Genomic DNA, 57,082 nt, shown 5'->3' on the forward strand with positions numbered 1-57,082 from the left:
CTCTTGTGCCCTTGGAGGATAGTTGGCGTTTTCTTTCTGTTGTCTACTCAAGCTAAGTTTATCCCCTTTGTTTGTCTACCTTGTTGTCGATAGTTTATAGTGGGGCCTGAACAGTGCTTACCCTTCCCTCCCTATCTAGGGCTAAGCTCTAGGGATAAACAGGGCTTAGGTTTCCTGCTCAGCGATCGTTATGGAACCTATATAGGGATGGTAGGATAGACAGGGTGATACTAGATCTGCCTAGGGGTCTTCACTCCCCATCTCCATAGTGTTTGGGCTTCCTCCCCCTCTTCTCTTCGTGTTGAACTTGGTGTTTCCTACACTTGGCGTGACAGCAAATCTCCGCTGCAGATTTTGACCGATTAAAATGTCATTGCATGCGGTGGATCGCGACTCCATTCCGTACACCTTGTACACGCGTGGCTCTGCTCCGTACACCTTATACACGCGCGGCTCCACTCCGTACATCTCGTACATTCGTGGCTCTGCTCCTTATGCCTCGTACACCTCGTACGCTCCGCTCCGTACACTTGGTATACACCGCTCCATACACCTCAAACACACAGCTCTGCTCTGTACACCTTGTACACACGCGGCTCCACTCCATACAACTCGTACACACGGCTGCACTACGTACACCTCAAACACAAGGCTCTGCCCTGTATACACGGCTGCACTCCGTACACCTCTAACACATGGCTCTGCACTGTATACACGGCTTCGCTCCGTACACCTCATACACACACGGCTTCGCTCCGTACGCCTCGTACATTCACGGCTCCGCTCCGTACGCCTCGTGCACGTGCGACTCCGCTCCGTACGCCTCGTACACACGCGGCTCTGCTCCGTACGCCTCGTACACACGCGGCTCTGCTCCGTACGCCTCGTACACACGCGGCTCTGCTCCGTACACGTCGTACACACGCGGCTCTGCTCCGTACACCTCGTACACACGCGGCTCTGCTCCGTACACCTCGTACATACGCGGCTCTGCTCCGTACACCCGTACACCTCGTACACACACGGCTCTGCTCCGTACACCTCGTACACACACGGCTCTGCTCCGTACACCTCGTACACACACGGCTCTGCTCCGTACACCTCGTACACACACGGCTCTGCTCCGTACACCTCGTACACACACGGCTCCGCTCCGTACACCTCGTACACACACGGCTCCGCTCCGTACACCTCGTACACACACGGCTCCGCTCCGTACACCTCGTACACACGCGGCTCCGCTCCGTACACCTCGTACACACGCACAGCTCCGCGCTGTACACCTCGTACACACGCGGCTCTGCTCCGTACACCTCGTACACACGCGGCTCTGCTCCGTACACCTCGTACACACGCGGCTCTGCTCCGTACACCTCGTACACACGCGGCTCTGCTCCGTACACCTCGTGCACACGCGGCTCTGCTCCGTACACCTCGTACACACGCGGCTCCGCTCCGTACACCTCGTGCACACGCGGCTCCGCTCCGTACACCTCGTGCACACGCGGCTCTGCTCCGTACACCTCGTGCACACGCGGCTCCGCTCCGTGCACCTCGTACACACGCGGCTCCGCTTCGTACACCTCGTACACACACGGCTCCGCTCCGTACACCTCGTACACACGCGGCTCCACTCCGTACACCTCGTACACACGCGGCTCTGCTCCGTACGCCTCGTACACACGCGGCTCTGCTCCGTACGCCTCGTACACACGCGGCTCTGCTCCGTACGCCTCGTACACACGCGGCTCTGCTCCGTACACCTCATACACACGCGGCTCTGCTCCGTACACCTCGTACACACGCGGCTCTGCTCCGTACACCTCGTACATACGCGGCTCTGCTCCGTACACCCGTACACCTCGTACACACACGGCTCTGCTCCGTACACCTCGTACACACACGGCTCTGCTCCGTACACCTCGTACACACACGGCTCCGCTCCGTACACCTCGTACACACACGGCTCCGCTCCGTACACCTCGTACACACGCGGCTCCGCTCCGTACACCTCGTACACACGCGGCTCCGCTCCGTACACCTCGTACACACGCGGCTCCGCTCCGTACACCTCGTACACACGCGGCTCTGCTCCGTACACCTCGTACACACGCGGCTCTGCTCCGTACACCTCGTACACACGCGGCTCTGCTCCGTACACCTCGTACACACGCGGCTCTGCTCCGTACACCTCGTACACACGCGGCTCTGCTCCGTACACCTCGTACACACGCGGCTCTGCTCCGTACACCTCGTACACACGCGGCTCTGCTACATCCACACTGTAAACCCCTCCTGACCCCACACATAAACTTCAGCTCATCCAGCACCATGACAACCAGCACAGCAGAGTCCTGCATCCACTGAGGCCGCTGATCATGTGACCCCTGACTCCTCCCCTCCTGTGACCTCATCACAGCTCCTGTGCGCACAGAGCAGCCATATATGTGGTGGCGGCTCTGCAGGTGGAGGTATGTGGAGACCCCCATTACTGGGCGCAGGGGGCATTAACCCCTTCAGCACGGAGACTCTTTTGGGGTCTTGTGTTGCCCCTTTATAAGAATCATAAGGTTTTTGTTCTGTTTCCTGTAATAGATACATACGACCCAACTATGGAGACAGGAAGGGAGGAAACGTATTGTTCTCATAGTACAGGACCCCTTTACTGGCCCCACAGTGTAATGCCCCCATTATGCCCCTTATGCAGGATGTATGATGCCCCCACACAGTGTAATGCCCCCATTATGCCCCTTATGCAGGATGTATGATGCCCCCACACAGTGTAATGCCCCCATTATGCCCCTTATGCAGGATGTATGATGCTCCCACACAGTGTAATGCCCCCATTATGCCCATTATGCAGGATGTATGATGCCCCCCCCACAGTGTAATGCCCCCATTATGCCCCTTATGCAGGATGTATGATGCCCCCACACAGTGTAATGCCCCCATTATGCCCCTTATGCAGGATGTATGATGCTCCCACACAGTGTAATGCCCCCATTATGCCCCTTATGCAGGATGTATGATGCCCCCCCACAGTGTAATGCCCCCATTATGCCCCTTATGCAGTATGTATGATGCCCCCGCACAGTGTAATGCCCCCCTTATGCAGGATGTATGATGCCCCCACAGTGTAATGCCCCCATTATGCCCCTTATGCAGGATGTATGATGCCCCCACACAGTATAATGCCCCCCTTATGCCCCTTATGCAGGATGGATGATGCCCCCACACAGTATAATGCCCCCCTTATGCAGGATGGATGATGCCCACACAGTGTAATGCCCCCATCATCCCCCTTATGCAAGATGTATGATGCCCCCACACAGTGTAATGCCCCCATTATGCCCCTTAAGCAGTATGTATGATGCCCCACACAGTGTAATGCCCCCATTATACCCCTTATACAGTATGTATGATGCCCCCACACAGTGTAATACCCCTATTATGCCCCTTATGCAGGATGTATGATGCCCCCACACAGTGTAATGCCCCCATTATGCAGTATGTATGATGCCCCACACAGTGTAATGCCTCCATTATGCCCCTTATGCAGTATGTATGATGCCCCACACAGTGTAATGCCCCCATTATGCCCCTTATGCAGGATGTATGATGCTCCCACACAGTGTAATGCCCCCATTATGCCCCTTATGCAGGATGCATGATGCCCCCCCACAGTGTAATGCCCCCATTATGCCCCTTATGCAGGATGTATGATGCCCCCACACCGTGTAATGCCCCCATTATGCCCCTTATGCAGGATGTATGATGCTCCCACACAGTGTAATGCCCCCATTATGCCCCTTATGCAGGATGTATGATGCCCCCCCACAGTGTAATGCCCCCATTATGCCCCTTATGCAGTATGTATGATGCCCCCACACAGTGTAATGCCCCCATTATGCCCCCCTTATGCAGGATGTATGATGCCCCCACAGTGTAATGCCCCCATTATGCCCCTTATGCAGGATGTATGATGCCCCCACACAGTATAATGCCCCCCTTATGCCCCTTATGCAGGATGGATGATGCCCCCACACAGTATAATGCCCCCCTTATCCCCCTTATGCAGGATGGATGATGCCCACACAGTGTAATGCCCCCATCATCCCCCTTATGCAAGATGTATGATGCCCCCACACAGTGTAATGCCCCCATTATGCAGTATGTGTAATGCCCCCATTATGCCCCTTATGCAGGATGTATGATGCCCCCACAAAGTGTAATGCCCCCATTATGCCCCTTATGCAGGATGTATAATGCCCCCACACAGTGTAATGCCCCCATTATGCCCCTTATACAGTATGTATAATGCCCCCACACAGTGTAATGCCCCCATTATGCCCCTTATTCAGTATGTATGATGCCCCCCACACAGTGTAATGCCCCTTATGCGGGATGTATGTTGCCCCCACACAGTGTAATGCCCCCATTATGCTCCTTATGCAGGATGTATGATGCCCCCACAGTGTAATGCCCCCATTATGCCCCCCTTATGCAGGATGTATGATGCCCCCACAGTGTAATGCCCCCTTTATGCCCCTTATGCAGGATGTATGATGCCCCCACACAGTATAATGCCCCCCTTATGCAGGATGGATGATGCCCACACAGTGTAATGCCCCCATCATCCCCCTTATGCAAGATGTATGATGCCCCCACACAGTGTAATGCCCCCATTATGCCCCTTATGCAGTATGTATGAAGCCCCCACACACTATAAAGTTCCCCCAGTACCACCTGAGGTCCTGCAGTTGGAATAATCCCTCTGGAGTTGGTTTTCCCTCTGCCTACTCCCCTCCATGTATACCCTCGAGCATGTATACATTCATGTAGGGGAGCAGGCCTTACTAGATATTGAGGCTTTGTACAGTAATATACCGCATGAGGATGGTATCAGAGGAGTAAGACATTTCTTGAAACCGAGGTTAATAGAGTGTAGCAGACATAATGACTTCATGGAGGATCTTCTAAAATTCACTCTTACTCATAACTTCTTTATTTTTGACAGGCAGTACTTCCACCATCTCATGGGTACTGCGATGGGGAGCCCTTGTGCCCCCTCATATGCTAACCTTTTCCTGTGCTGGTGGGAGGAATCCACAATATTCAGGGATGATGATAAGTGATGGCAGCCATATATTGGGGCATGGGATAGATATATTGACTACATTTTTATCATCTGGTCAGGGACGAGTGAACAATCTTTTGAATGTGTCAGGGAACTCAATATCAATAGAGTCGGCCTGAGATTTACATCTGAATTTAATTATTACCAGTTGCCTTTCCTGGATGTTCTAATTAAGAAAGATTGGAATGGGACCCTAGGGACACTCATCTACCATAAACCTTCAAGCACTAATAAACTATTGAAGTGGGATAGTCACCACCCCATCCCCATAAAAAGAGGAATACCCAGGGGCCAATTTTTATGGTTGAGAATGTACTACCATAATGTCACAAATTTTAATATACAGGCAATAGACCTGAACACAAGATTCAGGGAAAAAGGGTACTCCTGGCACATTTTGGATTCCGCATCATCGTTTGCAGAAAAATGGGAGAGACAGACACTCCTCCATACCTAACCAAGAGACCAAGAAAAAGATGGGATTACACGAGTAAGAAAAACTTATGACAATCAGAGTGACCGTATCTTTAATATCCTCAGAAAACACTGGGATATACTTGTGGCTGACCCGGCCCTGAGGGTGCTGTGGGATCTACTCCCACAATAACTTTCAGAAAGGGTCAGTCCATTAGGGACCATTTAGTGCATAGTTTCTGCAAAAAACCTGCACCCAAGGGGACTTGGCTAGATAAAAGAATCTGCGGTTTCTTTAGATGTGGAGAATGTTGTACATTTAGTTGGATGAGACCATGTAAATCTTTCTCGAGTTCCTCCATGAGTAAAATCTTTTTTCCAGTGGGATTATTCTAACTGTAAAACCTCAGGACTTGTATATATGGCCACATGCACCTGCCCCCTAGAATATGTAGGCAAGACCAAGAGGCAGTCTAGGAAGAGAGTGGGGGATCATTTGGACGATATACACCATGGTCGGGACACCTCATTAGTGAGACACATGAACAGTGCACATCGAAGTCAAACCGGAGACATCTCCTTTTGTATCATTGAGATGGTAAACCCAATGTGAGAGGTGGTGATCACAATAGATGTATCCTCAAAAAAGAAAGTGAGTGGATTTTTAGACTGGATTCACTAGCCCCTAAGGGACTCATTGAGCAAATTTCCTTTGCCTGTTTTATGTGAATACAGTCCCATTCTGGATTACATTTTTGGATTTTATATTCTACCCATTGTTACTTAGTTCCCTGTGAATGGGTTCACTTATTGTTGTACTTCATTGAGATATCTGAGCTTCTATATCAGAATTATTTCTTATCAGTTATATCCCACATCTACTATTTCATAATTAACAAGTGTGGTGTTCCTTGTGTATCTCTATGCAATAGGGGTCAAATTTGACCATTTAGGAGTATGCTGTGGGCCACCATCCCATATTTTATGTAGTGATAAAGTAGATTTACATGCCTATTGTATGATGGGAGGATGTGCAACACTTGTTTTTAGTCTCCCATGATGCTGATCTCAGAGATAGGATTTTTCTATATTGGTGGAATGCAATCCAATATCATATGCGTGGAACGCATGCTTCCGGACATGCGCATTTGCAGATAGGAGACTGTGATGCACTCCGGCATGGAACTCACATGTCCCGGCACGTTTGTGCTTTCTTCCCGCCCGTTGTTTTGTGCTGAATTGTGGGGAATACTTGAGAATTTATTTTTGTTCTGTCTTTAGTTGATTCCACTGATGCATCAGATAAATCCTCAGAGAATTATAATTAGAGGAACCCATGGACACATTAGGATCTGTGAAGCTGACCTCCACTCTCCTCTATTTCCTTTGAATTTATTGTGTGACCTGTATTTCAGAACAGTAGCTCTTGGTTTGTTCCATTTCCATGTGTAAATTGAATTTGACTTGTAGTCTTTGATATCTCTTTCAAACTTAGTTTTTTGATGTCTGAGATCCATCCTCCAGACTTTGTAAATTCTTTTGCATATTTTGTTCGAGTTTTGTATTCAAAAAGGCTTCTACACTAGGCGGAAAACTTTCACCGAGTTTTTTTCAAGAAACAAATATCAAACGGAATGTGACTTGATTATCCTTTATAAATTTATCTTTATTAAGTTTTGAAAAGGAAATACAAATACAAACACCAGGTACTAGTTGTGCAACAAGTAGTAGGTCAAACATGACCCCATAACCATAACAATAACCAGTATTTCCAAAACATTTGAAAACAAAATGAAAGAAGTAAACACAATCCAAAGTAGAGTCGCTGGTAGAACATTGGTTCAATGTGTTTTAGGATATACCAGCGTGGTGACTCAGACTTAAACATTAAGTCATTACATATTCATGTGGATTAACATACACTGCTCAAAAAAATAAAGGGAACACTTAAACAACAGAATATAACTCCAAGTAAATCAAACTTCTGTGAAATCAAACTGTCCACTTAGGAAGCAACACTGATTGACAATCAATTTCACATGCTGTTGTGCAAAAGGAATATACAATAGATGGAAATTATTGGCAATTATCAAGACACCCTCAATAAAGGAGTGGTTCTGCAGGTGGGGACCACAGACCACATCTCAGTACCAATGCTTGCTGGCTGATGTTTTGGTCATTTTTGAATGTTGGTTGTGCCTTCACACTCGTGGTAGCATGAGACGGACTCTACAACCCATAGAAGTTGCTCAGGTAGTGCAGCTCATCCAGGATGGCACATCAATGCGAGCTGTGGCAAGAAGGTTTGCTGTGTCTGTCAGCGTAGTGTCCAGAGGCTGGAAGCGCTACAAGGAGACAGACCAGTACACCATGAGACGTGGAGGGAGCCATAGGAGGGCAACAACCCAGCAGCAGGACCACTACTTCTGCCTTTGTTCAAGGAGAAATAGGAGTAGGATAGCACTGCCAGAGCCCTGCAAAATGACCTCCAGCCGGCCACAAATGTGCATGTGTCTGCACAAACGGTTAGAAACCGACTCCATGAGGGTGGTATGAGGGCCCGACGTCCACAGATGGGGGTTGTGCTCACAGCCCAACAACGTGCAGGACGCTTGGCATTTGCCATAGAACACCAGGATTGGCAAAGTCGCCTCTGGCGCCCTGTGCTCTTCACAGATGAAAGCAGGTTTACACTGAGCACATGTGACAGACGTGACAAAGTCTGGAGACTCTGTGGAGAGCTATCTGTTGCCTGCAACATCCTTCAACCTGACTGGTTTGGCAGTGGGTCAGTAATGGTGTGGGGTGGCATTTCTTTGGAGGGCCGCACAGCCCTCCATGTGCTCGCCAGAGGTAGCCTGACTGCCATTAGGTACCGAAATGAGATCCTCAGACCCCTTGTGAGACCAAATGCTGGTGCGGTTGGCCCTGGGTTCCTCCTAATGCAGGAAATTGCCAGACCTCATGTGGCTGGAGTGTGTCAGCAGTTCTTGCAAGATGAAGGCATTGAAGCTATGGACTGGCCCTTCTGTTCCCCAGACCTGAATCCGATTGAGCACATCTGGGACATCATGTCTCGCTCCATCCACCAACGTCACGTTTCACCACAGACTGTCCAGTTGTTGGCAGTAGTCCAGGTCTGGGAGGAGATCCCACAGGAGACCATCCGCAACTTCAGGAGCATGACCAGGCATTGTAGGGAGGTCATACAGGCACGTGGAGGCCACACACAATACTGAGCCTCATTTTGACTTGTTTTAAAGACATTACATCAAAGTTGGATCAGCCTGTAGTGTGTTTTTCCACTTTAATTTTGGGGGTGACTCCAAATTCAGGCCTCCATTGGTTAAGAAATTTGATTTCCATTGATGATTTTTGTGTGATTTTGTTGTCAGCACATTCAACTTTGTACAGAACAAAGTATTCAATTAGAATATTTCATTCATTCAGATCTAGGATGTGTTATTTGAGTGTTCCCTTTTTTTTGACCAGTGTATAAGGGTTATAAAGAAAAAACGAGTAGTTAAAACCAAAAACACACATACAAACAAAGACAAAGGGAAGTGGGGGAAGGGATGTATGGGTAAGAGGGTTAGGGTAATGTCAGAGGGGCTCCTGAAGTGTAGACTTAAGCCCCCGTCACACTAAGCGAGATCGCTAGCGAGATGATGAGTCACAAGTTTTGTAATGCAACAGCGACCTCAGCATCGATCTCGCTATGTTTGACATGTAGCAGCGACCAGGTCCATGCTGTGAGATCGCTGGTCGTGTCGAAATGGCCTGGACCATTTTTTGATCGTTGAGGTCCCACTGGGTAGCATGCATCGGTATGTTTGACACCTTACCAACGACCTCGTTGGCGACTCAGAACTGAGAAGTCGTTTCTCATCGAGGTCTGAATCGTCAGAGTAGCTGCTATGTGACAGGGTCCCAACGACTGTCGACATCGTTATACAGGTCGCTACGGGTCGCCGTATCGTTGCTGCGTCGTTGGGAAGATCTGACTTTTTGACATCTCACCAGCGACTACATAGCGACGCAGCAACGATCCCTTCCAGGTCGTATCGTTGTCGGGATCGCTGTAGCGTCACGAAGTGTGACGGTACCTTTAGTTTTCCCCTATGAGGTCAAGGTAATCAGCGGAAGATTTAAACTCCAACTAGTAGAACTATGTTTTATAAAATTTATCATGGGAGTTATTGATCGTTATTGAGCTCCTCCGTTAACATTTCATTTATTTTGGAGAACCATAGTGAGATTGTCGGGATATTGTTACTTTTCTATAGCAAGGGAATACATGCTCTAGCAGACGTGATGAAGTGTCTCAGTATCAAGTTTTTATATGTTTTTAAAGGGATGTTGCTGTGATGGAGAAGGACGAAAGCTGGGTCAAGGTCTGAAATAAGATCAGTGAATTTACTAATCACTAGTAGTACTTTTCCCCAGAAAAGAGAAAGGAGTTTACAGGTCCAGAAAATATGTAGTAGGTCACCCTCCTCCTCCCCACATGTCCAACACATGGGACTAGCATCTGGGAATATAGAGTGTAGGCGAGTTGGGACCCTATACCACAGAGAAAGCAGTTTATAGCTGGCCTCCTGAAATCGCGAGCTGATTGATGATTTGTGTGTCAAAGTGAAGATTCGCTTCCACTGATCCCTCGTTAAGGTGCAACCCAGATCTCTCTCCCATTGACATTGGAAGCTGGTTTTAGACTGGTCCAGGGGTTCAATCAGTAGGGAATGCGAGAGTGACAGTGTGTCTTAATGGGCCGGTATTTGGTGACTTGGTTATCCTATAAGGGTTTTTTTTACATGTGGACATACATCCTGTAAAGCATGCAACTATGTTAATAAAACCGACACATTTGCAGAAAACCTAACGGGACAGAAATTTGCAATACACAATTTCATCAATTGTAGCACTATAGGGGTCATCTATTTAATAGAGTGGATAGAGAGTTAACTACAATATGTGGGATGGACGTCAGATCCGCTATAAACATGTATTAGAAGACATTTATCTGACGCAATCAATCCCACAGCATTAAACCTGTCTGTGGTTTCAAGATACTTTTCACAAAAACATAAAGGGGATATCAGATCCTTCAGATATTAGGAATAGAAAAGGTTTATAAACCATTAAGAGGTGGAGATATGAAAAGAAAAATCTTAAATAGAAAGTCATATTGGATATTTATATTACACACTAGAGCCCCACAGGGAATGAACATCAGACAGGATTAATATTACAGTGCAATTAATTGTATTTGTCTTTGATTTCCAGTGATTTTATTGAATGTCTCATGCATGAGTTGTATTTGTGCATTATCTTTTTCTTCCATACTATACAGGGTTAAATTGTCTGAGAAGTGCTCAGTAATCAATGGACACCCAGGAAAGGGAAGGATATAAAAGTATCACAGAGACCCACATGTTGTAAATCAGGAATAAGCATTGGTTTGGTATGTGGGCACTTGGTGGTATACCATCACAACAGTTTTTATGAATTCACAATAAATGTGAGGTTTTAACAATATAGACAATGCTGGAGAATTCATCCCTCCTCCTTTCTTTACTTGAACCTTGAAATGTCCCTGACCAGGGCGGCTCCATGCGGTGATCTTCAGACAAGGTGCATTGAATAAACAGTGAGCTGACCTCCCTCTCCATTTTCCAATTGTATTCCTGTTTTCCCTATAGTGACAAATATTTATTTTTGCTAAAACTGTGATATTTTCACTTTAAAACTTTTTTAAACTTTTTTTTAACAACTCTCATTAGTGCTATCATACAACACAGAAGCCTCTGATTGGTCGGGTGATGCACTGTACTACTGTAGTGCCATGTATTATCACTGCCTGTCAGTGTAATACTAACGGCCCCATACACAAGATAAGTGTTGGCTGAGCGGTCATTTGACAGACGGCTATCTCTCCAGACTCTCCCATACACACAAATATTCCAGCTTTCCTGTGGTCTGTATGACTGACTGTAGGGAGGCCTCCTAATACATTATATAGTCAACCAAAACCCCCAAAATCAGTGCTTCCATGCAACTGTAGTCTAATGTTTATGGGGTCGTTAAAAGATAACTTTTGGAATGCTGCCTCTGGCCCGTCCTAATAGTCTTTCGTACATTGCAGGACCAGACACCATTACTAGGCATTAGTATTGTAGGAACAAGGCAGCCCCATACTATTGAGTACTTTGGGGAGGAGGAGGGGCATTCAGCCGAACTCTGTCACGCCTTCTTAGATGCCATGTTTGCTTTTTGCTGGAACAAGTGGTTAAACTGCCAGGGATTTTATTGTTGCCCCACCTGTGCCATCCTTGCGGTGTACATCTATGTTCTGATGCCCAAAATAATTCATATAAAACCAAAAACAAATGTTTAACGTGTTAAAAGAGGACAAAATGTGTCTTCTGATTTGTGCATGTTTTTTATTTTTACAAGAATTGTTGGTGCCAATTGTCTCTTGAAACATTTTAATATCTGCTTTTTTTCTGGTGTTTTTCTTGTAATATAGAAAAGTCTAAGGCCAGAAATAAACCCCATAATACACTATACATGTAGACTTTAGTATCAAATCATTTCTGTCCGAGGTGTTTGTGCAAACAAAACAGCTTTTATAAAAGCCTCAAACTTCTGTGTGTGAATCAGACATGAGATCTAACGTGATAGAAGATTACAGTCTGGGGAAGACGGGCAACATTCATATAGACGGCCGGTGGTGATGTAGTAAGTGATGGACTGTGGCCAAATATGGTTTTAGATCCGTAGTGGAAGATGTTGCCTCATCATAAAAGTAGTTATTTCTCATGTTACGTGAAATAAATATCTCCTGCAGAATTGCTAATGTCAATGCCAGTATAAGATAATAACCGCTGCACTACCGGACAGAGGTGCTCGAGTTGGGTCCAAACCTGTACTGTAACTGAGAATAACCTCAACACTCAATGGTTCTTATAGAAAAATGTTTTTTTAATGTAGTCCAAAAACAAAAGTAAACGTTTTGGTCGATCTGACCTTCATCAGTAACTGTTGGAAATAGCACAAAGAACTAAGCAATAAATAAATGAATAATAATAAATAATAAAATAAAAAAGCATATACAAATGGATCATTGCGCAATAACATGATAATATCTCTTGTTTAACCTGAACAATAAACATGCTGTCACACAGTGTATAATATTTCATCAAACCCCATTAATGCGGATACAACATCATAGTATAGAGCAAGTATATATGCAAATTGAAGAGAGGTGACACCTACTAGACTGCTGGATGGTATTCAAAGGTAGGAATTCAAAAGTGTGGAGATATGGTGACACTGGTTGCTTGGGTCTGCAGAAAAGAGCAGAGAGTGGCAGACTCAGAGTTAACAGCTGAGAGGGACTGTGGAGGCAGAGATACCCAGAATAGAGCTGGACGTAGCATACCTGTGACCCAGAGTTCCTGGCTATAAGTTGGTACTGCACGTAGTGGCTTAGAGGAACGCGGTGTCCACAACTAGTTCCTTGTGCGCGTTGTCAGGGGCAGGATGGTATCTAAGGCTATGTGCCCACGATGAAGAAATGAAGCAGAAAATTTCTGCAGCATTTCTGCATCTCCCTGGCAGAAAAAACGCATGCAGATTGTGCATGCGTTTTTCCTGCAGAATACATACGGAATACATGCGGATTCACATGCGTTAACGCATGTGTTTCTGCATGCGGACTGACCAGCACTTTCCAGGCGATAGCATCACTTGGAAAGTGCTTGACAACTAGGTCACACTGTATAAATCCATGCAAAAGGCATGGATTTATACAGTGTGACCGTAAAAATAAAAAAATAAAGCTATACTTACCACCGATGCAGCCGCGTGTGCTGTCGCGCTCCTTCCTGGTTCCTTCCTGGCTTGCCGGCATCTCGCGAGACAGGCTGCGGTCACATGACCGCGACGTCATCTCAGGTCCTGGAAGGAGAAGCGCTTTTTTTTTACAGGTACAATGGTACCCAGGTCTGGATGAGAGTCTTCTCTCCTCCAGAACTGGGTACCATCCGCACATTGAAACGCATATTATCCGCTTCTACAAATGTACAGACACGGATTATATGCGTCTCAATGCAAGTCTATGGCGGCAATTCCGCTGCTCTTCCGCAAAATTAATGAACATGCTGCGAATTTATGAGCGCTGCAGAAACGCTGCGGAAAAATCCGCAGCATGTGCATTGACATTGCGGAATGCCATTGGGGACCATGGGGTGCGGATTACCATGCGTTTTTGATGCGTTTCCGCTGCGGAAATTCCGCAGCGGAAACACATGAAAAATGCATCGTGTGCACGCAGCCTAAAGGCGGGGGGCAGGAATAGCGAGGGTGGCTGACCAATCGCCGCCAATCCCGCAGTGCTGTGTAGTGTGATCTCCGGAAGTGCACGTGTGACGCGCTGCTCCCAGGAAGCTGTGCGTTCCACAGGCCAGTGTAAATGCGTTTCAGTGAGCCGGAAGTTTGAGGGAGAGAGAACGTGCGTTCCACCAGTATAGAGCATAAGACCCCATGGACATGAGTCAGAGCCTTTTGTTGGAGTAGAGAAAGATCCAGGAGAGGGGACAACAGTGTGCCAGAGAGGAATAATCTGCAATAAAGGAGACAATATATGAGTAGGATATGGAGATCAAAACATGTATATTATTGACCTATTCAAATTGAAGACCACATTTCCAAACGTAAAATACATTTCAACATCGGGTCACATAAGATCCCTTGGTGACAAGTTTCTCTATACCAATTGTTCAATGAGAACCAAACTCCAAACATAAAAAAAACCTTATATAAAGGCCAGTAGGTCATAGTCCCTATTAAGGCCTTTTGGTTCTAGGGACTGTAATTCAGTAGGCTTCTCTACGTTTGAGAAGGCTCACTCGGTCGCCCCCCTGATGTGGTTTAAAAACTTGTTCCAATACCTGGTATTTGACTTGAGAAATACTATGTCCTGCTTTGATAAAGTGTTGGGGAATGGGTAACATTAGGTTTTTGCACAGAATTGTGGACTTGTGCTTTGAAATCCTGTCCCTTATGGGCTGTGTCGTCTCTCCACATAGATTCGGCTGCATGGTCATTTAATAAGATATACCACATATGAACTGTCACATGTAAAGTACCCTTTGATGTTGTATATCTTGCCAGTTTTTGAGTGATGAACAATGCTACCCCTGAGGACATTGTTGTATTGACGACATTGGAGACCTGGGAATGTGCCCATTTTGGGATTCTGCAATAACCGTTGTGTGGGACCTTGGTGCGCTGCGCCAAAATCGGCACGTACCAGAGAGTCTCTAATATTGGCTGCTCTCTTAAAACACGGTAGGAAGGGTTGTTGGAATGCAGGGATCGTGGGATAGCCGGTTTGTAAGATGTTCCTGTGTTTCCTAATGGTTTTATGTAAGATGTAGGTGAAGGGGTGGAACGTGTGAACGAAGGGGATTCTGTCCTTAGTGTTTGGACGATCAGTTCTGGAATTCGACGCCTAGGGATGCAAGAAGCTAGGTGGATAGCCTCGTTCAGTGAATTTGGTCGACATTTCTTGTAACCTCTGACTGCAGATAGCTTCACTGGACACTATCCGTTTGACCCTCTGAAATTGTGATGTAGGTATAGATTTCTTCATCAACCTTGAATGATTGCTAGAAAATTGTAATAGGCCATTTCAATCGGTCGGCTTGGAATAGAGGTCAGTTGTTAGGTGGCCCTGTTTATCACCATGGTATCAAGGAAACTAACACGGCTTGAATTATATGTCATGGTGAAGCTCAAATCTGGCCATGCGGAGTTCAGTGTGGAGAAAAACCTCTAAGGATTCCAAGGGACCCCCCCATATGCAAAATATATGATGTTGTCTATGAAACGTTTCCAGAGAATGGAATGTTCTTGAAAAAGTGGATTAAAGTAGACCACCTGACTCTCGAAGGCTGACATGTATCAATTTGCATATGGGGGGGCCACAATAGAGCCCATTGCGGTGCCCTTAACTTGGAGGTAATACAGTAGGTGTCCTGGAGCAAGAAATAATTATTGGTAAGAACCAACGTGAGTAGTTCATTGCACAAATCAACTACCTGTCGATCCGTGTGTGACTCAATGAGAAGATTCTGTACTGTCTTGATTCCTTGGTCATGGAGAATAGATGTATATGGATTTTTTACATCAAAAGAGACTAGGATAGCCCTAGTTGGGACCTGTTTGAGTTCAGTGAGTATAGCGAGGAAAGCTCCTGTGTCCAGTAGGAAAGATGGACTCTGTTGAATGAGGGGCGTAAGGACTTTTTCAAGGAAAATAGACAATGGGGATAGAAGTGATTATGGAGGCCACAATCGGCCTCCCCGGTGGATCCGTTACACTTTTGTGAATCTTAGGCAAGACGTAAAAGACCGGTGTAATAGAATGTTTCTTTGAAAGGAATTCACCTGTTTTAATTTCAATGACGCCCGCTGTAATGAAGTGGTTAATGACTGAAGATATTAAAGTGCTGTATTCGGGCAGGGGATCATGGGGCAATCGGCGATATGTAGTCTGGGCACTAAGTTGACACTCTATTTCCCTGACATAGTCACACTTATTCATGACCACAATTGCTCCTCCCTTGTCGGCTGGTTTTATGACCAAATTTTTGTCCTCTTTGAGACTTCTCAAAGCCTGTTGATCAAGGGAGGACAAATTGGGTTCATAGTGTAGTTTACCCCTGTCAATTTTGGAGCGTAATTCCTGAAAAGCAGTGTCCACAAAGCTGATAAATGTTTCAAGGGCATGGGTGGTCTGTAGGAGCCTTTTGTGCGGAGGCCCAAACTACTGGATGTGATGGCTATAGCTGGATTGGGATGGATGCTACTAGAGTTATTAACGCCGGACATTTCAGTTTGAGCGAAATGTGCTTTCAGGGGTAAAGAGCGGTAAAACCGCTGCAGTTCCATATCCAAGTTAAAGGTATTGTATCTATTAACTGAACAAAAGGAGAGACCTTTTTGTAGTACTGTTAGCTGGGCAGTGCTAAGTGTATAAGAGGAAATATTTACCACCAGGGGCCTGCGCCTGAGACCGAGTCACCCTGATGAAGTCGGTGTTGCCTCTCATGTTTTCCGCCTCTTCTCATCTTCTCGTTGTTTGACGTCGCCTTGGTTGTCCTAAAAAATGAGAAGAAGAGACATATGGGTCTCACCTGTCTAGTTCCGATCTGGAAGAGGAAAACTCGGTGGATGATCTGTTGAATCGATTGGGATTTCTCCCTGAGAAAGATCTGTCCTGACATCGGTAAACTCTATTCAGATCATAATCCTCTGTATCTCTTAAGAACTTTCTTTGTTTCCTTGCCTCAGTGTCTCTCCGATGGCGGTTAGTGTTGTCCTTGATCTTACCCTAGAGGGTTGTCAATTCCTCAGCGCTGACTGTAGAGGAGAGTTGTGACTCGATGTTCTTGATTTGGTCCTTCTTTGAGTTGATAGCCTTATGTAAAAAGTCGACTGTTAGCGTCATCAAATCAAATGAACACTTATTCAAAATTTGTTCAAATTTGGACAGTAATCCGATTGATCGGAAAACAAGGTAGGACGTATTGGCACTCTCAGCCCCCTAGGGATGGACCCTTAGGTATTCTGTTAGAGTTGCACAGTGCTGCTCTATGTTGATCAGATGTCGGTGTTGCCTTTCCACGTCCCGGCCTCTGGTTTCCTTAGGTGGGACCGCTAGGAAGTCACTTGGTATGCTGGTTTTTTGAGAATGGTAGAAGTCTCATCCGCATTATATGAAAAGGTCAGTGATGACATATCACTGCGATGTGCAAGCATACAGGCGCAGCAGGATAAGAAAATAACTGCTGCACTACCGGACAGAGGTGCTCGAGTTGGGTCCAAACCCATACTATAACTGAGAATAACCTAAACACTCAATGGTTCTTATAGAAATTTTTTTTTTAATGCAGTCCAAAAACAAAAGTAAACGTTTCGGTCAATCTGACCTTCACCAGTAACTGTTGGAAATAGCACAAAGAACAAAACAATAAATGAAAAAATAATAATAAAATAAAAAAGCATATACAAATGGATCATTGTGCAATAACATGATGATATCTCTTGTTTAACCTGAACAATAAACATGCTCTCAAACAGTGCATAATATTTCATTAATGCGGATACAACATCACAGTATAGAGCAAGTATATATACAAATTGAAGAGAGGTGACACCTACTAGACTGCTGGATGATATTCAAAGGTAGGAATTCAAAAGTGTGGAGATATGGTGACACTGGTTGCTTGGGTCTGCAGAAAAGAGCAGAGAGTGGCAGACTCAGAGCTAACAGCTGAGAGGGACTGTAGAGGCAGAGATAGACAGAACAGAGCTGGACGTAGCATACCTGTGACCCCTAGTTCCTGTTTATACAGTGGGTACGGAAAGTATTCAGACCCCTTTAAATTTTTTCACTCTTTGTTTCATTGCAGCCATTTGGTAAATTCTAAAAAGTTCATTTTTTTTCTCATTAAAGTACACTCTGCACCCCTTGACTGAAAAAAACAGAAACGTAGACATTTTTGCAAATTTATTAAAAAAGAAAAACTGAAATATCACATGGTCATAAGCATTCAGATCCTTTGCTCAGACACTCATATTTAAGTCACATGCTGTCCATTTCCTGATAGGACTTGATTTGGAAAGGCACACACCTCTCTATATAAGACCTCACAGCTCACAGTGCATGCCAGACCAATTGAGAGTCATGAGCTCAAAGGAACTGCCCAAGGAGCTACATGGCAGCCTTCAAGAGTCAGGTGGTCTACTCTAATCCACTTTTTCAAGAACATTGCATTCTCTGGAAACGTTTTATAGACGACATCTTTTGCATATGGTGGGGGTCCCTTGGAATCCTTAGAGTTTTTTTCTCCACACTGAACTCCACATGGCCAGATTTGAGCTTCACCATGACATATGATTCAAGCCGGGTTAGTTTCCTTGATACCATAGTGACCAAGGATACACAGGGCCACCTAACAACTGACCTCTATTCCAAGCCGACTGATTGCAATGGCCTATTACACTTTTCTAGCAATCATCCAAGGTTGATGAAGAAATCTATACCTACATCACAATTTCAGAGGGTCAAACGGATAGTGTCCAGTGAAACTATCTGCAATCAGAGGTTACAAGAAATGTCGACCAAATTCACTGAACGTGGCTATCCACCTAGCTTCTTGCATCCCCAGGCGTCGAATTCCAGAACTGATCTTCCAAACACTAAGGACAGAATCCCTTTCATTCACACATTCGACCCCATTCGTCTCATCTTGCATAAAACCATTAGGAAACACAGGAGCATCTTACAAACCGGCTATCCCACAATCCCTGCGTTCCAGCAACCCTTCCTACCGTGTTTTAAGAGAGCAGCCAATATTAGAGACTCTCTGGTACTTGTCGATTTGGGCGCAGCGCACCAAGGTCCAGCACAACCGTTCTTGCATAATCCCAAATGGGCACATTCCAATGTCGTCAATGCAACAATGTCCTCAGGAGTAGCATTGTTCATCACCCACAAACTGACAAGATGTACAACATCAAAGGGTACTTTACATGTGACAGTTCATATGTGGTATATCTTATTAAATGACCATGCGGCCGAATCTATGTTGGGGAGACAACACAGCCCATAAGGGATGTGCTTTGAAATCCTAAGTCTACAATTCTGTACAAAAACCTAATGTTACCCATTCCCCAACACTTTATCACGGCAGGACATAGTATTTCTCAATTCAAGTACCAGGTATTGGAACAAGTTTTGACACCACGTCGGAGGGGGCGACCAAGTGAGCCTTCTCAAACGTAGAGAAGCCTTCTGGATTCATTAATTACAGTCCTTAGAGTCGAAAGGCCTTAATAGGGACTATGACCTACTGGCCTTTTATATAAAGGTTTTTTATGCTTGGAGTTTGGTTCTCATTGAACAATTGATATAGAGAAACTTGTCACCCAGGGATCTTATGTGACCCTATGTTGAAATGTATTTTACGTTTGGAAATGTGGTCTTCAATTTGAATAGGTCACTAATATACATGTTTTGATCTCTATATCCTACTCAAATATTGTCTCCTTTATTGCAGATTATTCCTCTTGTCCCCTCTCCTGGATCCTTCTCCACTCCAACAAAGGCTCTGGCTCATGGCCATTAGGTCTTATGCTCTATACTGGTGTAACGCACGTTCTCTCTCCCTGGCACTCAAACGCATTTACACCGGACTGTGGAACGCACAGCTTCCTGGGAGCAGCGCATCACTTCCGGTGACGTTACACGTGCACTTCCGGAGTTCATGCTACACAGTACTGCGGGATTGGCGGCGATTGGTCAGCCGCCCTCACTATTCCCGCCCGCCGCCTTTACATACTATCCTGCCCCTGACAAACCGCACAGTACCATGAACTAGCGGTGGACACCGCGTTCCTCTAAGCCACTACGTGCAGCACCGCTTTATAACCAGGAACTCTGGGTCACAGGTAGGCTACGTACAGCTCTATTTGGTCTATCTCTGCCTCCACAGTCCCTCTCAGCTGTTAACTCTGAGTCTGCCACTCTCTGCTCCTTTCTGCAGACCCAAGCAACCAGTGTCACCATATCTCCACACTTTTGAATTCCTACCTTTGAATACCATCCAGCAGTCTAGTAGGTGTCACCTCTCTTCAATTTGTATATATACTTGCTCTATACTATGATGTTGTATCCGCATTAATGAAATATTATGCACTGTTTGACAGCATGTTTATTGTTCAGGTTAAACAAGAGATATTATCATGTTATTGTGCTATGATCCATTTGTATATGCTTTTTTAGTTTATTATTTATTATTATTCATTTATTTATTGTTTTGTTCTTTGTGCTATTTCCAATAGTTCTTGATTAAGGTCAGATCGACCGAAACGTTTACTTTTGTTTTTGGCCTGCATTAAAAAAAAAAATTTTCTATAAGAACCATTGAGTGCTGAGGTTATTCTCAATGTCAATTCCAGTGTCAGAGAATTAGGTGAGAATTAGCTATATGGAAGATGAGTCTATGAGAAACGTGTTCAGCTGCAGACTCCGGGGAAGAAACTGCTTGTTGTATGTGGCCTAAAATATATAGGTTTTATTACTAGATGTAAAGAAGAAAACTAAATACTATAAAACATAAATCTCCTCATATGTTTCCCTTATTATCTCCAGTGATTGTATTATTACACAGGATTTTTATGACTTTACATCTGCTCAACTTTTTCTCATTCAGGTCTCTACAATATCTGATCCTCTCAGTGAAGATCGTCTATATAAGAGAATTTTCCTGATTTACCCATCAAAGATGGATATGGACAGACACAAGATGGTGGAGAGGATATTACACCTCACCCTAGAGATCCTCTTCCATCTTACTGGAGAGGTGAGAGATTCTGATGACGTCACATTACATCATTCTTATCTATGGGAATAACAGATGGACAGAACTGGAGAGGTGAGGACTCTGGAAATGTCTGTAGTGAGATTTATTAATGTCTCTCTCCATAACCAGGATTACACAGTAGTGAAGAAGACCTCTAGTGAGCACTGTCAGGACCCTGTGTCTCAGGGATGGGGAAGACCCCTGAGCCCAATCACAGGGTTTCCACCTCACCCCCTGATACATGAGGACATCAGTGGCCAGAAGATCCTAGAACTCACCTACAAGATGATTGAGCTGCTGACTGGAGAGGTGACACTGCTGGGAATGCTGGGACATTATACAGTAACGCTATGAAGGGATCGGGGGGATGACGGTATCATTGTATGTGTCAGGTTCCTATAAGATATCAGGATGTCACCGTCTATTTTTCCATGGAAGAGTGGGAGTATTTAGAAGGACACAAAGATCTGTACAAGGACATCATGATGGAGGTTCCCCAGACCCTCACATCACCAGGTAATAGACAGGACTAAATACACACGGCCTATAATTATCTGTATGTAAAGAATGAATTCAGTCCCTGTATGTGTTTCCTCCAGATCAATCCAGTAAGAGGACAACACCAGAGAGATGTCCCCGTCCTCTTCTTCCACAGGACTGTAAACAAGAAGATCCCGATGTTCCTCAGGATCATCAGGTAGATGGAGAGAAGGTGTCATGAGATCTCCCTTATGATGTGTAGACTGCTGTAATGGTTTTGTATTCAGTCTTGTTTTATCCACCAGTATTATACGTTTTATATTTGTGTAATGAGAACGGTGGAGATGGCAGGATTAGAGTTGATCATAGATGGGACTTCTCCATCTGTCTGTGACTTTTACAATATTTGTTTCAGGGTGAAGATCTGACCCATATTAATACTATAGAGACATATGTGAGGGGTGATGAGCGGTGTAAAGAGGAGATTCCTACATATGACTACCCAGGTGAGTACTGACCACTAAATGCACAGAAGTCACAGATTCTTCTCAGTCACCGGCTGTGGCTGCTTTATCGGTGATGTAGTCCGGCCGTATCACAATCGTGTAATCACCAGTTTGCCGCTAGACCACAACATTCTCCTCCATCCGAAAATGTTCAAATTACTTTGGGGAATTGTGAAAGCCCTTTTCTATAGAACTTACAACCTGGAGAATCCACCTACCCCCTGAGATTAGGAGACGCTGACCGTTACCTGCCCAGATCTGTAAACTGCAAAACCAAATGACAGCGTACGTAGAATGTGCTGACAAGTGAGAAAATCACTTGAAGAGAAAGTGGAGGGTAATGATGCTGTTGGCTTCCTAGAACCCTGATATCTTATTGGATGAATCTACCTTCTCTCCCTTCTGTGCTGCTGAATGTCCTCATATGGTCCCACAAGACCAGGTCCCGTCTTTCTGGCCAAACTTCGCTTTTTTGATCAACAACATTAAATGTGCAGTGAGGGCCAAGTGTGAATTTCTGTCCAATAACAGCAGAGTTTCCCTTTATCCTGACTTTTCAATTTCTTTTAAAACCAACTAACTTCAAACAGGATTGTGATAAACTATACAGAAAACATTACACCTGTGCCATGATATATCTCTAAGCTGTGCGTGGCTGATGGCTGTAATATACATTTATTCACGCCTGCAGGAGATGTGTTGGCATGGCTCGAGCCCTGGTTTCATGGATTCACTCCACGTCATAAATTCCATTATGTTTTCAATCCTATGAAATTCAGAATACTGCACAATCTCTCCTGAAATGGCGGCACAAATACTTTCTCTACTCTCCTGGTCAGGACTCATAGTGGCTCCAATGGTCCACCATAAATGAGTGTGACTCCGGTTTAGTGTTGGATTTCTCCCCTCATACGTACTTTGTTGTTGGGGATGTTACATGTTTTTATATTCTTTCTTTTTTTACAAGTTCATTCTGTATGTATTTTCATTGTGGTGGGATCGGCCGGCCTCACTTATTTGAGTTTGTAACTCCCTGGTAATCTTTCAAAAAGGTCTCCATTGCCTCTTCCAAATGCCCGAGATCTAAATTTAAGACACCTCATCTCTGCAGTATTATAAAAAGTTCTCTTTAAATGTCTAATATTTCTTCTTGAAACTCATCTGACAGCAAATATTGTCCCTTACGATAGTTTAGATTGCCAAGAGCCACCGAGCCCCATACTCTAATTACCCCAGAGAGGTTTCACCACTAGTTACTCATTTTTCTCTGATGAAGACTGTTGAGTTTGATCATTTCAGTAGATGTTTTATTGTGTATAATCACAGTTTTTGACTTTGTAATCCTCTGATTTAACCACTTCCTGCAGCCAGTTTTGTGTTTCTAATCAGGCCCCATTTTTCAAATCACTTTACGTGGTGATAACTTTGAAATTCTTCACAAAGGATAATAAGAAACAAATGGACCTTACAAATTATTTTCCAACTTCTTTTGAATCTGACAATCCCCTATATACGGTTGTACACTACTGTCTGGGCACATGGCAGGTTAAGAAGGGAAGGAGCGCCATTTGGCTATTAGGAATGCCGATTTTGCTGGAATAGTTCGCAGACACAATGTATTGGGGGCGCTGTTCATGGTCACCTGGAAGCTCAAAAGATGGCCACCATGAACAGGCTTGTCTTATCTACCCCGTTTACATATTTCACTAATTACTTTGCTCATCATCTTTTAACCCCACTACATGGATCTGGACTTACACAGAGACCCCTAGGCTTGGGCCACGGTGTTACCTGCTGTTCTGTGGAGTGAGATGGGAAGAAGAATAGTCAGGTAGCCGGGTCAGAACCAAGAGGATAGAGAAAATACAAAAGCAGAAGACACAAAAGTAGTCAGTAAACGGGCCGAGGTCAGAACAAGAAACAAATACACAAGCCGGGAGCTGAGCACAGAGGACTGAACCAAAGGAGAACAAGGCTGTATCTGGCAGCTTCCCGCAATATGCTTCCAGCTTTAGTAGGGTGTGGTGCTTTCCAGTTGGCTGATGCTGGGAGCAGATTACTCCAGCTGGACAGCACACACACCCATACTGCCAGACTGGATGGTAATACAGGTCCCAGGCACCCTAATCTTAGTGGCTGCACAGAGCCTGCGCCGCCCAGAGCTTCTGGTTCTGACGTCTCTTCCATCACCAGCGCCGCCTGCAGGATGATTAAGGCGGCTCCTGGTGTCAAAAGCAGACATCACACAAGTCGAAGCAGGAGGAGAAGTAGACGTCCCAGACGAGATGGGACACACTTTTTGCAGAAGCCCTAATATAACAAAATGGTAGAAAACCAGATCAGTAGAAATCCCCATAAAGTGACTCCATTTTGGAAATTATAACCCTCAGTGAATTAATCTATAGGAGAAGTGACTATTATGACTTCAGTCACTTTCCAAAATATTAGCACGCAGTGGATGTTGGAGAGTGAAAATTGCAAATATATAATTTCATTACCCAACACATAGTGCCCAGATTGTGCTCCAGGAGACACACACCATAAATTAAGTGGGTTCTTCTCATTATAGTAATGCCGAATACATGGAGGCTAAATGTGATTTAGGCACATAAACTACTGCAAAGCTCATAAGCGAGGGGGAGATCTGACTTTGGGAGAGCGGATATTGCTGGATTGGTTTATGGAAGCCATGTTACTTTTCTAGAGCCTTTGAGCCACTAATAATGTGGAAACCTCTGTTTTTCCATTGACAGATGATGGACCTGAGTGGGGACTTGTTTTTTGTCAGATAAGTAGAAGATTTTATTGGTATTATTTTTGCCTACATAACATCATTTGGTGGCTTTTTATTCAGGCAGACTGAAAAAACACTTGAACACCACGCTCTACTGATCCATCCTATGAGGTTTTCTATTAGATGGTCATTGTTCTGGTGAATAAGTCAATTTTTTTTTTATATAACTTGCCTTTTTACGGACAATTGAAGTAGAAATGTTAAAAAATATAAAATTCAAGGATTTTTTATTAAAAATAATAATTGGATTTATTCTTGGCAGATGTCTATACCAGGAGATCAGAGGGACAGCTGACATCTTCAATTTTCAAATCAGATAATTTTCAGATCCAACAGGATACAATTGAAGTGAATGATATTTCTCCAGATTTACCATCATCGCTTCGCAGCCAAGATCTGTCATCTGATCCTTTGAAACAGGTCCTGTCTTCTGATTCATTACTGACTACTAAGGAAAATCAAAGTCACAAAATAAACATTAAAAAACGAACTGCTCCTAAAGCAAAGAAGCCATTTTCACGTTCAGAATATAGAAATAGTTTTCCTCTCAAAAAGTCTTTTCTTAAACCTCAAAAAATTCACACAGCGAAGAATAGATTTTCTTGTTCAAAGTGTGGGAGATGTTTTAATCAGAAATCAGATCTTGTTAGGCACCAGATAACTCACACAGGGGAGAAGCCATTTTCATGTTCAGAATGTGGGAGATGTTTTACAGAGAAATCAAGTTTTATCAGACATCAGAGAACTCACACAGGAGAGAAGCCATTTTCCTGTTCAGAATGTGGGAAATGTTTTACAGAGAAATCAAATCTTATTGTACATCAGAGAACTCACACGGGAGAGAAGCCATTTTCCTGTTCAGAATGTGGGAAATCTTTTGCAAAGAAATCCAATCTTATGAAACATCAGAGAACTCACACAGGGGAGAAGCCTTTCTCATGTTCAGATTGTGGAAAATGTTTTGGACACAAATCATATCTTAATAAACATCAGAGAACTCACACAGGGGAGAAGCTTTTTTCATGTTCAGAATGTGGGAAATATTTTACAGAGAAATCAACTTTTATCAACCACCAGAGAACTCACACAGGAGAGAAGCCATTTTCCTGTTCAGAATGTGGGAAATGTTTTACAGAGAAATCAACTCTTACCAAACATCACAAAACTCACACAGGAGAGAAGCCTTTTTCCTGTTCAGAATGTGGGAAATATTTTAAAAATAAATGGAATCTTATTATTCACCACAGAACTCACACAGGGGAGAAGCCTTTTTCATGTTCAGAATGTGGGAAATGTTTTAACCAGAAATCGGATCTTGATAAGCACCAGAGAACCCACACAGGGGAGAATGCCGCAACTACATCCAACTAGTCTCTGTGGAGACTAGAAAGGCCCTAGCTGCACAACTAAAAACACCACCACACACCTAACTAACTAATAAGCCATTGAGGAGTTTCTCACACCTCCTGTGGAACCAGAGGGGAGGATTCAACACACTGTCAACAAGGGGAAAGGAAAGTATGAAGTAAAATACGAAAACTCTGAGCGAGAAACAAAAACACATTCATATAGGGCAAAGAAGGCAAGCTAAGGAGAACCAAAAATAAAAGGAACAAGTATAATCTCACAGAAACCTAACATTGTTAGAATGAAAAGGTACTGGGAGGGAAAGCAAACTGACCGGGAAGATAGTTTCACCTTTGTGGTGAAACTTATAAAATTCATCCTCACCAACTGTAAATGTAAACCTGTCCGTTTATAATGACCACAGACAAGATAAAGATTCCCAACTCACATCAGGACCACAAGATCCCAGGTACTTTCAGCTGCATCACATCTAATGTAGTGTACTTAATTATATGTACCAAATGTCCAACTGGGGGTCTGTATGTAGGGGAGACGAGGCAAAAGCTTAAAACAAGGATGAATTCTCATCGCCACACAATAAAAGAAAAAAGAATAGATCTACTTGTGGCCAAACATTTTTACGGCTACAACTGTTTCTCCCTCTCCCATACTGATAGTTCTGCTTCACATCACTTGTCTTATCTATTGCATTATTCCTGTGCCCTGTTGTGTATAAATATGTGACTCTTCAGATTTTGTGTTATACTATGCCTGATGAACAGACCTGAGTAGTCTCGAAAGCTTGAAATTTCTTACCTTTTAATGGCTAACTGAAAAGATGGTATCCACCACTGAGGACTTTCAAATTTTAATATTTTTCTCCATACAGCAATTTTAAGATCTCTCCACAAGTGTTCAATGGGATTTAGATCCGGATTCATTGCTGGTCAGAACTGTCCAGCACTTTGTTTCCATCCATTTTCTGGGTGCTTCTTGAAGTATGTTTTGGGTCATTGTCATGCTGGAAGTCCCATGACCTAGGACGCAAACCCAGCTTTCTGACACTAGTCACTACATTGTGCCCCAAAATCCTTTGCTAATCTTCAGATTTCATGATGCCTTGCACACAGTCAAGGTACCTGACCAGAGGCAGCAAAACAACCCCAAAACATCTTTGAAGCTCCACCATATTTGACTGTATGTGTTGTAAATTTATTCATTATGTTGCGCACCTTGGACAGAGGAACATCCGGATCTCTGAAGATAGACTTATAACCTTTGAAACTATTGATATTTTTCAACAGTTTTGGTTCTCAAGTCCTCAGACAGTTCTCCTTTTTCTCCATGCTTAGTGTGCCACACATATGCACACAATGCAAAGATTGAATCAACTCTCCCTTTTTTATCTGGTTTTAGTTGTGATTTTCATATTGCCCACACCTGTTATTTGCCACAATTGCATTTGAACAAGCTTCATATGCTTGAAACTAAGTTGGTTACCCACAATTTTGGCAAGGTGTCAATAATTTTGTCCAACCTATTTTATGTAGTTTTGTGTGAAATTATGTTCAATTTGCCTTTTTTTTCTCTTGTTTTCTTGTGTTGTTCCAATACACGCAAAGGAAATAAACGTTTATAACAAAACATGTAATTGCAATAATTTTCTGGGAGAATTACTTAATTTTCTGGAACAATTTCAAGGGATCCAACACTTTTGACCATGACTTGTTTTTGTTGCCTTTTTAATTTCTTGCAGCATATCATCCTCTTCATGTTCAGCTATATTAGGAGGCTTGTAGCAAAGTCCAGTTAGCAGCTTTCCATTATTGCCATTTCCATGTACATTACCCATACTGATTTTACATCAGGGATATGAAGCTCAAAACATGCAGAGGGCCAAAATGAAAAACTTGGACAAAGTCGTGGACCATCCAGTATACAGTATAATGGGCCCCACATAGTCCTTCATACAGTATGATTGGTCCCACATAACTTTCCATACAGTATAATGGGCCCCACATAGCTTTCCATACAGTATAGTGGGCCCCACAAAGTCCTCCATGCAGAATAATGGCCCCACATAGGTGTGGTGGTTCTGGTGTCGTGGGTCAATTATAATCACCAAGAGTTGGGCATGTGTGCTGTACATTGTCGAAGCTGCCCCACATGTCGTCATTGAGCTTGAGGTCTTAAGTTGGTTTTAACGAAAATACCCACCCCTCTACCTATTTTTCTTTCCTATCCGTTTGAATGTAGTCTAACCTTCTGTTTGTCAACCAGTCATGGCTTTCATCCAGCCAGGTTTTTGTAATGCCCACCACATCGTAATCTGTGTCTGACCTAAGAATCTCTGATTCATTAATTTTGTTTTCAAGACTTCTTGCATTTGCCTGCAGACATTTAATGCTATTAACACATTTATTACTGCTACTCGCCTCCTTACTATCCTTGAATTTCTCACTCTGTCTACTCTACCCCCTTATTTGCACAGCTACCCTCCCTCCCCCCAGATCCTAGGTTGAAAACTCCTCCATCCATCTGACCATTTTTTCCCCCAGCACATCTGCATTCTCCCCATTGAGGTGCAGCCTGTCCCTATTGTAGAGCCTGTAGCCGACAGAGAAGTCAGCCCAGTTCTTCATGAACCTAAACCCTTTCTTCCTGACAATTATCTCCTTATGTTCCCGCTGACTTTTTAGTGACGTAGTGGAATCAGCAGTATTTCTGAAGACACCACCTGTACTTCAGCTTCTCTCCTAATTCCATGTAATCATTTTTAAAGACCTTTCACCTCCCTCTAACTTTGTCATTGGTACCAATGTGTACCATGTCTGCTGGGTTTTCCCCAGCTCCACCCAATAATCTGTCTATCTGATCGCATGAAGATCCCCGTTAGGAGCACACAAAATGTGTGTTCTCGTCTTAGTTGTCTGCCGCCAAATTGTATATAGGATCTATACGGTCGGAGAAATCACAAATGAACACTGAGTAGTGTCTCAAATAGGCTTTTTATAGGAAAAATCAGGAACCTTTCCACACATTACCTCATTGCCTTATCTCATAATTATGGCTGACATCTGTCGCTAATGGGTCATTATTTTAATATGTAAACAATTAAGTCAAGCTGACTCTCAATCAAATCAATTAAGTCCGTCGTGCACGTAAGGTTCAAAGGTCAATCAGTATAGTCATTTATCTTTTATTATTCTGTAATTTCCCTAAAAGAAACAAAGATCATTAGAAAGCTCTTATTATCAGATTAATATGTTAGTCAATAATCATTAGGGATTTTCCATAATTCCATGTTCCACGTAGTATGTGGATCTTTGATCAATATGAGATTATTGGTACAATGTGGTACGGGCAGGAGGAGGGCATTTTGGATTGTCTGCAATTCTTAATACGTAAAAGTATGGAGTTCCATTTTCATATAACTTCCATAATCATACATATATTTATTCATAACACCCCAAATTAACTTAGGAATTATCTTAAGGACCATAATCTTTCCACTTGACGAGATAATGCAGACGGTACCTGACCCACCTGGAATCAAGAATTCTCCTTACTTCATACTACCCTTCCAAATCCACCTCAATTATGTCTTCAGGTCCCCTCAATTTTTTTTAAAAGAGAAGAATGGAAAGAATTATTGATTTTCCAGGCAATAGGAAGCTGCAACTTAACTGTCACAGGATTTAAAATTTTAATAATTTGATAAGGACCTACAAATTTAGGTGCAAACTTTCTAGATATGATCTTTAAGCGCAGATTTTTTTTTAGTACAACCACACAAAATCCCCCACCCAAAAGATAGAAACCTTCCTACGTCTGCGGTTAGCAACTCTTTTGGCCAAGTCACTGTCTACCAAAAGATACCTTTCGACCTCCCCCCAGGGCTTTAAGAGGTTGTCCATTACTATTAACAATGCCCCCATGGATTTAAATTGTGCCAACAAGTCTTTTTGTAAATACCTTGCTTGTTCTTTATTGTTGTGAGCGGCGCTATTGCTGGCCGCTCACCAGGCATCACGTGACCCCGGCTGGAGCCGGCTCCGACATCCGCTGATGTCACGTCAAGTTCCGGCTGCAGTCGGACGTGAGCAAGTGACGCCCTCCCCATTGATTGATGAGCTGTGGTCGGGGTTTCACCGCACATCACAGCCCAGCATCCACCACGCGCTTTCCCTCTCTGCTTTAGTTGGGAACGAGCAATAAAAAATCGAATTGCATTCGGACCAATGTTAATGAATGAGTGACATCTCATCTGCGATTTTTTTTTTTCGCAGCTGAAATTGGGCTGAGAAAAAATTCACAGCATGCTGCGATTTGCCACGTATCTCGGACGAGACTCACCAATGCAAGTCAATGGGTGCGTGAAAAAAAATCGCACGCACAGCACTCGGACCATGCGAATGGCATCCGATTCTCACGCACCCGTCTCTTTAAAAGCCGGCAATTCATCAGCCGAATACAGTTACAATACATTGGTGCCCAACAATTTAGAATAGAAAGAATAGCTATACACATAGAATAGATAGATAGAAAGGTGTCAGTCATGTATAGAATTAGTACAGTGACTGTTGGTTACTGTACTTGTCATTTATTGTTAAATTAAAGGATTTATTAAAAAAACTTGGTGTGGGGTCCCCCGTAATTTTATAGTCTAGCAGAGGTTAAGCAGACAGCTGGGGCAGATTTTTGAAGCCTGGGAATGGGGTAATACCCACAGAGCTTCCCAGGCTACTTTACAGGCTATTAAATGGGGGACCCCCCAAAAAATGACGTTGGGTCCCCCTCTTTTAACAGCTAGCAAAGGCTATGCAGACAGTTGGGGACTGATATTAATAGTCTAGGAAGGTGCCATAAATAATGGCCCCCTCCGAGGCTAGAAACTGCAGCCCTCAGCGGCCCCAGAAATGGCACATCCATAGGATGCACCAATTCTGGCACTTAGCCTCCGCTCTGCCCATTGCCCTGTAGCGGTGGCAGTGGGGTTATAGGGCTGGGGTTGATGTCAGCTTATAAAGCCAGCTGACAACAAGCCCAGCTTAGTAATGGAGAGGCGTTTATGAGACGCCCCCGTTAATAACACCATAGTGAAAGTGAGATGTGAAATAACTACAACAACACCATGAATAAAATATTTTATTTGAAATAAACACAGAGACCTTTTATTGTTCTAAATTAAACCCTACTTACTATAATGCCCATTCCAGCTGAAGCCAATGTCCCCTGCAATGAAAGTTAAATAATAAAGCAACCTCATCCTTACCTAACTAGAAACACTAGCGATCATAGGCCACAGTCCCACTATCAGTATTTTGTCAGTATTCGGTCAGTATTTTTTCTCAGGAGTGGGAGCCAAAACCAGGTGAGGAACAATCAGAGAAAAGGTATAATGGAAACAAGTCACCAATTCTGCATTTATCCCCCATTCCTGAGAAAAAATACTGACTGATTACTGATAGTGGAGCCGGGGCCTTAGAATAAAAAACTGCATTGTATTGACATCAGGGGTATAGATTTGAGTAACTAACTCAAAACCAATGAGGAATAAAAGTGCAGATTTTTGGGGGCACATGATACCATATATACAGTTGAAGCCAGAAGTTTCCATCCACTATATAAAAAGACACATATGCATGTTTTTCTCAATATCTGACATGAAATCAGAATAAACCTTTCCCGTTTTAGGTCAATTAGAATTACCATCATTTTTTATATTTGTAAAAGTTTACATACATTTCAATAGTATTTGGTACCATTGCCCTTAAACTGAATGACTTGGGTCAAACGTTTGGTATATCCTTCCACAAGCTTCTCACAATAGTTGGTCGGAATTTGGGCCCATTCCTCCTAACAAAACTGGTGTAACTGATCCAGGTTTGTAGGTCGCCTTACTTGCACCTGCCTTTTCAGCTTTGCCCATAAATTTTCAATAGGATTGAGATCAGGGCTTTGTGATGACCACTCCAAAACATTGACTTTGTTATCCTTAAGCCACTTTGTTACTGTTACGCTCGCGCCCGGACTGACTGGCGTGAGCGTGATTAGTGATCTCACTGTACCATGAACCGAGGAGTGCCTGGAGGGGCGTAACTAAGTATCAACCCGATCCAACCACGGTCGCACGGCGGCTAACGATTCCGTGAACGAAGGAGGAACCGAGCAGAGGGACCAGGTGATACACCAGGTCAGACCCCGGTCACAGCTGTTGACCCACACCGGAGAATGCAGGAACAGGCAGGTTAGGCTGGCATACAGACAGGTGGGTATTGGCAGGCACGGCTGGTATGCAGACAGGGGTGGTACTGGGAAGCACAGCTGGTGTGCAGACAGGTGGATTACTAGCAAGCACGGCTAGAGTACGGACAGGTAGGTACTAGCAGGTTGGAGCGCAAGCTGGATAGAGTCCAGTACAGACTGAGAGACAGGAACAGAGCCGCAGATGCAGTAGACAAGTAGAGTAAAGCGAAACCGCCGGAGCGGAGGACAAGGCAGAGCAGAACTAAACCGCAGGTGCGGTGAACAAGGCAGCGCAGAAGGGAACCGCCGGAGCGGTAAGCAAGGCAGAGAGCAAAACCGCAGATGCGGTAGACAAGCTGAGCAGAACAAAACCCGCAGATGCGGTAGACAAGCAAAGCAGAGCAAAAAAACGCAGACGCGGAGAACAAGCAGAGCGGAGCTAAACCGCAGGTGCGGTAGACAAGACAGAGCAGAAAGGAACTGCTGGAGCGGTGGACAAGGCAGAGCAGAGCAGGGCTGATGAAGCAGGCAGAGAGGACAGGGCTCTGTTCCCATGGAACAGATAGGAAAATACAGAAAGATGACTAGAACACAGAAGGTAAATACAGAGGAAGGGAAAGTAGATAGTGGACACAAAACTCACAAACAGAAGTACAGAGACAACGAGTTGGAGCTAGGTGCAGGTTCAGACCATGCAGGAAAAAGGGAGGGTACGGACATAGAGACAAAGCAGGTAACAGGCTAGGAGACAGTTCAGACAGGAACTGATACTGCAGCGAGATACAGAAACGGGTCTGGGTATGCAGCCCCCAGAGATGGCGGAAACGGACTAGAAGTAACAGGTAACAGGTCTGGGAATGCAGCCCCCAGAAAGGTGGAACAGACTTGAAGACACAGGTAAGAGAACAGGACCTGGCAATACAGTTGCAAAGAACAAACTGAGTGAAGGTGTTGCTCAGGCACCTCCTTCTGGGTGGAGGGGGTTTAAATATCCAGTGACTGACAGCAATAGGCTGGAGACGCATTAGGGGTGTGCCCACAGCAGCTATAGGAATCAGGAAGTAACCGGGCCGCCGCCCTAAGCAGTCAGACAAGAGGAATGCACACAGCATGAACTGGAACACTGTTTGCAGGCTGGACTGAAGGGTAAGATTGCGGTCTTGCATGGTGAGAGGTGGTGCACCATGCAAGCATGCCGCCAGGGATGTTACAGTTACCATTTTGGCAGTATGCTTCGGGTCATTGTCCATTTGGAAGACCCATTTCCGCCCAAGCTTTAACTTCCTGGCTGATGTTTTGAGATGTTGCTTCAGTATTTCCACATAATCTTCTTTGTTAATGATGCCATCTATTTTGTGAAGTGCACCAGTCCCTCCTGCAGCAAAACAACCCCACAACATGATGCTGCCCCCCTATGTTTCACAGTTGGGATGGTGTTCTTAGGCTTCCAAGCTTCTCCCTTTTTCCTCCCAACGTAACAATAGTCATTATGCCCAAAAAGTTGAATTTTAGTTTCATCAGACCACAGGATGTCTCCAAAAATTAAGGTCTTTGTTCCTGTGTGCATTTGCAAATATTAATCTGACTTTATTATGTTTCTTTTGGAGTAATGGCCTCTTCCTGGCAGAGTGGCCTTTCAGCCCATGTTGATATAGTACTCGTTTCACTGTGGATATTGACACAATCTTACCAGCTTCCGCCATCATAATCACAAGGTCTTTTGCTTTGGTCCTTGGGTTGATATGTACATGTCGCACCAAAGCACGTTCATCTCTGGGACACAGAACCCATCTTCTTTCTGAGCGGTATGATGGCTGGACATTCCCATCTTGTTTGTACTTGCGTATAATTGTTTGTACAGATGAACGAGGCACCTTCAGGTATCTTGAAATTGTACCCAAGGATGAGCCAGACAAGTGCAAGTCCACAATTCTCTTTCTGGTATCTTGGCTGATTTCTTTAGACTTTCCCATGATGCTGCACAAAGAAGCAGTGTGTTTCAGGTATGCATTAAAATACATCCACAGGTGTGTCTGAGAAGCTTCCAAACACATGACATTGTTACAGATCCGGGTGGTGGAACCTCTGTGCTGGGATACAAGGAGGGACCAGAGGGGCGTAACTAAGTGCCTACTCTGACCGACCCTGGTTGCACGGCGGCTTAGTTGACTCCGTGAACCAAGGAGGGACTAGGCAGGTGGACCAGGTACCACACTGGGACCGACCTTGTGTGAGAACAGGCGACTCCCACGGGTCAGATGGCTGAAGCTGACAGGTACAGCGGGAGAGCACGGCAGGTAGCCTGACGGGTGATCCGGGTTGGCAAGCAGGCGGGCACGGCAGGTAGCCAGACGGGTGATCTGGGTTGGCAAGCAGGCAGGCATGGCAGATGGCCTGACTGGTGATCTGGGTAGACAGGCTGGCGGGACACGGCTGACAGACAGGCTGGCATGCACGGCTGACAGACAGGCTGGCGGGCACGGCTAACAGACAGGCTGGTGTGCACTGGAACCTGAGGACTGAGGAGAGTGTTAGCACACAAACAACAAACTTGCACAGGCACCTCCAAACCCCTTCCAATCCACAAGAAAGAAAGTCTTTCCTCTTACCCTCTTGATGGCCAAAATGTTCTCTACCTCCAAGACGTTCTCAGCGGAGACTGGAGCGGTACCTGGATCGTCAGAGAAAGAATTAAGGACAACAGGTTTGAGGAGAGACACGTGAAAGGAGTTGGGAATCCGTAAGGAGGCCGGGAGTTTCAGCTTGTAAGCCACTGGATTTATTTGGTTCTGAATCTCGACCGGACCGATGAACCGCGGACCCAACTTATATGATGGTATCTTGAGACGGACATATTTGGAGAAAAGCCAGACCTTGTCTCCCAGACGGAATTGAGGCGGGTCCAGATGTCTGTTATCAGCATGCTTCTTCATCCACTCGGAGGACTGAAGAAGCGCAGATCTAGTGTCCTCCCAAATCACAGAAAATTCACTGACGAGAGACTCCATGGCAGGATTGTCCATTGCAGCAGAGACGGGAAACGGAATCCGGGGGTGTTGACCGTTGACCACAAAAAAACGGAGACTTAGCAGAGGACTCACCCACATGGTTGTTATAGGAAAACTCGGCCCAGGGCAGGAGCTCAACCCAATCGCTATGGTGAGCATTGACAAAGTGCCGAAGAAAGCTGGTAAGGATCTGATTGATACTTTCCACTTGACCATTGGACTGAGGATGATAGGCAGAAGAGAAATCCTAAGAGACATCCTGCAGCTTGCACGTGGCTCTCCAAAAGCGAGAAGTGAACTGAACTCCTCGGTCAGAGACAATGTGGAGGGGTAAGCCATGGAGACGGAAGATTTGTCAGATGAAGTCCTTAGCCAGCACAGGTGCAAACGGAAGACCAGGCAGAGGGATGAAGTGAGCCATCTTGGAGAAGCGGTCGGCGACCACCCAAATGACTGTACAACCGGCCGATACAGGGAGATCCGTGATGAAATCCATTGCAATATGTTGCCACGGAGAGGAAGGCACGGGAAGAGGAAGGAGGTGACCGGCTGTAAGGTGCCTAGGTATCTTGTTACGGGCACAAGAGGAACAAGTCGAGACAAAATCCACAACATCCTTGCGCAGGGTGGGCCACCAATAGTGCCAGACAATGAGCAGAAGTGTCTTCCTCTGGCCGGCATGGCCAGCCAGTTTGGATGAATGGCCCCAGAGTAAGACCCTCTTCCGATCTTGAGCCGCTACAAAGGTCTTACCAGGAGGTAGATGAGACAGGTCAAACGGAGCAACAGTCATTATTCTGGAGGGATCAATGATGTGTAGAGGCTCCTCCTCCAGTTCGGAAGACAGAAAAGAGCGGGATAGAGCGTCGGCTTTAATGTTCTTGTCTGCCGGGCGGTAATGGAGATTGAAGCAGAATCGAGCAAAGAACAAAAACCATCTGGCCTGACGCGGGTTAAGTCTCTGGGCGGTCTGCAAATACGTGAGGTTTTTAAGGTTAGTGTAGATGACCACCGAGTGCAGAGCCCCCTCAAGCAAGTAGCGCCACTCCTCCAGCGCTAATTTGATGGCCAGCAGCTCTCGATCTCCTATGGAGTAATTACGCTCGGCCGGAGAGAAGAGTTTGGAGAAGAAGCCGCAGGTCACCATTCGCCCGGACGAGGATTTCTGGGTGAGCACTGCTCCGGCTCCGGAGGAAGAGGTAACAACCTCCAGGAAGAACTGTTTATTGCCATCAGGATGGTGTAGAACAGGAGCTGAGGAGAAGGCTTGTTTAAGAGAGATAAAGGCATTCTCTGCCTCAGGAGACCACTCCCTGGGATTTGCTCCCTTACGGGTAAGAGCAGAGATGGGAGCTGTCTGGGAGGAGAAATGAGGAATGGAGAGGCGGTAATAGTTAGTGAATCCCAGAAACCGCTGAATAGCCTTCAACCCCTCCAGTCGGGGCCACTTTAAGATGGCAGACATGTTCTCGGGATCCATCCGCAGTCCGGTCTCCGAGTTGATATACCCTAGAAATGGCAGGGAGGTCTGCTCAAAGAGGCATTTCTCGTACTTAGCATACAGGCGATTCTTCCGGAGCCTCAGCAGTACCTGACGAACATCCCTCCGGTGAGAGGGCAGATCAGGGGAGAACACCAAGATATCGTCCAGGTACACCACCACGCAGGAATACAGGAGATCTCGAAAGATATATTTTACTAACTCTTGGAAGATGGCTGGAGCATTACAGAGACCGAAGAGCATCACGCGGTACTCGTAGTGACCATCCCGGGTGTTGAATTCAGTCTTCCACTCGTCTCCCTGGCGGATCCGGACCAGATTGTAGGCCCCACGCAGGTCGAGTTTAGTGAAGACCTTTGCGCCCTTTAGGCGGTCAAACAGCTCCAAGATGAGAGGCAGAGGGTACTTATTCTTGATGGTAATCTGGTTGAGGCCCCTATAGTCGATACAAAGACGAAGAGAGCAGTTCTTCTTCTTGACGAAGAAGAATCCTGCTCCAGCCGGAGAGGTGTATTTCTGGATAAATCCCCTAGCAAGATTTTCTTCGATATATTCAGAAATGGCACGGGTCTCGGCCAGCGACAAGGGGTAGATTCGCCCGCAAGGAGGTGAAGCACCAGGTATTAGGTCGATGGGGCAATCATACGGCCTATGAGGTTGTAGTGTCTCTGCCTCCTTTTTATCAAAAACGTCCGCATAGGACCAGTAGGGTGCTGGCAGGCCAGGTAGGTTAGCCGGAGTAGACAGGGGTCGAGCAGGACGAACTGGAACCAGACAGGTCTTATGGCATTCCTGACCCCAACGGAGCACCTCTCCCGAGCTCCAGTTCAGGACGGGCTCATGTCTTTGTAACCAAGGCAGGCCAAGCAAGATGGGATGAGAGAGACCGGACAGTACGTAAAAGTACAGTGCAGCATTCCCACCTGAAGAGTTACCGGCTCAATGACCAGCAAGATGGTTTCAGGGAGAAGCTTTCCATCCACAGAGGAGACTGCTAAAGGGTCCGCCAGACGTATGGTAGGAATCTGAAAATGCTCCGCAACGGCCTGTTGGATGAGATTCCCAGTGGCTATGGAATCCAGATGGGTAGTCTCAAAAAAGCGGGTCTCACCACTGGTAACGGAAACGGACAGAGTCAAGGGCGGAGAGGAAAAACTCTTGCCTAGGACGACCTCTCCGAGCGGTTCTAGAGACTGGAGTTTCCCGGTCTCACCGGGCAAGAGCGGATAAGATGCTCATTATTTCCACAATAGAAGCAACTCCCCTCTGCACGACGGGTCTCCTGGCGAGACTTGACCATCTTGACTTGGTCAATTTGCATTGGCTCTGGAGAAGACACCCGGGAGAGTGCAGGTTGCGAGACTGGACTTTTGGAGGACAGGAGCGAGCCGCGGAGGTTTCCTCTCATGGGTCATCTCTTTAGCGTGTTCCAGGAAACGAATGTCAATCCAGGTAGCTAATGACACCAGGTCGTCCAGGGAGGGAGGTATGTCACGACCGGCTAGCTCATCCTTGATCCGTCCGGAAAGGCCCTCCCAAAAGGTGGACACCAGGGCCTCATTGCTCCAGGCAAGTTCAGATGCGAGGGTTCGGAAATGTACGGCATACTGGCCCACAGTGAGACTCCCTTAGCAGAGTCGGAGAAGTGAGGAGGCGGTAGAAGATTTTCGTCCGGGCTCATCGAACACCTTCCGGAAGGCCGCGAGGAAAGCCTGAAGATCGGACACCAGAGGATCCCCTCTCTCCCACAGAGGGTTAAGCCATGCCAACGCCTCTCCGGTGAGGTGAGACATGATGAACGCCACCTTGGCCCTGTCGGAGGTGAACTGGTGTGCCAGGAGTTCAAAGTGCTGCGTGCACTGATTTATGAAGCCCCGACATAGTACGGGGTCACCACCAAAACGTGGAGGCGCAGAGAGCCGGGGTCCAAAGCCGGGTGCCACAGTGCCGCAGGGTTGAGGTGCCGCTGGAGCGGGTGCTGCTTGGATAGAGGCGGACACAGTAGGGGTGGACAGCGCGTCCAGGTGGGAGTTGACTGTCCGCAGATAGGAAAGGATAGTATCCTGTTGGGATCTCTGGCGAGAGACCTCTTGGTACAGGTCAGAGAGTGAAGGAGCCTGGGAGCCACCGGGTTCCATGGCCTGTACAAACTGTTACGGATCTATGCTGGGATGCAAGGAGGGACCAAAGGGGCGTAACTAAGTGCCTACTCGGACCGACCCTGGTCGCACGGCGGCTTAGTCGACTCCGTGAACCAAGGAGGGACCGGGCAGGTGGACCAGGTGCCATTCTGGGACCGACCTTGTGTGAGAGCAGGCGACTCCCATGGGTCAGATGGCTGAAGCTGGCAGGTACAGCGGGAGAGCACGGCAGGTAACCTGACTGGTGATCCGGGTTGGCAAGTAGGCGGGCACGGTAGGTAGCCAGACGGGTGATCTGGGTTGGCAAGCAGGCGGGCACGGCAGTTAGCCAGATGGGTGATCTGGGTTGGCGAGCTCGACAGGTGGCCTGACAGGTGATCCGAGAAGACAGGCTGGCGGGCACGGCTGACAGACAGGCTGGCGGGCATGGCTGACAGGCAACGGGACCTGAGGGCTGAGGAAAGTGTTAGCACACAAACAACAACCTTGCACAGGCACCTCCATTTTGGAGGAGGTGCTTTATATAGGAGTGATCCTCTGGCCATTGGCCGGGGACTCTTTAGGACGGCGCGCGCGGCTTAAGCACAGTGCCCGGGAAGCTGTGCGCGGTGCGCGCAACAGCAGCAGCAGGTGCAGGGGAGCTGGAGGATGACGGACTGGGACCACGGCGGTGAGGGAAACGGCGTCTCTGCCCGGCATGAGGTTCCGTACACCTTGTACACGCGCGGCTCCGCTCTGTACACCTCGTACACGCGCGGCTCCGCTCTGTACACCTCGTACACACGCGGCTCCGCTCCGTACACCTCGCACACGCGCGGCTCCGCTCCGTACACCTCGTACACGCGCGGCTCCGCTCCGTACACCTCGTACACACACGGCTCCGCTCCGTACACCTCGTACACACGCGGCTCCGCTCCGTGCACCTCGTACACACGCGGCTCTGCTCCGTACGCCTCGTACACACACGGCTCCGCTCGGTACACCTCATACACACACGGCTCTGCTACATCCACACTGTAAACCCCTCCTGACCCCACACATAAACTTCAGCTCATCCAGCACCATGACAACCAGCACAGCAGAGTCCTGCATCCACTGAGGCCCCTGATCATGTGACCCCTGACTCCTCCCCTCCTGTGACCTCATCACAGCTCCTGTGCACACAGAGCAGCCATATATGTGGTGGCGGCTCTGCAGGTGGAGGTATGTGGAGACCCCCATTACTGGGCGCAGGGGGCATTAACCCCTTCAGCACGGAGACTCTTTTGGGGTCTTGTGTTGCCCCTTTATAAGAATCATAAGGTTTTTGTTCTGTTTCCTGTAATAGATACATACGACCTAACTATGGAGACCGGAAAGGAGGAAACGTATTGTTCTCATAGTCCAGGACCCCTTTACTGCCCCACAGTGTAATGCCCCCATTATGCCCCTTATACAGGATGTATGATGCCCCCCACACAGTGTAATATTGCCATTATGCCCCTTATGCAGTATGTATGATGCCCCCACACAGTGTAATGCCCCCATTATGCCCCTTATGCAGGATGTATGATGCCCCCCACACAGTGTAATATCCCCATTATGCCCCTTATGCAGTATGTATGATGCCCCCCCAGTGTAATGCCCCCAATATGCCCCTTATGCAGGATGTATGATGCCCCCCACACAGTGTAATGCCCCCATTATGCCCCTTATGCAGGATGTATGATGCCCCACACAGTGAAATGCCCCCATTATGCCCCTTATGCAGTATGTATGATGCCCCCCACACAGTGTAATATCCCCATTATGCCCCTTATGCAGTATGTATGATGCCCCCCACACAGTGTAATATCCCCATTATGCCCCTTATGCAGTATGTATGATGCCCCAAACAGTGTAATGCCCCCATTATGCCCCTTATGCAGGATGTATGATGCCCCCACACAGTGTAATGCCCCCATTATGCCCCTTATGCAGTATGTATGATGCCCCCCACACAGTGTAATATCCCCATTATGCCCCTTATGCAGTATGTATGATGCCCCACACAGTGAAATGCCCCCATTATGCCCCTTATGCAGTATGTATGATGCCCCACACAGTGTAATGCCCCTATTATGCCCCTTATGCAGTATGTATGATGCCCCACACAGTGTAATATCCCCATTATGCCCCTTATGCAGTATGTATGATGCCCCACACAGTGTAATGCCCCCATTATGCCCCTTATGCAGGATGTATGATGCCCCCACACAGTGTAATGCCCCTTATGCAGGATGTATGATGCCCCCACACAGTGTAATGCCCCTTATGCAGTATGTATGATGCCCCCCACACAGTGTAATATCCCCATTATGCCCCTTATGCAGTATGTATGATGCCCCACACAGTGTAATGCCCCCATTATGCCCCTTATGCAGGATGTATGATGCCCCACACAGTGTAATATCCCCATTATGCCCCTTATGCAGTATGTATGATGCCCCACACAGTGTAATGCCCCCATTATGCCCCTTATGCAGGATGTATGATGCCCCCACACAGTGTAATGCCCCTTATGCAGGATGTATGATGCCCCCACACAGTGTAATGCCCCTTATGCAGTATGTATGATGCCCCCCACACAGTGTAATATCCCCATTATGCCCCTTATGCAGTATGTATGATGCCCCACACAGTGTAATGCCCCCATTATGCCCCTTATGCAGGATGTATGATGCCCCCACACAGTGTAATGCCCCCATTATGCCCCTTATGCAGTATGTATGATGCCCCCCACACAGTGTAATATCCCCATTATGCCCCTTATGCAGTATGTATGATGCCCCACACAGTGAAATGCCCCCATTATGCCCCTTATGCAGTATGTATGATGCCCCACACAGTGTAATGCCCCCATTATGCCCCTTATGCAGTATGTATGATGCCCCACACAGTGTAATATCCCCATTATGCCCCTTATGCAGTATGTATGATGCCCCACACAGTGTAATGCCCCCATTATGCCCCTTATGCAGGATGTATGATGCCCGCACAGTGTAATGCCCCTTATGCAGGATGTATGATGCCCCCACACAGTGTAATGCCCCTTATGCAGTATGTATGATGCCCCCCACACAGTGTAATATCCCCATTATGCCCCTTATGCAGTATGTATGATGCCCCACACAGTGTAATGCCCCCATTATGCCCCTTATGCAGGATGTATGATGCCCCCACACAGTGTAATGCCCCCATTATGCCCCTTATGCAGTATGTATGATGCCCCCCACACAGTGTAATATCCCCATTATGCCCCTTATGCAGTATGTATGATGCCCCCACACAGTGAAATGCCCCCATTATGCCCCTTATGCAGTATGTATGATGCCCCACACAGTGTAATGCCCCCATTATGCCCCTTATGCAGTATGTATGATGCCCCACACAGTGTAATATCCCCATTATGCGCCTTATGCAGTATGTATGATGCCCCACACAGTGTAATGCCCCCATTATGCCCCTTATGCAGGATGTATGATGCCCCCACACAGTGTAATGCCCCTTATGCAGGATGTATGATGCCCCCACACAGTGTAATGCCCCCATTATGCCCCTTATGCAGTATGTATGATGCCCCCACACAGTATGTATACATGCATGTAGGGGAGCAGGCCTTACTAGATATCGATGCTTTGTACAGTAATATACCGCATGAGGATGGTATCAGAGGAGTAAGACATTTCTTGAAATCGAGATCAATAGAGTGTAGCAGACACAAGTAAGAAAAACTTATGACAATCAGAGTGACTGTATCTTTAATATCCTCAGAAAACACTGGGATAAACTTATGGCTGACCCGGACCTGAGGGTGCTGTGTGATCTACTCCCACAATAACTTTCAGAAAGGGTCGGTCCATTAGGGACCATTTAGTGCATAATTTCTACAAAAAACCTGCACACAAGGGTACTTAGCTAGATAGAAGAATCTGTGGTTTCTTTAGATGTGAAGAATGTTGTACATTTAGTTAGATGAGACCATGTAAATCTTTCTTGAGTTCCTCCACTAGTAAAATCTTTTTTCAGAGGGATTATTCCAACTGTAAAACCTCAGGACTTTTATATATGGCCACATACACCTGCCCCCTAGAATATGTAGGCAAGACCAAGAGGGAGTCTGTGAGGAGGGTGGGGGAGCATTTGGGTGATATATGCCATGGTCGGGACACCCCATTAGTGAGACACATGAACAGTGTACATCGAGGTGAAACCGGAGACATCTCCTTTTGTATTATTAAGGTGGTTAAACCCAATGTGAGAGGAGGGGATCACAACAGATGTATCCTCAAAATGGAAAGTGAGTGGATTTCCAGACTGGATTCACGAGCCCTAAGGGACTGAATGAGCAGATTTCCTATGCCTGTTTTGTGTAAATACAGCCCCATTCTGGATTATATTTTGGGATTTTATACTCTACCCATTACTACTCAGTTCCCTGTGAATGGGGATCACATATTGTTGTACTTCATCGAGATATCTGAGCTTCTATATCAGAATCATTTATCAGTTATATCCCACATCTACTATTTCATAATTAACAAGTTTGGTGATCCTTGTGTATCTCTAATTATGCAATAGGGGTCAAATTTGACCATTTAGGAATATACTGTGGGCCACCATCCCATATTTTCTGTAGTGATAAAGTAGATCTACATGCATATTACATGATGGGAGGATGTGCAATACTTGTTTTTAGTCTCCCATGACGCTGATCTCAGAGAGAAGGTTTTTCTGATGATGGAATGCAATCCAATACCATATGCGCTCCGGCATGTAACGCAGATATTCGAGCATGCGCAATCGCAGACAATGTTCCAGCGTGGAATGCATAACTATGGGAATGCGCAGTCACAGGTACCAGTGGGGCGGTGGCAATCAGTTTATCTGGTGTTTCAGTGTAAAGCACGTCACTTCCCGACATGCACACTAGAGGATGGAGATTATTGGACTTCTAGCGCATGAGAAGAAGCGCAGCGCAGTACATTATTGTAGAAAGACTCCATTCTATATATCCTATGACAATTCACCTCTAGGAATGGGAATGGGTCTCCTAGTCTGGGGAGGGGTTTTGGATGATGTGGGATATTTATACATGGACACCTGGCTATTAGGCATACTATGCTGAACATCATGAATTAACATCCTTGTATCAAGCCTCCTGATGAAGCTGTTGGGGAAGCGCTTTGAGGCAGATTATTGAAACATTCTCTGAGTACCATACCCTTCCCTTTATACATACCTTGATACAGATCTGGTTTTATGACTGCCCCATGGCTGATTAAAGGGAATCTGTCACCCCCTGGGACTTATCTGACCTCTAAAATGGGCATACAGATGATAGAAATGTGAATCTATACTTATACTTTTGTCCAGATCCCGCGCCTGCGTGCTTTTTACGGTAGTGATGCACTTGTACTGTGTACAATGCAGTCATTGCACTGCAGGGATCTTGTGCCCAGGTGCCGGGAAGTCACAGTGACTCGCCTGCGCACAAGATCCCTGCAGTAAAAAGTGAAATGCATGGGACTTGGACATGGTGACTGCTTGTCATAGCAGGGCTGTGGAGTCAGAGCCCATTTTGGTGGAGTCGGGAATAAAATGGACCGACTCCGACTCCTAAAATATATAATAAATTGGGTACAGTAATTCAATGCAGTTTGTGGGGAATATTTTTTCATAAGAATTTGAGAAAGTTATGAAACGTCCTATAAATGTCTTTCCTATTCCTGATCTAAAGGTCTAGACTTTTAGCTGAGATGAATCTGTGCTACAGTAAATTTATCACTTATTCATGAGCCATGTATGAGGGAGTCGGAGTTGTGGATTCGGAGTCGGTGTCATGGAAATTGAGGAGTCTGAGTCAGAGGTTTAGCTAACCGACAGTAAGCGTCACAGGGCACTAATTCCCGTCCCCCGGGCTGCAAGCGTCGGAATCTTCACTGAATAAAAAGCCATTTCACAGCAAACAGACCTCTAATATGAGGCATACAGGTATGTATAGATTCCCATTTCTATCACCTGTATGCCCATATTAGAGGTCAGATAAGTCCCAGCGGGAGATTGATTCCCCTTTAACCCCTTTCTTTCCCTGGACCTATTGGACCAGGTACATATTATTACGCAAGCGGTGCAGGGAGATTGCCGCCGGATATCAGCTGATCATCACAGCTGACACCCGGTGCTATGTGCCAGGAGCAGTCCTGCTTCCAGCACATTAACCCCCAAAATCGAAGTCTATTTCGATGCAAGGGTAGATAATCGCGGCTTACTTACCTCTTCTCCAACGTCCCGCGCTGTCTGTGCCGAGTCCCGGTGGTTGTCATGGTGACCCGATGTCCAGACAGCAGGAAGTTAGGTAGATCATGCTCAGTGCATGGTCTAACTAACTTGTGTGCACAGGGCTGCAGCCTGCATAGGATAGAGATGCTGCTGCAGCATTTCTGTGCTATGCAAGCGATCTGGGTTAAAAAAGTGAAAGTCCCTTAGTGGGACAAAGTGTAAAAGTAAAAAAATTATTCAGAAAGTGAAAAAAATTGTAAAAATATGAAAAAAACGAAAAAATAATAATAAAAAAATAAAAATATATTGTACCCATAAATAAATATATATTATGGAAAAAAAAATAATAAAAGTACACATATTTCATATTGGCGCGTCCGGAACGACCTGACCTATAAAACTGTCTCACTAGTTCACCCCTTTACTGAACATGGAATGTTTTTATTTAAAAAACGAAGCAAAAAACGATTCTTTATCATCATACCGCCAAACAAAAATTGTGATAAAACACGATTTTAAAAGGCGAACTTAAATAAAAATGGTACCGCTGAAAAGGTCATCTTCTCCTGCAAAAAAACAAGCCGCCATACAGCTCCATCAGCTGAAAAATAAAAAAGTTATAGCCCTCAGAATAAAACAATACAAAAAATTTTTTTTTTCTATAAAATAGTTTTTATTGTGTAAAAGCGCCAAAACATAAAAAAAATATATAAATGTGGTACCTCTGTAAATGTACTGACGTTAAAAATGAAGCTACCTTATCAATTTTACCACACTCGGAACGGCATAAAAAAAAAAACAATTCCGGAATTGTTAGTTTTTGTTTATTCTGTCTCCCAAAAATCAGAATAGAAAGCGATCAAAAAATGTCACGCACCCGAAAATTGTACCAATAAAAATGTCAACTTGTCCCGCAAAAAACAAGCCATCACATGACTCTGTCGGCCAAAATATGTAAAAATTATAGCTCTCAAAATATGGCAATGCAAAAATTAGTCTTTGCAAAAAAAAATATTTTTTTTTAGTGTGTGACATCTGTCAATCATAAAAACCTGATATGAGTCTGGCATCGCTGTAATCGCACCGACCCAAAGAATAAAGTCGTCTAATCACTTATACCACATGAGGAACAGTGTAAAAAATAAACTATGGTTAGGGTTATGGTTATGTTATGATTAGAGTTAAGGTTGGGCTACGGTTAGGCTTGGGCTAGGGTTAAGGTTGTGCTATGGTTAGAGTTGGGCTAGGGTTAGGGTTGTGCTAACATTAGGGGTGTGTTAGGGTTATGGTTGGGCTAAGGTTAGGGTTGGGTTTGTATTTTTTCAAAAGTAAAGAAAAAAAATGACGATATGGTGACTAGTGTTGAGTACAAGTGCTCGCTACTTGAGTTTTCATCGGGTGCTTGGGCATGCACTGAGTATCGCGGGTTCTCGAGTGACATTCTCGAGTCTCCACCCCATATATTTTGCAGCTGTTATACAGCCCAAAAAAACTTGCGGGGATTGTTTGCCATGCACGAGCGATTCCCGCATGTTTTTTTTGGGTGTCTAATAACCGTGAAAGATGCAGGGCGGGGACTCGAGCATGTCACTTGAGGACCCGCGATACTTGGTGCAAACTCAAGTAGCGAGCACTTGCGCTCAAGACTAATGACAACTTATTCAATATGATGACCTAAGGTTATCAAAATTCTGTGTCGTACTTATGGGTTCAAAATGTTCACTATGCCCCTTGATAAAATCCTTGAGGGGTGTAGTCTCTAAAATAGGGTCACTTGTGGGGGGTTTCTACTGTTTAGGCACATCAGGGGCTCCTCAAAAGCAACATGGTGTCCGCTAATTATTCAAGCAAATTTTACATTCAAAAAGTGAAATGGCGCTCCTTCCCTTCCAAACCCTGCCGTGCACCCAAACAGTGGTTTTCTCCCACATATGGGGTATCTGCTTACTCAGGAGAAATTGAACAACAAACTGCATGGTGCAATTTCTCCTGTTTCCCTTATGAAAATGCAAAATTGGGGGCTGAAAAACATTTTTGTTGGAAAAATGTGAAAATTGTATTTTTATGGCTCAATAAACTTCAATAAACTTCTGTGAAGCACCTGGGGGTTCAGGATGCTCACCACACATCTAGATAAGTTCCCTGAGGGAAGCACAAAGGACGAAAAAACAGAGAACAAGAATCCAAAGTAAGCATGCAAAATCTTAATTTTATTGGGTCAAGTTGTAACATATCAGGGTGGGAGAAAAAAACTGAGAAAAAAGGACACAATTCCAGGTGGCAATCCGGAAAAAAAATCACTTATACACAAAAGTATAAGTTTGGAGTAAGCACCATAGCATGACAACTCAGAAAAATGCACAGACACAAAATATATATGTATGATATGTACCAGCAGCAGATGATAAAGTACAAGTGAATAAATAAATAAGTATAAAAAGGCACCCCAAAAGAGTGGAATAAAGTGCTAGTGATTGAATGCCTAAAATGGGATATACAATATATATTCGATAAATGTCCCATATAAGTAGATAGAAATGGAATATATATATATAGGGTGAAAAGGCCACTGTGTCTATCAAAATACTGATACTTACTGTGTTTTACCGAGGAACATTCCTCTTTCCGTGTGCATATTCTGTGGTAGTGGGGAATTTTCCTTATATTTATTTATGTGAATTATCTTATACACTGCCCAAACACACTCAAATAACACATCCTAGATCTGAATGAATGAAATATTCTCATTGAATACTTTGTTCTGTACAAAGTTGAATGTGCTGACACCAAAATCACACAAAAATTATCAATGGAAATCAAATTTATTAACCAATGGAGCCCTGGATTTGGAGTCACCCCCAAAATTAAAGTGGAAAAACACACTACAGGCTGATCCAACTTTGATGTAATGTATAAGACAAGTCAAAATGAAGCTCAGTATTGTGTGTGGCCTCCACGTGCCTGTATGACCTCCCTACAACTCCTGGGCATGCTCCTGATGAGGTTGTGGATGGTCTCCTGTGGGATCTCCTCCTAGACCTGGACTAAAGCATCCGCTAACTCCTGGCCAGTCTGTGGTGCAACGTGACGTCGGTGGATGGAGCGAGACATGATGTCCCAGATGTGCTCAATCGGATTCAGGTCTGGGGAACGGACGGCCCATAGCTTCAATGGCTTCATCTTGCAGGAACTGCTGACACACTCCAGCCACATGAGGTTTGGCATTGTCCTGCATTAGGAGGAACCCAGGGCCAACTGCACCAGCATATGGTCTCACAAGGGGTCTGAGGATCTCATCTCGACTACCTAATGGCAGTCAGGCTACCTCTGGCGAGCACATGGAGGGCTGTGCGGCCCTCCAAAGAAATGCCACCCCGCACTATTACTGACCCACTGCCAAGATGGTCATGCTGAAGGATGTTGCAGGCAGCAGATCGCTCTCCACGGCGCCTCCAGACTCTATGACGTCTGTCACATGTGCTCAGTGTGAACCTGCTTTCATCTGTGAAGAGCACAGGACGCCAGTGGCGACTTTGCCAATCCTGGTGTTCTGTGGCAAATGCCAAGCGTCCTGCATGGTGCTGGGCTGTGAGCACAACCCCCATCTGTGGATGTCGGGCCCTCATACCACCATCATGGAGTCGGTTTCTAACTGTTTGTGCAGACACATGCACATTTGTGGCCTGCTGGAGGTCATTTTGCAGGTCTCTGGCAGTGCTCCTCCTGTTCCTCCTTGCACAAAGGCGGAGGTAGCGGTCCTGCTGCTGGGTTGTTGCCCTCCTACGGCCCCCTCCATGTCTCCTGGTGTACTGGCCTGTCTCCTGATAGCGCCTCCAGCCTCTGGACACTACGCTGACCGACACAGCAAACCTACTTGCCACAGCTTGCATTGATGTGTCGTCCTGGATGAGCTGCACTACCTGAGCAACTTCTGTGCGATGGAGAGTCCATCTCGTGCTACCGCGAGTGTGAAAGCACAACCAACATTCAAAAGTGACCAAAACATCAGCCATAAAGCATTGGTACTGAGATGTGGTCTGTGTTCCCCACCTGCAGAACCACTCTTTTATTGAGTGTGTCTTGATAATTGCCAATAATTATCATCTATTGTCTATTCTATTTGCACAACAGCACATGAAATTGATTGTCAATCAGTGTTGCTTCCTAAGTGGACAGTTTGATTTCACAGAAGTTTGATTCACTTGGAGTTATATTCTGTTGTTTAAGTGTTCCCTTTATTTTTTGAGCAGTGTAGATTGATAGTGTGGAGAAACGAGGGTCAGTGGGTGCTGGCCCGGCAGTGTTTAGAAAACCATATGGACCAGGGCTCACCCCACTGAACGCCCGCTCTCCTTTCCGGTGGACAGGCCACTACTCAGACCAGACAGGGTGAGGGTAACACAATGCGTCAATAATTTATTGCACCAACACCAGCCAGTCACATACAGTACAGCCCCAGCAAGTACATAAGATCGTGCAGATGACAAAGTCTCACCTTTCTGCTGGCTCTGAGCAGCTGTGACTTCGGGACATCCAGGGCCGACTACCCCAACTTTTGTCCGGCAACCACAAAGAGGAGGTAGCCGCAAGCTTAGGAAGCTGAGCGAGTGCATTGAGTTACGTGGCCAGGTGACTTGATTGTCCCAACCTGGATTCTCCAGTGTCTTTGAGAGTTCAGTGATGGTCAGTGGAGCAGATCTGTGTTCTTCCAGCTGCTCGGTGGCTTGCTGTAAAGTGTGTGGAAAAAGAGGCAGATCGTACTTTTCTAGGTCACAGCTCCTATTCAGGCATTTTTCCACAGGATTGGGAGAAGGTCGTCTCTCATTGTCCTTGTGTTCATTGTTTGTCCTTCAATATTTGCAAGACAACAATCTTGAATGCACTAATACAATAGGTAGACGGGAAACTAACTGATCCATCGGTCAGTTAGCCTGTGCCTTTGATCCACAAGGACAGCAGGACAATACTGTTACTGGTCCGGGTGGTGGAACCTCTGTGCCGCAGTGCAAGCAGGGACCCAGAGGGGCGTAACTAAGTATCAACCCGAACCGACCCTGGTCGGACGGCGGCTAACGACTCCGTGACCAGGGAGGATCCGGGCAGAGGGACCAGGTGCTACTCTGGGGACGACCTTGTAAGCGAGCAGGTGGCTCCCACGGGTCAGATGGCTGGGACTGACCGGTATGACGGATGGACACAGCAAGCAGGTGGAAGTCTCTGGTTAACTGACAGGTGGTCACAGTATGTGACAGCAGAGCAAGTAGTAGTCTCTAGGTTTACCAGGCAGGTGGTCACAGCAAGTGACGGCAGGGCCTCCAGGTAGGCTAGCAGGAAACAGGCGGGTGCTCCCAGGTGAGCGGGCAGACAGACAAGGCTGGTAACAGGCAGGTAACAGGTGGGCGTTCCCAGGTGAGCAGGCTGACGGACGCAGCAGGTAACAGACGGGTGCTCCCAGGTGAGCGGACTGACAGCCAGGGCAGGTAACAGGCAGGTAACAGGTGAGCGCTCCAGGTGAGCAGGCAGGCAGGCTCGACAGGTAACGGGCAGATAACAGGCTGGCAGGCAGGACAAGGAGTCAGGCTAGCAGCGGGACCTGAGGGCTGAAGCAGAGAAAAGAAACTGTGCAACAACTTTGCTTGGGCACCTCCATTTTGAGAGAGAGGAGGCGAGAGGGACGGCGTCTCTGCCTGGCAGGAGGCAGAGACGCCGATGCTACAGGACTGCGCGCGCCGACAGCAGGCTGGGAAGGAGAGCGGGGAGAGAGGAGGTGAGAGGGATGGCGTCTCTGCCTGGAAGGAGGCAGAGACGCCGATGCTACAAATAAGTTGTATACATATATATAGATGTAGACATAAAGTTCAAATTAAAACACAGTTCGATGTATAAATTTCCTCAATAAAACAAGTCCTTACTACTCTTAGAGAGCCATCAGCTGGCTATGATTAGTTGTTCATATTACTAAAGAGTGGGTCTCCTTTACTGTTATTGCGTATGCAGTGAGTGGCAGGGCTGCACAACATTTGGACTCACCCCAATACCCCTTTGAAAATTTTGACGCACCCCAATACCCCTTTGAAGGGACTTAGGGGAGGGTGTCCTGAAAACAATGTTCCCATTATTAGGAAGTGGGTCTCCCATAGTGTTTGCCTATGCAGTGAATGCAAAGGTTGCCAAAAATTGGGAAGCACTCCAATGCCCCTTGGAAGAGACTTAGAGGGCCTCATGAAAAAATTTTCCCATTATTAGGAAGTGGGTCACGGAGGACGTTGGTACGGTCAGCAAGGTACTCCCTCAGCATCTTCCCAAACTTTGCACTCCTTGTGAGAGTACCCCGCGCCTCAGGGCCTGTGCAATGGGAGGGGCTGAGAAAATTATCCCAGAACTTTGACAGTGTTCCCCTGCCTCTGCTGGATTGGAGTTGTGTCTCTCTCGCCTGTAGTCCTTGGTTGTCCAACGAACTGTGACCTCTGCCGTCAGCATTTTCGGATGGGAATTTTTTTAATAGTTCCGCAACAAGGGCCTTCTGGTACTGCCCCATTTTTGTAGACCTGTCCGCCTCAGGAACAAGAGATAGAAAGTTCTTTTTGTAGCATGGGTCTAGAAGTGTCACCAACCAGTAATGACTGTCACCCAAAATTTTGAGAACGCGAGGGACATGGGAAAGGCAGCGTAACATAAACTCAGCCATGCGTGCCAGACTGATAACAGGCAAGACTTCCCTGTCCTCACCAAGAGGACGACCGACCATGCTCTCCTCCTCCTCTTCCTCTCTGTCCTCAGGCCATCCACGCTGAACAGACGGTGTGACAGTTGTGCAGGTAGTACCGTCTATAGCACATGAAACTAGCTTCTGTTCTTCCTCCTCCTCCTCCTCTTCTTCCTCATTGTTACCCAATCCACGTTGAGATGAGATAAGGCTGGGCTGTGTGTAATCACCCTGTATGGTTCCTTGCTCCATCTCATCGTGTTCCGCCTACAATGCATTCTCTTTGATTGTGAGCAGAGAGCGTTTCAGAAGACAGAGAAGCGGTATGGTGACGCTAATTATGGCATCATCACCGCTCACCATCTTGGTGGAGTTCTCAAAGTTTTGGAGGATGATACATATGTCTGACATCCATGTCCACTCCTGAGGTCTTATGTGTGGAGTGTGAACTGAATACCAACGGCCTTGTTGATGCTCGTACTCAACAACTGCCCTCTTCTGCTCACAAATCCTTCCCAACATCTGCAATGTAGAGTTCCAGCACGTTGGGACATCACACACCAGTCTGTAAGCCGGAAGCTGCAAACGCTGCTGAAACACGGCAAGGGCGGCGGAAGCTGTAGGCGACTTTCTAAAATGGGCACACAGGCGGCGTACTTTAACAAGCAGATCCTGCAGCTCGGGGTAGGATTTGAGAAACCGCTGAACCACGAGGTTAAGCACATGGGCCAGGCATTGTACGTGTGTGAGCTTGGCTCGCCTCAGAGCCGCCACCAGGTTCTGGCCATTGTCACACACGACCATGCCTGGCTGTAGGTTCAGCGGTGTGAGCCACAGATCTGCCTGCTCTTTTAGAGCTTTCCACAACTCTTCAGCATTGTGCGGTTTGTCACCTAAGCATATTAGCTTCAGCACAGCCTGTTGACGCTTGGCCGAGGCAGTGCTGCTGTGCTTCCAGCTTGTGACTGACGTGGTCATTTCAGAGATGGAGGCTGAGGAGGAGGAGAAGGATGAGGTGCAGGAGCAACCCTGATTGACCTAGGGCCCGCATTCCTTGGTGTCAGGAAGATGTGTTCCGTCCCAAGGTCCGACTGGGTCCCAGCTTCCACTATGTTAACCCAGTGTGCCATCAGCGAGATGTACCGTCCCTGCTCACAAGCACTTGTCCTCGTGTCCGAGGTTAGGTGGACTTTCCCGGTAACTGCATTGTTGAGGGCACGGCTAATGTTTTGTGGCGGCTGGGGACCATGTACCGAGGGACGGCTGCCGCCATCAGGTTGCGGAATGCTTCCGTCTCCATGAGCCTGTAAGGCAACATTTCGAGCACAAGCAGTCGCAAAATGTGGGAATTTAGTAGTGTGGCCTGTATGGCGTTGCTGCGTATTTGCGCTTGTGTTCCAAGGACTGGGGTATGGACAACTGAACGCTGTGTTGGGACAAGGACGTGGATGTGCTTCCTGACGCTGCTACTTGAGAGTGTGCAACGACAGGTGCAGGGCAGGAGGCATCTTCGCATGCACCATGGATAGGGGATTGGCTTGCATGCACAACAGTGGAAGAAACAGTGGTGCCTCGCGTAGACACTGTTCCTGGACCCTAGGGTTCGGCCCACAAAGTCGGGTGCTTTACTGCCATGTGCCTGATCATGCTGGTGGTGGTCAGGCTGGTAGTTTTGCCACCCCTGCTGATGCTGGCCTGGCAGGTGATGCAAATGGCCTTTTTGGGGTTATAGGCAGAGTCTTTAAAAAACAACCAGACTCGGGAAGACCTAATAGTTGTACTGGCAACTTCCTTTGTGTTGGTGTTATGGGGAACGGTTGCCTGCTTCTGTCTGCGGCCACCACACTGCTTCTTCCTGCCTGTTGGGGTGCTCTGCCTCCCCCCCCCTCCCTGTGTGCTGCTGGCCTCGCTCTGCATGTTCTCCTACCAGGTTGGGTCATTTACTAATTCTTCCACCACCTCGTCTTCCACTTCCGCACCCTGGTCCTCCTGACTTTCTGACAAATGTGTCTCATCATCGTCCACCTCTTGTGACATTTTCCCACCGTCGCCTTTGTGTGACCGTGGCTGTTCAAATATTTGGGCATTGCTACATGCGATCTCCTCTTGCCTTTAAGTCCTCTGTATCTGTGTGGATAAAGTCCTCTGTATCTGTGTGGATAAAGTCCTCTGTATCTGTGTGGATAAAGTCCTCTGTATCTGTGTGGATAAAGTCCTCTGTATCTGTGTGGATAAAGCCCTCTGTATCTGTGTGGATACAGCCCTCTGTATCTGTGTGGATACAGCCCCCTGTATCTGTGTGGATACAGCCCTCTGTATCTGTGTGGATACAGCCCTCTGTATCTGTGTGGATACAGCCCTCTGTATCTGTGTGGATACAGCCCTCTGTATCTGTGTGGATACAGCCCTCTGTATCTGTGTGGATACAGCCCTCTGTATCTGTGTGGATACAGCCCTCTGTAAGTTGGTAGTCTAAAAATGGGTACATTCTGTGAATAAGTCAATTAGACTAAGGGTTGCATGTGCAAGAGACACATGCACATCGCGCTATCAGTTCAAAGTAAGTAGTATTATTACTCCATTACCTTGGGCCATGCTGGGAAGGTGAGTGGCGGCGTGGAAGAAGTTCTGGGGATATGTACAGTACAGACCAAAAGTTTGGACACACCTTCTCATTTAAAGATTTTTCTGTATTTTCATGACTTTGAAAATTGTACATTCACACTGAAGACATCAAAACTATGAATTAACACATGTGGAATTATATACTTAACAAAAAAGTGTGAAACAACTGAAAATGTCTTATATTCTAGGTTCTTCAAAGTAGCCACCTTTTGCTTTGATGACTGCTTTACACACTCTTGGCATTCTCTTGATGAGCTTCAAGAGGTAGTTGCGTCACCAAAACCGTGACACAGCAGCGATGTCGCTAGCGATCTCTCTTTGTGAGACAGGGGCTTTGGGGTTTAAAGTTATCAGTAGCTGGTTGCAATTATCCTTATTTGTGCAAAGGGAGGTTTCTTTTTTCCTAATGGAGATTTGGGCTTTTAAGTCTATGTGGCCATAAGGCTTATACCCATAATCTCGGGCCCCTGTTCCCCATGCTGCTTTATGCCAGTCAACACACATTCGGTCTCCTCTGCTATTTGAACTTATGATACAAACATACTTATCAGACTCTGCTAATTTGACAGTTTGTTCCTTATCTCTGCATCCTTTATATAGCAGGCAGAAGTCCACTAGTACAGCTGCCTCCTGTCCGATTTCAAAAGTAAGATTTGTAACATTCCTGGCGGCGTGCTTGCATAGTGCACCACCTCCCACTGTGCAAGACCGCAATCTTACCTGTCAGTCCAGCCTGCAAACCCTGCTCCAGTTCATGCTGTGTGCATGTCTCTTGACTGACTGCTTAGGGCGGCGGCCCGGTTACTTCCTGATTCTTATAGCTGCTGTGGGCGCACCCCTAATGCGTCTCCAGCCTATTGCTGTGAGTCACTGGATATTTAAACCCCCTCCACCCAGTAGGAGGTGCCTGAGCAACACTAACATTCAGTGTGCTCCTTGACTCTGAAGTTGCCAGGTCCAGTTCTGCTTCTTGTCTGTTTCTGCAATCTCTGGGGGCTGCATACCCAGGCCTGTTATCTCTGACTTCTAGTCTGTCCCTCCACTCTGGGGGCTGTATACCCAGGCTCGTTCTTGTATCTCATTGCAGTAGCAGTTCCTGTCTGAACTGTATCTTAGCCTGTTACCTGTTTGTCTCTATGTCCGTACCTTCCCTTTTCCTGCAGTATCTGAACCTTCACCTAACTCCAACTCGTTGTCTCTGTACTTCTGTTTGTGAGTTTTGTGTCCACTCGCTACTTCATAGGAAGTACCTTGTGTGTATCTGGTTCTGCTTGTCCCTTTTCCCTTCCTCCGTATCTTCCTGTATTTTCCAGTTTGTTCCATGTGAACAGAGCCCTGTACTCTCTGCCTTGTCCACCGCACCTGCGGTTTCGCTCCGCTCTGTCTTAGCCACCGCTCCAGCGGTTTCTCTCTGCTCTGACTTGCCCACCGCTCTGACGGCTTCTCTCTGCTCTGCCTTATCCACCGCTCCGGCGGCTTCTCTCTGCTCTGCCTTGCTCACCGCACCAGCGATTTCTCTCTGCTCTGCCTTGCCCACTGCTCCGGCGGCTTCTCTCTGCTCCGCCTTGCCCACCGCTCCAGCAGCTTCTCTCTGCTCTGCCTTGCCCACCGCTCCGGTGGTTCCGCTCTGCTCTGCCTTGTCCACCGCACCTGCGGTTTCTCTCTGCTCTGCCTTGTCCACCGCTCCGGCGGTTCCGCTCTGCTCTGCCTTGCCCACTGCACCTGCGGTTTTTGCTCCACTCTGCTTGCTCACCGCACCAGCAGTTCCTTTCTGCTCTGCCTTGTCCTCCGCTCCAGCGGTTTAGCTTTACTCTGCTTGTCTACCGCATCTGCGGCTCTGTACCTGTCTCCCAGTCTGTACTGGACCCTATCCAGCCTGCGCTCCAACCTGCTAGTACCTCCTTGTCTGCATACCAGTCGTGCTTGCCAGTGCCCCCCTGTCTGCATACCAGCCGTGCTTGCCAGTGCCCACCTGTCTGCATACTAGCCGTGCTTGCCAGTGCCCACCTGTCTGCATACCAGCCGTACTTGCCAGTGCCCACCTGTCTGCATACCAGCCGTGCTTGCCAGTGCCCACCTGTCTGCATACCAGCCATACTTGCCAGTACCCACCTGTCTGCATACCAGCCGTACTTGCCAATACCCATCTGCCTGTATGCCAGTCTAACCTGCCTCTTCCTGCATTCCCCGGTGTGGGTCAACAACTGTGACCGGGGTCTGACCTGGAGTCACACCTGGTCCCTCTGCTCGGTTCCTCCTTGGTCCACGGAGTTGACTAAGCCGCCGTGCGACCTTGGTCGGATCGGGTTGATACTTAGTTACGCCCCTCCAGGCACTCTTCGGTTCATGGTACAGTGGGATCACTAATCACGCTCACGCCAGTCAGTCCGGGCGCGAGCGTAACAAGATTTAAGGTCTTAAATTAGAAACCATTCCAC

The 57,082-nt window shown here is 46.3% G+C and overlaps 1 protein-coding gene across 1 annotated transcript; it reads left to right on the top strand.

Annotated features, from left to right (window-relative positions):
• The first annotated feature begins 19,683 nt into the window (after positions 1–19,683).
• LOC141213624 (uncharacterized) lies at positions 19,684–27,487 on the top strand. The gene is made up of 8 exons (XM_073665234.1): positions 19,684–20,073; positions 20,169–20,239; positions 20,838–20,987; positions 21,117–21,296; positions 21,380–21,503; positions 21,587–21,684; positions 21,883–21,973; positions 25,030–27,487. Exons 3-8 carry the CDS (start codon positions 20,910–20,912, stop codon positions 26,136–26,138), a joined length of 1,680 nt encoding a protein of 559 aa, XP_073521335.1. The 5' UTR covers positions 19,684–20,073; positions 20,169–20,239; positions 20,838–20,909; the 3' UTR covers positions 26,139–27,487.
• Positions 27,488–57,082: the final 29,595 nt, after the last annotated feature.

The sequence above is a fragment of the Phyllobates terribilis genome, unplaced genomic scaffold (genome assembly GCF_046119375.1).
Source record: "Phyllobates terribilis strain yellow unplaced genomic scaffold, ASM4611937v1 Scaffold_200__1_contigs__length_3551848, whole genome shotgun sequence".
Classification (NCBI taxonomy): domain Eukaryota; kingdom Metazoa; phylum Chordata; class Amphibia; order Anura; family Dendrobatidae; genus Phyllobates; species Phyllobates terribilis.

Coding starts and splice junctions, on each gene's coding strand:
- LOC141213624 (XM_073665234.1), top strand. CDS start 20,910: ATGGATATGGACAGACACAAGATGGTGGAGAGGATATTACACCTCACC. Junction 21,297..21,379: donor TTGAGCTGCTGACTGGAGAG/GTGACACTGCTG, acceptor TGTATGTGTCAG/GTTCCTATAAGATATCAGGA. Junction 21,974..25,029: donor TCCTACATATGACTACCCAG/GTGAGTACTGAC, acceptor TATTCTTGGCAG/ATGTCTATACCAGGAGATCA.